Raw genomic sequence first — 70,522 nt, forward strand, 5'->3', positions numbered from 1 at the left:
ATTTCATTTTCTATTCTATTCCATATTCCATTCTATATTTTATTTTATTCTTCCATTCTATTTCATTTACTATTCTATTCCATATTCTATTCTATTCTTCTATTCTATTTCATTTTCTATTCTATTCCATATTCCATTCTATATTTTATTTTATTCTTCCATTCTATTTCATTTACTATTCTATTCCATATTCTATTCCATTCTTCTATTCTATTCTATTTCATTTTCTATTCTATTCTATTCCATATTCCATTCTATTCTATATTCTATTCTATATTTTATTTTATTCTTCCATTCTATTTCATTTACTATTCTTTCATATTCTATTCTATTCCATATTCTATTCTATTTTTCTATTTCATTTTCTATTCTATTCCATATTCCATTCTATATTTTATTTTATTCTTCCATTCTATTTCACTTACTATTCTATTCCATATTCTAGTCTATTCTTCTATTCTATTTCATTTTCTATTCTATTCTATTCCATATTCCATTCTATATTTTATTTTATTCTTCCATTCTATTTCATTTACTATTCTATTCCATATTCTATTCTATTCCATTTACTATTCTACTACTATTTACTATTCTATTCTATTCCATTTTCTATTCTATTCCATTTACTATTCTATTCCATATTCTATTCTATTTCATTTTCTACTCTATTCCATTCTATTCCATATTCTATTCTATATTTTATTTTATTCTTCCATTCTATTTCATTTACTATTCTATTCCATATTCTATTCTATTCCATTCCATTCTTCTATTCTATTTCAATTTCTATTCTATTCCATATTCCATTCTATTCTATTCCATATTCTATTTCGTTCCATTCCATTCTACATGTTCCAGCGTTTACTAAATACGCTGTTTACTAAATACTTATATATGTTAAGAAAAACGTATAAATAAAAATAGATGTATAAAAAATGGTGCAAGCACACCATTTCCCTGCCAGCAACCTCACAAAGGAGCAATAATAATAATAATAATAATAATAATAATAATAATAATAATAATAAGCTTCCTATTGGTTAATTTGGCCTCCTTAACATCTTTTTTTTTTTTTAAAGTCCAGTTTCTTTTTAAAAAAAACTAGATTTCCCACAATGCTCCAGTGATGGGCAATGCATTATGGGAAATGAACCGGCTTCAGATTTTTGGGTTTTTGTTTTTTTTTAAAAAAAAGATGTTAAGGAGGCCAAATTAACCAATAGGAAGCTTATTATTGTTAAAAAATAAATAACAATAATAAGCTTCCTATTGGTTAATTTGGCCTCCTTAACATCTTTTTTTTTAAAAAAAAAACAACCCAAAAATCTGAAGCCGGTTCATTTCCCATAATGCATTGCCCATCACTGGAGCATTGTGGGAAATCTAGTTTTTTTTAAAAAGAAACTGGACTAGATCAGGCAGCAATTCTACACCCAGGGACTTTGCCTCAATCTGACTAGGTGGCTCAGTGGCCAAGACGCTGAGCTTGTGCAATCGGCAGTTCGAATCCCCAGTACAGGTCTCCTGCGTGAGCAGGGGGTTGGACTAGATGATCTCCAAGGTCCCTTCCAATTCTATTGATTGTTCTTCTATTCATTCCCTTCCAACTCTTGTTACTGCTTACATGCTAAAGCCCCCAGGCTCCCTTAAACCCCAGATACGCTGAATGGTAGCTAGGTTTGTGCATCACACTTAAACCAAGATGCAAACATGGTTTGAGCGTTTATGCAAAGCCAAGCCACTTTTGTTGGTTCAACCGTGTCTCAGGTCTAGGGCCAAGCATAGGTTCAGCCAATGATGGCTTGTTCAGCCAATGATGGCTTGTTCAAGGATTGCAAAGCATGCACAGCTTAAGCCAACATTCAAAGCTTGTCCTTTAGCATGTAAGCCTTTTGATTGGCCCAGAATGCAAACATTCTCGACCCAAACCTGGGGGGCGGCAGTCTGAGCACCCCCTACTCATTTTACCTTCATGCACACACACACCCCTTTGCTTTCGTACTAATGCACCACCAGTTACATTCACACAAGCCTTACCAATTCCTTTCCTAGTTCCTCCCCCCTCCAGGAAGCCGCGAAGTGGTCTCTCCCGGAAATATTTACATCGACTTTCTATAGGACGAGACCATTCTGAACATGCCCGTAGGGGTGTTAGAAGAAGCGCCGGGCTAATCCTTAGCAGCCTCTAGGGGGCGATACCAACCGGGCGCTGAGGACAGGGGTGGGGGGATAGGCAGAGAAGATGAAATCGGTTCGGTGGCGAGTGGTCTCGTCCGCGTAGACTCGGTGAAGAAACAGGTCCCTTCGGGCGAATCCAATTAAAGGGGGGGGAGAGAAGTGGATGCGGATGGGAGCTACCATTGAGGTCCGAAGGCTATCGAGTTGAATCCTCCCGTCGGGACGGAGCGTCCTCGTTCTTAAAGGAACAGCTTCAGTTTTGAATTGAATTGTGCAGCTAGTCCTCGACTTACGTCCACAGTTTCAGTTTCAGTTTATTATATTTATATGCCGCTGTTTTCCCCCGAAGGGGACTCAGTTGAGCCCAACGTGTCTGTCGCAAAGTGAAACATTTCTTAATGGGGACTTTCGCCCCCATTTTACAACCTTTCTGGCCACCGTCGTTAAGTCGAACCACTGCAGTTGTTCAGCAAGTAAGGCGGTTGTTAAGTGAATCATTGCCTTGTCTTGACAAAAGGTTGCCAGAGAGGATCACGTGACCTTGGGACACGGCAACGGTCGTAAGTGTGAACCAGTTGCCCAGCCGTCCGAATTCTGGTCACGTGATCATGGGGCTGCTGCAGTGGTCCTAAGTGTGAAAAACGGTACTAGGTCCCTTTTTTCAGCGCTGTTGTAACTTTGGTCACTAAATGAACGGTTGTATGTCGAGGACCAGCTATATTGCATTGAATCCACACACCCTTTTGCAAACTTTATTACTATTTTGGGGGGAGGGAGGGGGGTTGCGTAAGAGGAGAACCAGGGCTCCCATTTCATCCATGGGGCTGCTGGGCTCCTACTGGCAGGAGAGGAGTTTCACATTGGCAGGAAAGGAAAAAGAGGGGAAAGAAGGAAGGAAGAAATTGAGAAGAGAATTCGAAGAAAGGAAGGAAGGAAGGAAGAAAAAGAGGAGAAAAGGAAGGAAAAGGGAGGGAAGAAGAGGGGGGGAGAAAGGAAGAAATTAATAGCAATAGCAATAGCAGTTAGACTTATATACCACTTCATAGGGCTTTCAGCCCTCTCTAAGCGATTTACAGAGTCAGCATATTGCCCCCAACAACAATCCGGGTCCTCATTTTACCCACCTCAGAAGGATGGAAGGCTGAGTCAACCCTGAGCCGGTGAGATTTGAACAGACGAACTGCAGAACTGCAGTCAGCTGAAGTAGCCTGCAGTGCTGCATTTAACCACTGCGCCACCTCCGCTCTTTAAGAGAAGAAAAACAGAAGAGCAGGAAGGAAAAAAGTTAAGAAAAGAAAAGAATTAGAAGAAAAGAAAGGAAGAAAGGAAGGAAAAAGAGGAGGAAAGGAAGAGAAAGGGAGGGGAGAAGAGAAGAAAGGAAGAAATTAAGAAAAAAAACAGAACTCAATATTAGTAACTGTGAGAGGGATCTTGGAGTCCTAGTGGACAACCATTTAAATAGGAGCCAGCCGTGTGCAGCAGCTGCCAAAAAAGCCAACACAGTTCTAGGCTGCATCAACAGAGGGAGAGAATCAAGATCACGTGAAGGGTTGATACTACTTATAAGGCCCTGGTAAGGCCACACTTGGAATACGGCATCCAGTTTTGGTCACCACAATGTAAAAGAGATGTGGAGACTTTAGAAAGAGTGCAGAGAAGAGCAACAAAGAGGATTAGGGGACTGGAGACTAAAACATAGGAAGAATGGTTGCAGGAACTGGGTATGTCTAGTTTAATGAAAAGAAGGACTAGGGGAGACATGATAGCAGTCTTCCAATATCTCAGGGGTTGCCCCAAAGAAGAGGGAGTCAAACTATCCTCCAAGGCATCTGAAGGCAGAACAAGAACCAATGGGTGGAAACTAATCAAGGAGAGAAGCAACTTAGAACTGAGGAGAAATTTCCTGACAGTTAATCAGTGGAACAGAAGTTGCCTCCAGAAGTTGTGAATGCCCCAACACTGGAAGTCTTTAAGAAGATGTTGGATAGCCATTTGTCTGGAACGGTATAGGGTTTCCTGCCTAGGCAAAGGGTTGGACTAGAAGACCTCCAAGATCCCTTCCAACTCTGTGATTCTTCCCCCCCCAAAAAAATAGTTTTTATTTTCGTTTTAATCCAATTCTGTGATTCAACCAATGTCACATTCTTGCTTGTTACTTCAAAGGGACTAGAAACATTAATCAAAGGCGCTCCTTGTTTCCTGAGAACAGTTATTCAGAGATTAGCTTGACCGAATCTAAGGGCGAGATAAACAAATATAATGTTGTCTTGCACCCTTGTTTTCTTTGGCAGAAAGGTACGCATTCCTGGTACTAATGCCAGGCGAGAGCTGTTTTAACATTTGGCATGGAAATAATAATGTCCAAATATTTACTGGCTATCCAATCAGCTGTCCCAGTTTAACCAAAGCAAACCAGAACTTCATGTAGCGTCGCAAAACAGAAAGATTCCCATCGATCTGGGGACCTGATCAGCCTGAAAGCTGAGGAAAGGACCTTCAATGCACAGTAATACGGCAAACACCTCGATTTACAATGGTTTTCTTTAGCGACCATTTTACGACGACGCTGGAAGAAAAGTGACTTATGATCGTTTTTCGCACTTACGACCGTTTCAACATCTCCATGGTCATGTGGTCAAAATTCAGACGCCTGATCCAAAAGTAAATCAGAGTCCGAGGCAAAGGATTCCTCAAAGTTCCCATTTACGAAGAGAGACATGTTGGCACATCTGGGAAAACCTGAATCTGAAAGCTTCCCGGTTTTCCTCACCTAGTTGAAAGTTCAAGATCTTGCATCCCCACACCCACAAGTCCATCCCAGGGTCCCATCTTCCACTGCCATGCTGGCAGCTTCCACCCATCCAGTTCCAGTCAGGTACAGAGGTGCAGAGACAAAGGATGACCTTGGCTTTCTAGAAAGAATGTTGTTATGGCTACATAGCATCTAACTCCGTACAATCCATTTTCCCACAATAGGAAAATGCCTAGTCGAATAATAGAAAGTGTGGCAGGCCAAAGAGCCAAAAGAAAAGATGGCCGCAGGCCTGACACCCCTTTTGCGACCTTCGGACAAGCCAAGTCAAAGGGGGGAAGCTGGATTCGCTTAACAACCCTGTGACTCACTTAACAACTGCAGGGATTCACTTAACAAGAAAAGTCGTCAAAAGGGACAAAACAAATTTCTCGCTTAGCCACGTAAATTTGGGGCTCGATTGTCGTTAGCGGAGGACAACCTGTACACACACCTGAACGAAGAAATGTGTTCTACAGAGTTGTGTCACGAAATCCATACGCAATATTGGCAACTTTTAAGACGAGTGGACTTCAACTCTCAGAATTCCCCAGCCAGCCTGAGCGAGGTTGGAGAATTCGGGGAGTTTCCGCTATTGAGTTTTCAAGGTCTCCCCTTCATTGTTATGAATTTGCTCGCCCTTTTCAGCTACCGATCACGTCTGAATGTGAGTTTTGCTATAAGCTGAGGACTTTCCCGCACATCTTTAGCAAAGACAGGCTTACAGGTATTCATTTGAGTGGCCGTCCGAAGTTACAACGGTATTAAAAAATGTGAGTTACAGCAATAGCAATTGTCTTTAAACTTGTGTACCGCTTCACAGTGCTTTTACAGCTCTCTCTAAGCGGTGTACAGAGTCAGCATGTTGCCCCCCCCCCACAACAATTTGGGTCCTCATTTTACAGACCTCAGAAGGACGGTAGGCTGAGTCAACCATGAGCCTGGTGAGATTCAAACTGCTGGCGGTGGGCAGTCAACCTGCAATATTGCACTCTAATCACTGCACCAAGATGGCTTCCTTCCTTCCTTCCTTCCTTCCTTCCTTCCTTCCTTCCTTCCTTCCTTCCTCCCTTCCTCCCTTCCTCCCTCCCTCCCTCCCTCCCTCCCTCCCTCCTCCTTCCCTTTCACCATCCTTCCTCCCTCCCTTCCTCTTCCTTCTCCCTTCATCCCTTTCAGTCCCCTTCCTTCCTTCCCCTCCCTCCCTCCCTTCCTTCCCTCCTTCCTTTTCACCATCCTTCTTCCCTCCCTCCCTCTCTTCTTCTTCCTTCCTTCCTTTCTTCCCTCCCTCCCTTCCCTCTCTTCATCTCCCTCCCTGCCTTCCTTCCCTTCTCCTTCCCTTTCACCATTCTTCCTCCCTTCCACCCTCCCTTCCTCTTCCTTCCCGTCCCTTCCTCCCTCCCTCTTTCCCTTCCTTTCCTCCTTCCTTTTCACCATCCTTCTTCCCTCCCTCTCTTCTTCTTCCTTCCTTCCTTTCTTCCCTCCCTCCCTCCCTTCCCTCTCTTCATCTCCCTCCCTCCCTTCCCTTCTCCTTCCCTTTCACCATCCTTCCTCCCTTCCACTCTTCCTTCCTTCCTTCCCCTTCCTTCCTTCCTTTTCGCCATCCTCCTTCCCTCCCTCCCTCTCTTCCTCTTCCCCTTCCTTCCTTCCTTTCCTCCCTCCCTCCCTCCTTCCTTCCTTTGCCATAGCACTTAAACAGATACCGCTTCACAGGGCTTTCACAGAGTCAGCCTCTCGCCCCAAACAATCTGGGTCCTCATTTGACCGACCTCGGAAGGAAGAATGGAAGGCCGAGTCAACCTGGATCCTGATGAGATGCAAACTGCCAAATTACGACCGTTTTTCGCACTTATGACCGTGGCTACACCACTGTGGTCACGTAATCAAAGCTCGGTCCCAGCCGTTTTTTTGGATTGGCTGGGACACAAAACAAACATCTCAGATTCATGGGAAAGCTATAAATCCGGTGCCAAATTATTCTTTGGTGTATCCATCATCACCTTGACTTTATTTGAAGCAGCTGATATTCAGGGGACAAAGAAACTTTCCTGGGTGTGGAATAAACACTCACTTTGTCTTGTGATTCCTGGAGAAACTTTTTAACCCGGTGATTTATTTCTTAAATCTGCTTTTCTTTCCAAATATTTCAAGCCACCCCCCCACCCCCACCTCCAATGACAAGAGAAAACAAAACGAAACTCCTCCAAAACAGGCCTCGGGGTCTTTCGGAGCAGGATGTTAACGCTGGCTCTTCGGCTTTGAAACAGAGATGAGCACTGCCCCCTGGAGTTGGGAACGATGAGCACATATGTGCCAAGGGAACCTTTACCTTTACCTAGTTTAGTGTATGGTCCATTGCCCCTCGCACCACGAAATTAAATGCCATCTTCAGTGTACATTATAACTATAAAAATAAAAGACAAACACACATTCTTCGCATTGGTTCCACCACAAATGCGCGAACAACAAAAGAGCGCCTGACTAAACAGCGGTGACAAAACCGCGGTGACAAAACCGCGCCGACGAATGAGCGCTGAAGCGTGCCGACAACAGCGCGCCGACAGAAGCGCGCTGTAACCTAACCCTAAAAATAACCCTAAACCTAACCCTAACCCTAAACCTAACCCTAAACCTAACCCTAAACCTTACCTTAACTTAAATCGCGCTTCTGTCGGCGCGCTGTTGTCGGCGCGCTGTTGTCAGCGCGCTTTTGACATCGCGGTTTTAGCGCCGCGGTTTTGTCGGCGCGCTTTTGACGTTCACGCTTTTGTCGGGTCACGCTTCGCATTCTATGCAGCTGATTTGAAAATTGATTAATGATCTTGCATTCATATTGCACTATGCTGTAGAATTCAATATAGTTACTACCTGGGACAGAAGCTATTTTTTAAAGCCTCTTTGCCCTTGTTTTTATTATCCGGTACCGTCTGCCAGATGGTAATAGTTTTAAAAAAAAGGGGGTGGCCAGGATGAGATGGATCTTTAAGAATATTTTGAACTTTCTTAAGGCAGCGGGAGCTCTAAAGTGACCCAGAAATTTAAAACTGGCCACTTGCTCCACTGGGTCTCGGTAAGGCGAGTCCTCCCTCCCCTAACCATCGTCTCGCTTAAGGACAGAAATGTGGGGCTCCGTTGCGGTCGCGAGGAATACATATATATGATAAAGTATCAGGTTATATGATAAACCTAGGGGAGGCGGGGACTCAGTGGCTGAGACGCTGAGCTCGTCAATCTAAAAGGATGGCCATTCGGCGGTTCGAATCCCTGGAGGGAGGGAGCTCCCGTTCCTTGTCCCAGCTTCTGCCAACCTAGCCATTTGAAAGCATGTAAAAAAATTCAAGTAGAAAATGAGAGATATAAACGAGACTGGGCAAAATGGATTGATTATATACAAAATAAATATGGATAAACGAGATGGGGAAAAATGGATCGATTATATTCAAAATAAATATGGGACTAAGAAATTCCAGATAGCTTATGATTAACACCAGGACTGATATAAATTGTTTAAAGTTAGTTTAGCAAGGAGCTAAGCTCAATGTAAAGAAGTTATCAATTTTTTAAACTCTTTTTTCCAATATATTTCAGACTGTTTTTGTTAAAGATTTATACTGTGTATGGGTTCTGGGAAGTCGGGGGATGGAAGGCTGGGTGGGGGGGGGGGTTGGGGGGGAGGGTAGGAGGGAGGGAGGTTTGACGAGGGGTGTTAGACTTTAATGTAATATGATTGCTGGCTCTGTTTTCTCTTATTTTTTCTTTAAAACTACGATATGTTAAGTATACTGTTATGGAAGTATAAATACTATCAACATAGATTGGAGTTTGCTCAGAAGCGGAAATACACCAATGAGAGGAAGAGTGGGAAACAGAGGGGAGATGCGAAGAGAGGGAGGGGAGAGGGTGAGGGGGGAAGATGAGGAGGATAAGGAGGAGTGGAATGTAGAGAGAAAGATGGGAAGAGAGGGATAGTAGAGAGGGTGAGGGGGGAGGATGAAGAGGATGAGGATAGGGAGGAGTGGAATGTAGGGAGAGAAGAGGGAGAGGGGAAGGGGAAGTAGAGTGGGAAGGGATGATGGAGGGAAGATAGGAAGTAGGAGAGAGGTAGAGAGAGGGAGGTGTATGGAGAGCAGAAGAGCTAATAATGGGTTTTTATTTTTGGGGGGGTGTTGATGATAAGAGGAACTGATGTGATCATTATTTGTTACTATATGATACTGTATAGTATACATGTGATTGTATGTTGTGAAAATGGAAATTAAAAAATACGTTTAAAAAAAAAATTCAAGTAGAAAAATAGGAGCCACCTTTGGTGGGAAGGTAACAGCGTTCCGTGCGCCTTCGGGGGCGTTTAGTCACGCCGGCCACATGACCACGGAGACGTCTTCGGACAGCGCTGGCTCTTTGGCTTTGAAACGGAGATGAGCACTGCCCCCTAGAGTCGGGAACGACGAGCGCATATGTGCGAGGGGAAACTTTACCCTTTAGCTAGGATAAAGTTCTTTAATTGAAGTCATGTTCCAGGTGAGAAAGCACCGGAGAAGGATGATTTCAGCCAGAAGGGAGAGAAAAAGGGCTGACACACTTTTGGGCGTGGGTTTGGAAATCCAGTTCCCCTGAAAAATTGATTCACCTTTTGACTGTCCTGCTGCTCACCCCAAAGTTGATGTCATTCTTGCTTCCTTGGAATGACGGGAGACGACGTTGATGGATGAGCCATACTTAATTGCTGCCTTTGATGGGTGGGAGCCGATACGATAAGAGCTGTTGAGTCAGCGGGGAAAATAAAAAGGAATCTAGGCAGGGTTTTTTTTTGTTTTAAAGAAAGAAACCCATTTCCCTTTCTTTCATTAACATCTTTGTCAGGGACACGCCAAGGATTGTCATTGTTTTCAAAAGGATGGGGTTTGATCTTAGGAAAATGCGTTACTAGACAGCCGAGATTCGGCGACAGCTTAAAATGCAGGCGGTCCTCAACTTCACGAACAGAAATTTAGTTTAGTTTTAGTTTAGTTTTATTAACATTTGTATGCCTCCCACTCCCTTGGGACTCTGGGCTGCTCACAACAAGACAATATGACCACGGATACATTTATTTATATACATACATACATACATACATACATACATACATACATACATACATACATGTTGTATTTGTGCTGATAAATAAATAAAGGGAGACTAGTATAGATCTATTTCAAGCTATTTAGCTCTCATCAGCTAGCCATACCCTTACTGGGATTTGAACCTGGGCTATATTACATATTAGGCAGACATCTTAGCCATTAGGCCACAGGCTCTTATCCGTTATCAGCCAAGCCAGGGTGAAAGGTATCTATTAGATTTTACATACATACATACATACATACATACATACATACATACATACATACATATTAAAAAAGAATACAAATTATTAAAATTTCACACCATGCATACTGTTAGCGTGGAGCTGGAGACTAATCAACAGCCTCCAGCCTGCCAGAACAGCCAGGTCTTGGTAGCTTTACGGAAGGCCGGAAGAGTAGTAAGTAGTAAGTAGTAGAAATGAGCCAAGCATTTTTTTCTTCTTTTTTAATATAAATCTTTTTACTTTATTTTAATTCAAACATCCTCTTCCATTAAACAGCGTGTCGTCTGCGTACATCTATTTTGCGCAAATATTTTATACAATAGCAATTACAAAAGACAGTTGTATCTATTGTTTTATCTCTCCTTAATACTAATATTAATATAGAGGTAAAGGGTAAAGGCTCCCCACGCAAACATGTGCTAATCGTTCCCGACTCTAGGGGGCGGTGCTCATCTCCGTGTCAAAGCCGAAGAGCCAGCGCTGTCCGAAGATGTATCCGTGGTCATGTGGCCGGCATGACTCAACGCCGAAGGCGCATGAAACGCCGTTCCCTTCCCACCAGTGGTGGGATTCAGCCAGTTCGCACCTATTCGGGAGAACCGGTTGGTAACTTTCTAAGCAGTTCGGAGAACCGGTTGTTGGAAGAAATCTCCTTTTGGTTTTCCCCACTTTACAGGGCTCATCCTGTAAGGAAGGCCGGAAGGAAACATTCTGGTGTTGTTTCTAGCCTCATCTTTATTGCCCTGCTTACAGAAAATGCCTCTCCAGTTGACGCTTATTACATTGTAACAGCTAAGGCGAAGCGCCCATCGACGTGAGTGACCTTGGGTTGGCCATGCCCACCCAGTCACATGATCACAGAGCCCCACGTACCCAGATAGTCATTAGGGCAGAGAACCGGTTGTTAAATTATTTGAATCCCACCACTGCTTCCCACCAAAGGTGGTGCCTATTTTTCTACTCGCATTTTCATGTCCTTTCCAACGGCTAGGTTGGCAGAAGCTGGGACAAGTAATGGGAGCTCCCTCCGTTACGCGGCACTAGGGATTCGAACTGCCCAACTGCCGACCTTTTTGATCGACCAGCTCAACCTCTGCCGGGGAAACAGAGCTTTCTTTTTCACTGGCAGAAGGCTGCAGGAGGCTGTAATGGCTGAAAAAGCATGCAGTTCCTCTCTCCCCGAGCTCCATTTTAGCTGGCAGAGGGTTAGCAAAGCAAACTGAAAATAAAACAAAACAGAGAAATGTTTCTCCTTTGGCATTTGAGTGTGCAAGAAAGGGCAGGAAAGGAGAAAGGGAAAGAGGGAAGACAACGAAAAAGAAGGTGGGAAGATGGGAAGAGAGGAAGGAAGGAAAGAGGAGGAAAGAGGGGAAGGTAGAAGAAAGGAGAAGGAAGAGAGAAGGAAAAAGAAAAGGACGGAAGGACTGAGAGGAAGGAAGGAGGAGAAAAGAAGGGAAGAAGAAGGGGGAAGGAAAAAGAAGAAAAGGAAGGAAGGACTGAGAGGAAGGAAGGAAAAGAAAAGAAGGGAAGAAAGGAGAAGGAAGAGGGAAGGAAAAAGAAGAAAAGGAAGGAAGGAAGGAGAAAAGAGGGGAAGAAGAAAGGGGAAGGAAGAGGGAAGGAAAAAGAAGAAAAGGATGGAAGGACTGAGAGGAAGGAAGGAAGGAGAAAAGAGGGGAAGAAGAAAGAAGGTAGAGGGAAGGAAAAAGAAAACGAAGGAAGAAAAGACTGAGAGGAAGGAAGGAAGGAAGGGGAAAAGAGAAGAAGAAAGAAGAAGGAAGATGGAAGGAAAAAGAAGAAAAGGAAGGAAGGACTGAGGAAGGAAGGAAGGAGAAAAGAGGGAAGAAGAAAGGAGAAGGAAGAGGGAAGGAAAAAGAATTAAAGGAAGGAAGGACTGAGAGGAAGGAAGGAGGAGAAAAGAGGGGAGGAAGAAAAGAGAAGAAAGGGAAGAAAAAAGAAGAAAAGGAAGGAAGGAAGGACTGAGAGGAAGGAAGGAAGGAAGGAGAAAAGGGGAAGAAGGAAGAAGGAAGAGGGAAGGAAAAAGAAGAAAAGGAAGAAAGGAAGGACTGAGGAAGGAAGGAAGGAGAAAAGAGGAGAAGAAGAAAGGAGAAGGAAGAGGGAAGGAAAAAGAAGAAAAGGAAGGAAGGAAGGAATGGGGGAGAGAGGGAGGGAGCAAGGAAGGAAAAATAAGATGGCCACGCCCACCATGGCCACGCCCACAGCCACACCCACCCGCCCTTCAAGGTCAGACACAACCTTGATGCAGCCCTCAATCAAATCAAGCTTGACTCTCCCGAATCCGATTAATTCCATTCCCGGCAAAAGCGATTCTTACAGAAGCCAAAGAGCAAATTACATCAAATTCATTCTGTCGTTCCATGTCAAGCTTCTCCTGCTCTGGATGATTGAGGGCGAGATGAAAACGGGCATGGGTGTGGGCATGAAGTCATTGAGCCAAGCCGGATTTCCCACGGTGGGGAAAAACGGGGTGCAATATGTCAGCCGGGAGGAACAGGGAAGGAAAGGAGGGGATCAGGTGGATTTAAAGGATACTCCTGCAGTTTGGAAACGCCTGTCGGAATTTGGTGCGCGGGCACCAAAAAAGGACTTTTGCAACCTGATATTATACATTCACATTTGGGCCGCCCTGATTTATGCCGACAATTAAGTGGCTATTTTGAAAGAAGAACACAACACACCTCATTGGGGAGTTTCCCCCAAAATATTTAGATCGGAAAGACTTATATTTAATTCCGGCACAAATAGAAACGCTCATTTGGAGGGTCATAATGTATAATGTCATAATGTATAATTTACAGGGTGGCTCAGGGGCTAAGATGCTGAGCTTGTCGATCAGAAAGGTCGGCAGTTCGGCGGTTCAAATCCCCAGCGCCGCGTAAACGGAGGGAGCTCCCGTGACTCGTCCCAGCTTCTGCCAACCGAGCCGTTCGAAAGGACGTTAAAAAATGCGAGTAGAAAAATAGGCACCACCTTTGGTGGGAAGGGAGCAGCGTTCCGTGAGCCTTCGGTGTTGAGTCATGCCGGCCACCTGACCACGGAGACGTCTTCGGACAGCGCTGGCTCTTCGGCTTTGAAACGGGGATGAGCACCGCCCCCTAGATTCAGGAACGATGAGTGCAAGGGGAACATTTACCTGAATAATGTATAATTTACAGTATATCGGTGATCCTTCACTTACGAGCACAATTGAGCTCTAAATTTCTATTGCGAAACAAGACGTTATGTGAATGTGACCGTCTTCCTTGACGCAGTCGTTAAGCGAATCACTGCAGTTGGGAAGGGATTAGCGTGGTTGTTAAGTGAATCTGGCTTCCCTATTAACCTGTCGCAAAAGGAATCACGTGACCCCGGGACTCTACAACCGTCATAAATATCATTTATGATATTTATCATTTACCGTTACGACGTCATTGAAAAAAGGGACTTCTAACTGTTCCAGCATGTTTCATTCAGTGGCCATTCTAGTTTGCAACACTACTGGGAAAAAAAAAGTGACTGAGGACCGTTCCTCACATGTATGACCGTCGTAGCATCCCCGTGGTCACATGATCGAAACTGAGATGCTGGGCAACTGGCATGTACTTACGAGGGTTGCAGTATCCTGGGTTCACGCGATCCCCTTTTGCGACCTTCGGACAAGCAGAGTCATGGGGAAAGCCGTATTCACTTAACGATGGTGTAACTCACTTAACAACTGCAGTGATTCACTTAATAACAGTGTTATTCCCTTCACAACTGCAGTGATTCACTTAACAACAGCGTTATTCCCTTAACAACCGCATGGTTCACTTAACAACAGTATTATTCTCGTAACAATAGCAGTGATTCACTTAACAACAGTGCTATTCCCTTAACAACAGCAGTGATTCACTTAACAACAGTGTTATTCCCCTAACAATAGCAGTGATTCACTTAACAACAGCTTTATTCCCTTCACAACTGCAGTGGTTCACTTAACAACAGTGTTATTCCCCTAACAACAGAGGTGATTTACTTAACAACGGTGTTACTCCCTTAACAACTGCAGTGGTTCACTTAACAACAGTGTTATTCCCTTAGGAACAGCAGTGATTTGCTTAACAACGGTGTTACTCCCTTAACAACAGCAGTAATTCACTTAACAACAGTGCTATTCCCTTCACAACTGCAGTGGTTCACTTAACAACAGTGTTATTCCCCTAACAACAGAGGTGATTTACTTAACAATGGTGTTACTCCCTTAACAACAGCAGTGATTCACTTAACAACAGTGCTAGTCCCTTCACAATTGCAGTGATTCACTTAACAACTGAGCCAAGGAAGGCCGTAAAATAGGGCAAACTCACTGAACAACTGTCTCGCTTAGCAACAGAGATTTTGGGGTTCAATTTGTGGTCGTAAGTCGAGGACTATCCGTAATTGTGGCTGTGATCCTGATATTTTTGGACACTGAGGTGAGTTTGACTTTGTTCTACTTATTGATCATGTCACATCGAGTTGCTTTTCGACTGCTCGCCATCACACTGATCGATTTTCTCTACCCTTAACTTGTTCTTGCGAGTTTCCCGATAGCGTAGCAGAACTCCTTGACTTACAACGCTCCATTTGGTGACCGTTCAAAGTTACAGCAGCATTGAACAAAGTGACCTATTAGGACATTTTTTTCACCCTCATTGCAATGTGGTCAACATTCGGAGGCTTGGCAACTGACTCGTGTTTGTGACAGTCGTAGTATCATGTGATTTCCCCCTTAGCGACCGTCGGACACGCAAAGCGAATGGGAAAGCCGGATTCACTCCTCGGAGTCTCAGAGAGTCACGAATCAATGAAGGAAAACTCCTGTAAACTCCACTCCCTTGTCGCTCCTCTTTTATTCCCTCTGGGAGGGGCCATTCACCGTCCACCTATGGCCTTACTTCCCAAGTCAGTTGGGAATAGAATAGGGAATATAAAATAATAGCATATAGTTCAGAATTAGAATAGAATATGGAATATAAAATAATAATAGAATAGAGTTCAGAATTAGAATAGAATATGGAATATAAAATAATAGAATAGTTCAGAATTAGAATAGAATATGGAATATAAAATAATAGAATAGTTCAGAATTAGAATAGAATATGGAATATAAAATAATAATAGAATAGAGTTCAGAATTGGAATAGAATATGGAATATAAAATAATAATAGAATAGAATTCAGAATTAGAATAGAATATGGAATATAAAATAGTAATAGAATAGAATTCAGAATTAGAATATAGAATAAAAAATTAGAAACAGAATAGAATAAACTATATGGAATAGAGAATAGAGAATAAAGAACACAATAGGGAATAAATAATAGAACAGAATTGAATAGAATATAAAATATGGAATGGACCATTGGACATACAAAGTGAATGAGAAAGCTGGATTCAAACTCCACTCCCCTTTCACTCCCTCTTTTACTTCCTCTGGGAGGGGCCATTCACCGTCCACCTGTGGCCTTATTCCCAAGTCGACCCCTGTTCTTTAGCTGTTCCCTTCGTCTGGCAACTCTGCGCATGCGCACACTGGGAACAGGCTCCAGCTGTTCTTCTGCCTCATGGACTCCGAAGGCAGTTGATAAGTGTCGGACGGCCCTGGCCGCCTCTCTGCCTCCGACGCAGAGCCCTCATCCGAGCCTTCCCCAGACACTCTCCGAATCGGCTGCTGCCGGCAGCGGGCCACAACATTGCAGGGATCCACTTGCAAGAAAGGTCGTAAAACCGGGCCAACCCACTTAACCGCTGTCTCGCTTAGCAACAGAAGGTTTTGGATTCGGTTCTCATCGTTAGTCAAGGACTAGCTGTATTCCTCACCACTGTGACAAAGAGTGGGGGGGGGGGAGATTGAAATTGGGAGGCTCTGCCCTTGTGAAGCTGCCCTGCCCTGGGTGGATGGCATGAATCAATCCGAGATTTCAAAGGAGGAAGCTGTGCTCACCTGTACACCTGTTTGCAGGGCCTTTCCCACCATTCAGGAGGCAGAGAAAGGTTGGGACAGCAAATATTTATGGCATTTTTCCCTTTGAATTGCCAGGTCAGGTTTTTTTTTTTCCTTTCAGGTGTCAACATAAATTGTCTTCTTGGCCCAACTTCACCCAAGGAGCTGAGTTCCCAGACCTGCCCATTTTCTCTTCCTGCACGTTGCTTCTTCCGGATACCGTTTAATGATTTTGTTTAGTTTTATTTATCAAATCCACGTGGCTGTTGTGGCCCGCTGCCGGCAGCTGCCAATTCGGAGAGTGAGGAGGTTGGGGAGGAACCTGGGCCAGTCCTGGAGTCTGGGGAAGGCTCTGAGGAGGACTCTGCGTCGGAGGCAGAGAGGGGGCCAGGGCCGTATGCCAGTTATCAGCTGCCTTCGGAGTCGGAGATCAGTGGAGCAGAAGAATGGTTCCACCACAAATCCACGAAGCCCTTATCCGCGGAGACATAAGCGCGAAGACTAATTCGCGCCGTTCGAAGCGCTAAGGAAAAATGCGACCCTACCGCGATGACATAATCGCGGAGGGCAAATCTGCGCATTCCCAAGGACTCAGTACCCTAAACCTAACCCTAAACCTAACCCTAAACCTAACCCTAAAACAAACCCCTAAACCTAATCCTAACCCTTACCTTAATTGAAATCGGCTTTCTGCTGCGGCGCCGTTTTAAAGCGCCCTTCTGTTGCCGCGCTGTTGTCGCGGCGGTGATGACGCACAGTGATGACATCGCGGCTTTAGCGATGCGCTTATGTCTCCGCGGATAAGGGCTTCGCGGTTTTGTCGTGCCACGCAGAAGAATAGCTGGAGCCTGTTCTCAGTGTGCGCATGCGCAGAGCTGCCAGAATAAGAAGGGAGCAGCTAAGGAACAGGGGTCGACTTGGGAGGAAGGCCACAGGTGGACGGTGAATGGCCCCTCCCAGAGGGAATAAAAGAGGAGCGAAAGGGGAGTGGAGTTTGAATCCAGTTTTCTCATTCGCTTTGTGTGTCCAATGGTCCATTCCATATTTTATATTCTATTCAATTCTGTTCTATTATTTATTCCCTATTGTTTTCTTTATTCTCTATTCCGTTTTCCATATAGTTTATTCTATTCTGTTTCTAATTTTTTATTCTATATTCTAATTCTGAATTCTATTCTATTATTATTTTATATTCCATATTCTATTCTAATTCTGAATTCTATTCTATTATTATTTTATATTCCATATTCTATTCTAATTCTGAATTCTATTCTATTATTATTTTATATTCCATATTCTATTCTAATTCTGAACTATTCTATTATTTTATATTCCATATTCTATTCTGAACTCTTATTATGTTATATTCCATATTCTATTCTAATTCTGAACTCTATTCTATTATTATTTTATATTCCATATTCTATTCTAATTCTGAATTCTATTCTATTATTATTTTATATTCCATATTCTATTCTAATTCTGAATTGTATTCTATTATTATTTTATATTCCATATTCTATTCTAATTCTGAACTATTCTATTATTTTATATTCCATATTCTATTCTGAACTCTTATTATGTTATATTCCATATTCTATTCTAATTCTGAACTCTATTCTATTATTATTTTATATTCCATATTCTATTCTAATTCTGAACATTTTATTATTATTTTATATTCCATATTCTATTCTAATTCTGAACATTCTATTATTATTTTATATTCCATATTCTATTCTAATTCTGAACTCTATTCTATTATTATTTTATATTTCATATTCTATTTTAATTCTGAACTTGTTTTATTATTTTATATTCCATATTCCATTCTAATTCTGAAGTCTTTTCTATTCTCATTTTTTAATTCTGAACTTATTCTATTATTATTTTATATTCCATATTCTATTCTAATTCTCAACTTATTTTATTATTACTTTATATTCCATATTGTATACTAATTCTGAATTCTATTCTATCATTTTATATTCCATATTCTATTCTAATTCTGAACTCTATTATTTTATATTCCATATTCTATTCTAATCCTGAACTCTATTCTATTCTCATTTTTTAATTCTATATTCTATTCTAATTCTGAATTCTACCCAATGCTATCCCTATCCCTGTTCTTGTCCTTTGGCTGGGGAAGATGGGTATGATACTCAATCCACTCCCACTTCGTGCAATGCTAGCACAGAGAATTCCAAGAAATCCCCCCCTCCCATTTTCCCCGTCTTCATTCGGTCATTCAAAAACCACCCGGACCTCCCCATTCACAAGGAATGAATGACTGAATGAATCAGTGACGCAATGAACGAACGAGCCAATGAGGCGAACGGAAGGGTGACGTCACGGGCGCAATGCTTTCTGGGAGGAGAGGCCGGCGCTGATGGCTCCGTCGGCGCGGGGGGGCAGGCCGGGAGGCAGCGTGGCAAAGCTGCTTCCGGGAGGAGGGGGCGTGGCCTACGAGAGTCCGGCGCAGGCGCGGAGGAGCCCGTCGGTCCGCGTGCTGCCCGGGCTTGCAAAAAAAAAAAAAAAAAAAGGGGGGGGGGTTGCCGCCGGGTGGGAGATGCGCGATCCTGTGATCGGTTTTGCACGCGATCCCGTTGCGATCCAGCAGGAGCAGAGGCAGCCAGCGCAGACTTTTGAGCCTGTAAGTGTCTGCAATATTCTGTTTCCCCCCCCCCCCGACTTCTCTTCCCTTCCCTGCAAGGTTGGGGGCTTCCCGGAGAATCCAGGCAGAAGTGCAACCGGTGAAGCGGCCAGGAGGTTTGAAGCAGCAGGGCCTCCTTGGGGGTGTCCCCCCCACTCTATCTCTCTCGTTGGCCGCGATTGGCTGCTTTTTGTGGCTGGGGGTGGATGCAGAAGGTCTGGGGTATTTTTTTGGGGGGTATTTTATGCCCTTTGACCCTTGGCAGGGGGTCAAGGGTCAAACCCTTGGCAGGGGGTCAAGGATCAAACCCTTGGCAGGGGGTCAAGGGTCAAACCCTTGGCAGCCTGAACTGGTTTTGGAATTTTGGAGGTTGCCTTTGAAGGGGAAAGCCCCCCCTCCCTCCCTTTACATTGATTTTATACTGTTATAGTGAAATTGTGCATTATAAATTGAACACACACATATGCACACACAACTTGCATTTTTTTACATGCTTTCAAACGGCTAGGTTGGCAGAAGTTGGGACAAGTCGCGGGAGCTCACTCCGTTAGACAGTGCTATCGACATATATACATATATACGTGTTGTATTTGTGCTGATAAATAAATAAAGGGAGACTAGTATAGATCTATTTCAAGCTATTTAGCTCTCATCAGCTAGCCATACCCTTACTGGGAATCGAACCTGGGCTGTATTACATCTTAGGCAGATGTGTTAACCATTAAGCCACAGAGTTCGACTCCTTATCAGCTAAATATATATATATATATATATGTGTGTGTGTGTGTGTGTGTGTGTGTGTGTGTGTGTGTGTGTGTGTCTCACAACCCCTGGTAAGCCCCAACTATGGGAGGAAGCTAACTGCCTCCAACATCTGTCAATCGGCTCGTCACAAGAGTCCATCATGACAGAAACCCAATATTTTTACTGTTGCCTTTTGTTATATTTGTGTTTTTATTTGTGCTGATAAATAAATAAAGGGAGACTAGTATAGATCTATTTCAAGAGCTAAATAGCTTGAAATAGATCTATACTAGTCTCCCTTTATTTATTTATCAGCACAAATAAAAACACACACACACATACATACATACATATATGCACATATACATATATACACACATACATGCACATTTTATGGTTATTAATTTAGGTGAAATGTTAATAAACATTGTAAGTCCATGTTACAATAATACAAATACAATAGCAGAGTTGGAAGGGACCTTGGAGGTCTTCTAGTCCAACCCCCTGCCTAGGCAGGAAACCGTATACCGTTTCAGACAAATGGCTCTCCAACATCTTCTTAAAGACTTCCAGTGTTGGGGCTTTCACAACTTCTGGAGGCAACTTCTGTTCCACTGATTCATTGTTCTCACTGTCAGGAAATTTCTCCTGAGTTCTAAGTTGCTTCTCTCCTTGATTAGTTTCCACCCATTGCTTCTTGTCCTACCCTCAGGAGCCTTGGAGAATAATTTGACTCCCTCTTCCTTGTGGCAACCCCTGAGATATTGGAAGACTCCTATCATGTCTCCCCTGGTCCTTCTTTCTATTAAACTAGACATATCCAGTTCCTGCAACCGTTCTTCCTATGTTTCAGCCTCCAGTCCCCTCATCCTCTTTGTTGCTCTTCTCTGCACTCTTTCTAGAGTCTCCACATCTTTTTCTACATCGTGGTGACCATGTTTGATATATCAAACTGCTAATACACCCTCAATCATTAGTCTTGACTAAACTGGCTAAATACATACAATGCATGCATACCATGAACCCATGTGAATGTAAGTATAGCATATTGTATAATGTTATCTGTATTAGATAAGGCTATATGGAAGGTAGGCCCCTATGACGTTGATCATGGGATGTATCAGAAATATCGACGTCCAAAATGTATTGCGTTGAGGTGTCAAACAAACACTTAACTTGCTCTTCCTTTTGCCCATTTCATCCTCACAACAGCCCTGTGAGGTGGGCTCAGCGAGATTGCCACTGCAAGAGGATTTTAACCTGTTTTTTTTTTCCCCCCTCCCTGGTCTTGTTAACAGCAAACGGACCTCCTGCTGAATATTTCCCATCCCTCTGCAACACCCTTGTTTTTAAATCTTTGTGTTTTATGTTTATTGCGTTAATATGTTTTTAAAATCCGTTTATTGAATTTATACGCTCGTGGCCCACAAAGTGACTCCTTTCCTTCTTGCTAATCTCCTCCATTTCCCCCTCGAAGGCTGGCAGGCGAAGCTGTTCAGAAGGATGGGACCCCCTGTCCACCGCCAGAAAACAGCGAAAAGCAGCCAAGAGCGGAAGAAAAAACGATGGGGCTCGCCTGTTGCTAAGCCTGGGAAAGGAGACCCCGAGGAGATCAAAGGAGGAGGAGGCGGTGTCAAATTGGAGCCGGCGGTGGCGGATTATTTCCGCCAGGCGCACGAAACCTTCAAGTCTGGTTTTGCCTCCGACGAGGAGAAAAGTAATTTTTTGGGTTTATTTTAGGGGAGACCCTAAAGCACTTTGTAGAAGAAATCCTCATGTTAACGACCGTAATGGACCCCGGCCCATCAGCGTCGCCAACGCGTGACGTTCGTAACTTGGGCCATCCATGTGACCGAGTCAATTTTAGGAGCTGATTTGCTGTGGTCGTTAAGTGAATCCGTGGGGTCGCTATGAGCTGGTCCGACCATGGCGGTAAAATGAGGGCGTGTGATTTATAAGCAATCAAATGGGCAAGTGGCGGTAATTGTCATGTGACCACGAGGGGCAGCCATTGGACCTTCCAATATGGGGCATAACTATCCCCATGGAAGTCTGCTATAACTTCAAACGGTGGGTAAGTAATCGGTCATAAAATGAGGAGTACCAGGCCACAATCTGGTCCATTGGAATTCAGTAATCTGGGAAGATGGGAGGTGTTGCAAGGAATTCTGGGAATTGACGTCTACCCATCTTCGGCTCTCCCAAGGCTGAGAAACCCTGAACCAAATGGTACAGGCGGTCCTTGACTTACAACGGTTCATTTAGCGACCATCCGAAAGACTGAAAAGGCGATTTACTGCTGCTCCTCACACTTACGACTGTTGTGTGGCATTCCCACCATCCCACCATGATCAAAATTTGAGAGTTTGCCAACTGTCATGTACAGCTAGTCCTCAACATACGACCACAGTTGAGTCCCAAATTTCTGTTATTAAGGGAGACATTTGTGAAAGGAGCTTTGTCTCCTTTTACAACCGTTTTCGCCACCATTAAGTGCATCACTGGAGTTGATCAGTTAGTCACGTGGTTGTGGGACGCCGTCATAAATACAAGTCAGTTGCACGCATGATCACACGATCACGGGGAGGCTGCTAAGGTCTTAACTGAAAAACGGGCATAAATTGCTTTTTCCAGCGCCGTTGTAACGTGAACGGTCACTAAACAGAAGTGTTGTAAGTCGAGGACTATCGGATTGAGCATCCTGCGATCGGCATTTGCGGCCTTCCCAGATGGCTTCTGATGAGTAAAATCAATGGGAGAAAAGCCGGATTTGCTTAATGACTGCATGTTTCACTTAACGACTTTGATGATTCGCTTAACAACCCTGACGAAAAAGTTTGCAAAATGGCAACCATTTTGTCACAATCACCCTATTCGCAAGGGAAACTGTGCTCCCACTTGTGGTCGTAAGTCGAGGACTCCCGTTAATGGCCGTTATGTTGTCCCCCACAGGTCTGTTTGTGAGCAACGTCCTGACGGAGGCCACGGATGTGGCGCTGCCGCTGGCTCTGGATGCCTCCGGGTCGCTGTTCCTCCAGGCGCTGCTGCCGTCCGCCTCGGGGGCCAGCTTGGAGCCTCTACTCCGGGCGCTCCTCCCCTCTCTGCGCCCGGTCGCCTGCCACCCCTGCGGCGCCCACATCCTGGAAGCGGCCCTGTGGAGGGCCCCCCTGCTGATTTCGGGAGGGGACGAGGAGGCCCAGGCGCTGGAAGAGCTCCTCCTGGATCTGGGGAAGGGTCTTCGGGACGAGCTGGCGACTTTCGCACTGGACGCCCATGCCAGCTTTGTGGTGCGGACTCTGCTGCAGGTCCTGGGAGGGGCCCGCGTCGGGTCGGACGGGGGACGGGGGCTCCCGGGCTCAGGTGAGTCACGGCCATTGAGCGCGTCCCCTATCTTGGGATGGGAGTTTGGGGAGGGGGTGGAAGCCATTGCCCACTTGCCCATCGGTTGAGATCCAGTGTGGGAGAACGATGAGACCTGGGTTAATGCCCCCCCCCCCGTGCCCCCCTCCCCTGGCATGTTCCTTGATTTTTATTTTATTGTGTTTTTGTTTTGTTTTATTATTTTTTTATTTTATTTTTTATTTATTGCATTATTTTATTCATTTTATTATTTATGATTTTATTCATTTTTGTTTTTATTCGTTTTATTATTTTATTCATTTTATTCATTTTTATTCATTTTATTCTTTTTTATTTTATTTTACCTTTTTTATTTACTTCATTTTATTTTGCTTCTTTTATTTATTGTTTAATTTAATTTATTGTTGTATGTTTTGTTTTGTTTATTTTATTTTGTTGTTTTTTCTTTTTTATTATTTTTTATTATTTTTTGTTTATTTCATTGTATTTTATTATTTTTTATTTTATTTTCCTTATTTTTTATTTATTTTATTTTTTATTTTATTTTGTTTATTTCATTTTATTTTCCTTATTTATTTTTGTTTTATTTATAGTTATGTTTTGTTTTATTTTATATTTTCTTTATTATTTTTAATATTATGTTTTATTTATGTTTTTTTATTTATTTATTTAGCTTATTTTATTTTTTATTTTACTTATTTTTTTTTTAATTATAGCTATTTTTTGTTTTATTCATTTATTTTATATTTTCTTTATTATTTTTAATCTTGTTTTATTTATGTTTTGTTTTTTATTTTTATTTATTTAGCTTATTTTTTTATTTTACTTATTTTTGTTTTATTTATAGTTATTTTTTGTTTTATTCATTTATTTTATATTTTCTTTATTATTTTTAATTTTATGTTTTGTTTTTTTAATTTATTTATTTTTTATTTTGTTTATTTTTATATTTTAATAAATTTTGGTTTTTTATTTATTATTATTATTTAGTATATTATTTTATTTTTTTCTTTTAATTTTGATTTCATTGATTTTGTTTTATTTTATTCATTTTATTGTTTTCTTTTAATTTTGATTTCATTGATTTTGTTTTATTTTACTTATTTTATTTTTTATTATTGTTTTATTTTTAAAATATTTTTATATTACATTATTTAATTTTAATTTATTTGTATTATTTTACTTTGTTTTATTTTTATTTTATTTTATTTATTTGTATCCCACCTTTATTATATTTACAAATAACTCCGCATTTGAAATCCTCAACTCAATGTATGATGTCCTCAACCTGTGGATTTCAACTCCCAGAATTCCTCAACCAGCCAAGTCTTAAAGTTGCCAAGATTGTTGGATACCCTGGTTAATGCCATATTTTGCCAGGGGTTTAGACCAAGTTAATCTTTTCCTTGCAGGAAAATCAGGGCGTCTAATTCACCCCTTCCCCTTTTCTGCCCCCTTTCCACCATCTTAGGGTCTCTTCGTCCCCAGGCCAAGAGTTCGAAGGTGGGGAGTGAAGGACCAGCGGTATTCGAAGTCCCCGCCAGTTTCCTTTCCCTCCTACGGGAATTCAAAGGCTGCTTCCAGGAGCAAATTGCAGGTGAGATGCTGCCATCTGCTGGGCAGGTGGAGGAACGGCAGTCTTGCACTGCTTTCCAGCGAATACAGACAGTCCTTATTTAACAACAGCAAGCGAGCGTGGAATTTCCGCGATAAGTAGTTGAAGTTGTTTTGCGGGTCTCCATAGGAGCTGACTCAATTTTACGGCCATTTTTATGACAATCAAATGACTCACGGCCGTCGTTAAGTGAATCAGGTGGTCGCTGAGTGAATCCCTTTTATGAATGGGTGTTTTTTGCTGCACTCTAGCAAAAAATGTTGCAAATTGGGATCACGGGACTCGGACTTTGCTAGCCGTTGTAAATATGAACTGGTTGCATGCCTGAAATGGGGGACAGTCATAACTTTGAGGATGGGTTGTAAGTACCTTTTATGGGGTCGGTTACTGTGATCACATAACCACAGGGTTGGGGGTGGCAGTCATAAATTTGAGGTCTTAGTATTTTTTTATGGATCTGTCGTAACTTGAAAAAGTCATTAAGGGAATGGTCATTAAGTGAGGAGAACCTGTATGCCTGTGAATGGGAAAGTGTGAGCTTGGGAAGGTCATATATAGAGGTGGAGCTTTTGCCTCACAATCAGGAGGCTGTGAATTCGATCCTCTGGGCACGATGAGAATATATCTACTGAACAAAACTCCGCATTGGCAACAGGGAAAAGCATCCGGCCATTAAAAACACTCTGGTGCCTCCATTCAGTTGCCCAGACTTCACTCAGCAAGGGATTCTGGAGTCGTTAAAATATGATGATGATACATTTATATATATCCTTCCTTTATATACCCTTTCTGATCTGACTTTAACCAAGATCCTACCTTTAACCAAGATCCTACCTTTAACCTACCTTTAACCAAGGAGCCAAGGTGGCGCAGTGGTTAAATGCAGCACTGCAGGCTACTGCTAGATCAGCAGTTCAGCGGTTCAAATCTCACCGGCTCAGGGTTGACTCAGCCTTCCATCCTTCCGAGGTGGGTAAAATTAGGACCCAGATTGTTGGGGGCAATATGCTGACTCTCTGTAAACCGCTTAGAGAGGGCTGAAAGCCCTATGAAGCGGTATATAAGTCTACTGCTATTGCTATTAAACTAAACCTGTTTTCCCTCTAGATTTCATCACCAACAAATGTTTCAGCCTCTGCCTGCAGGTGGCGCTGGAGATCCTGCACAGGAAGCTGCCTGAAGAGTGTGCTGAGCTCTGCCGGTCCTTGATTGGCTACCTGAGCAGCTGTAACCCGGCTGCTGAGCAAAGGTAGGCAGTTGGATTGGTAGGAATGGTTTGGGGAGGCGGGGATTGGTGGGAGGAGTCACTGCAAAAGGCTGGCTGGGGAATTCTGGGAGTTGAAGTCCATCTGCCTTTACAGTGGTGAACTGCAGGTGGCCTTACAAAAGTCCATTTAGTGACCATTTAAATTTGCAACGGCACTGAAAAAAAGTGACTTAGGACTGTTGTTCACACTTAACGACCATTGTAGCATCCCTGTGGTCACGATCAAAATTCTTGGCAACTGACTCATTTTTATGACGATTGCAGTGTCCAGGGGTTGTGTAACCTGACAAGCCAAGTCAACGGGGAAATTAGATTCACTTAACAACCGTGTCACTAAACAGCTGCAGTGGTTCGCTTAACAACTGTGGCGAGAAAGGTCGTAAAATGGGGCAAAACTCACCTAAAATGTTTCACTTAGCGACATAAATTTGGATCTCACTTGTGGCCGTAACTCGAGGATTACCCATATAAGAAATATTGTATTAGCGAGCCCCACATTCTCGACACAACTTAGCATTAAAACCTTCGACTTAAGACAATTCAATTAGCAATCGTTCGAGGGTTACAAAGAATGAAAAAACCGACTTACGACCAGTCCTCGCACTTGTGACCCTTCCAGCATCCACACAGTAACACGATCAAATTTGATCCCAGGGTCACGCGATCACCATTTCAGACCTTCCCAGCCGCCTTCTGACTAGCAAAGTCCATTTAGGAAGCCGGATTCGCTTAACGACCTCCCGATTCGCTTAACGATGGCAGCGATTTGCTGAACTGCCTTGGGGGAAAGTTCTTAAAAATCCCGCCTTGTTTAGCCATGGAAATTCTGCGAGTTGTGGTCAGTTGAGGTGAGGAATGGCCAAAAGCGAAGAGGAGCTAAAGAGCCTCTTGACGCGGGTGACGGAGGAGAGTGCAAAAGTGGGCTTGAAACTCAACAGGAAGGAAACTAAGATCATGGCATCTGGCCCTCTCAATTCCTGGCAAATAGATGGGGGAAGAAATGGAGGTAGTGACAGATTTTCCTGGGCTCCAAACCGATCGCCGGAGTGTTGGAGCTATGGGTTATAAGCAGGGAAAGTTCTCCCATATGTGGTGGACCTGCCCTGAAGTTGGAAAATATTGGCGCAAGATAAGGAAATGGCTGGAAGAGATAATTGAGCGAAGGATAGAGCTGAAGCCGGAATTGTTTCTCCTGGGAATCTTTGATGGGGAAATGGAGGGAAAAAAATTATAATATATAATATTACACGTATTAAAATTGTACGAGCATAGAACTGGAAACAAATAGATATCTCCCCAGAGCCGATTATAAGGGTTCACGGACAAATGCGCGCTCGACAAAAGCGCGCCAACAAAACCGCTGGGGAAAAAACGTGAGTTCGAAATTGCGCCGACGAATGAGCGCAGAAGCGCGCCGACAACAGCGCGCCGACAGAAGCGCACTCTAAACCTAACACTAACACTAATCCTAATCCTTACCTTAACCATAATCGCGCTTCTGTCGGCACTCTTTTGTCGACGCGCCTTTATGGGCGCGCTGTCGACGTGGTTTTATCGCTGCATTTTTGTCGGGCGCGCTGTTGTCGGGCGCACATTTGTTGGGTCACGGATTATAACAAGGAAAATCTATGAATGTGCAGAAATGGATAGACTGTCTACGGAAATGAAGGAGAAGGAAGAAATGGAGTATTATCAAATTTGGAATACCGTATTTTTCGGAGTATAAGACGCACCTTTTTCCCTCAAAAAAGAGGCTGAAAATCTGGGTGCGTCTTATACACTGAATACAGCATTTTTTGCCTCCCGAAACCCCGTCCCTTCACCAAAATGGCCGTGCATTGCCTTTAGGAGGCTTGCGGGGTGCTCCAGGGGGGGCTGGGGAGGGCAGAAATGAGCGAAAAATGGGCCGTTATTTGCTCATTTTTGCCCCCCCCCCCCCCGAGCACTTTACAAGCCTCCTACAGGCTATTCATGCCCTTTTTTTGAAAAAAAAAATAATAATTTTGAAGAGGCGAATTTTTAAAAAAAAGTTTTTGCATTGTGCAGATCTCCCAAAAAACGGCCCGTTTTTGCAAAAAGAGGGCCCGTTTTTGCAAAAAACGGCCCGTTTTGGGGAGATCTGCACAATGCAAAACCTTTTTTTAAAAAAATTCACCTCTTCAAAATCTTGGTGCGTCTTACACTCTGAAAAATACGGTAGATGGTACTCCTGGCTTGAGAGTAAACTTAAAACTTAAGGTGTAAAGGGTAAAAGTATAATATATAGAGAGTATTTCAATAAAGGCCATAGCTTAGGATAGTGATATAGAGATAGGATTTTTTGCAAATAGGATTGAGACGGAAAATATGTATACCGATATGGAAAAGCTGTCACAAGTGAAATTGTGTATGTGTGTGTGTGTGTGTGGGGGGTTAAATGTCGGAAAATGTAATAAATACCATTTTAAAAATCAAATACTTTGGCCACCTAATGAGAAGGAAGGACTCCCTGGAGAAGAGCCTAATGCTGGGAAATATTGAGGGCGGAAGAAGAGGGGACGACAGAGAAGGAGGTGGCTGGATGGGTTCACCGACAAATGCGCGCTGGACAAAAGCGCGCCGATGAAATTGCGGGGAAAAAAACCACGAGTTTGAAATCACGCCGACGAATGAGCACAGAAGCGCACCGACAACAGCGCGCCAACAGAAGCGCGCTCTAAACCTAACCCTAAAGGTAACCCTAAACCTAATCCTGAACCTAACCCTTACCCTTATCCTAACCCTTACCTTAACCGTAATCGCGCTTCTGTCGCCACCCTTTTGTCGCCACGGCTTTGTGGGCGCGCTGTCGATGTCACAGTTTTATCGCCACGGTTTTGTCGGCGTGCTGTTGTCGGGCGTGCATTTGTCAGGTCACGGGCTGGATGGAGTCACCGAAGCAGCCGGCGTGAGCTTCAGTGGACTCCGGAGGATGGTAGAGGACAGGAAGGCCTGGAGGAACGTTGTCCATGGGGTCGCGATGGGTCGGACACAACTAACAACAACAAAAAATTGAGGAAAATCCTTGCGTTTTTAGCTTTTTTCTACCCATTGCGTTGGCTTTGGAGATTTCCAGCAAGTGTGATTGTGCGTGACGGCAATGGAAGTGCATTCCTGCCCTTGTCTTCTTGTCCCCCCCCCCGTCGTCCCCCCCGCTCAGCAGCCTCCTGGTGTTCCTGAAGGACGCGACCTGCAGCCGGGTACTGGACAAGGTGTTGGAGGTGTCGGATGCGAAGGTGCTGCGCTCCTTCTACAAGGCTCACGTGAAGGGACAGCTGCGCGCCTTGTCAGCTCACAAAGTGGCCAACTTCACTTTGCAACGGCTCATCCAGGCCGCCTCGCGGAAACTGGTAAGGGGTGTGTGTGTTTGTGTGTGTGTGGGGCTCCCAGCTGGCTTAAAGCGGGGTGTCGATTTTTGGTTGCGCTTGAAAAGCTAAGAAGGGACAGACCTGGTTAAGGCTTCGAAGGGGCAGGGAGAGATTTTGGTTCCTCCGTCAGGAATGGTGGAAGGGACTGGTATGGCCGCAGGCTAGAAGCCAGGAGATGGTGAGTTCTAGTTTGGTTCAGGCGTGGAAGCTGGCTGGGTGGCTTTGGGCCAATCACTGGGAGATGGGGAGTTCTAGTCCCATCCTAGTTGTGGAAAACTAGTTCGGTGATCATGGGCACTAGGAGACGGTGAGTTCTAGTTCTGACTTAGGTATGAAAGCTGGCTAGGTGACTGTAGGCCAATCACTAGGAGTTGGTGAGTTCTAGTCTTACCCTAGTCATGAAAGCTGGCTAGGAGATGGTGAGTTCTAGTTCTGCCTTACGTATGAAAGCTGGCTGGGTGACTGGATCAATCACTAGGAGACGGTGAGTTCTAGTTCTGCCTTAGGTATGAAAGCTGGCTGGGTGACTGGATCAATCACTAGGAGACGGTGAGTTCTAGTCCCACCTTAGGTATGAAAGCTGGGCTGTGTGACTTTGGGCCAATCACCAGGAGATGGGGAGTTCTAGTCCGAACCTATCATGGAAACTAGTTGAGTGATTATGGGTCAATCTCTAGGACACGGTGAATTCTAGTCCCACCTTAAGTATGAAAGCTGACTGGGTGACTGTGGAACAAACACTAGGAGACAGTGAGTTCTAGTCCCACCTTGGTATGAAAGCAGCTGGGTAACTTTGACCCCAAGTATGCAAAGGATTCCTCAAAGTTCCAATTTATTAAGACAGACATGTTGGCACATCTGTGAAAACCCGAATCTGAAAGCTTCCCGGGTTTTCCCACCCAGTTGAAAGTTCATGATCTTGCCCCCACACCCACAAGTCCATCCCATGGTCCCATCATCCACTGCCACGCTGGCAGCTTCCACCCATCCAGTTCCGGTCAGGTGCAGAGGTGTAGAGAACAAGATATGACCTTGGTTTCTAGTCGGTCTCCGTCCGTTATTGTGGGGGAAATAGGAGGAGGGAGGAATATGTGATAGTTTCACTATCAGCGCATGAGAGTTCATGGTAAGAAGGTCAGCCAATGAATGAGCATAGCAACTAAGTCAGCCAATGAGGGCCGTTTGGAAGCTGAAACAGTATTTTCTGTGTGAGCAACAAGGAGACAGCAAGGAGCCTGGGCGTGGCTTAGCTCAACCGCTGTGCTGAGCTCTGAAACTGAAACTTACGTTTTGCTTGCATTTACTCTCACATTGGAAAACCTGCTTTTGGTATTGTATATTTACTTCATGTGCTATATGATATGTAAAGAGAAGTGATTGAATCCTGCTAAAGATAAACTACCGTATTTTTCGGAGTATAAGATGCAGCCTTTCCCCCCTAAAAGAGGGTGAAAATTTGGGTGCGTCTTATACACTGAATGTAGCCCGACCCACCCACCAGCCCCCCGCCCTTTGGCCTCTGCCTCCCAGCAATTTACCTCTTTGCAGCAAACGGGGAGCTTGCGGAGGCTTCAATAGGCTATAACAATCCCTGCAGCCTGAAACAGCTGATGATCGGGAGAAATTGAAAGTGAGAGGCAAATTGCTGGGAGGCAGAGACAGATTTTTTTTTTCCTTGTGCTAATCAGGCTGTTCGGCGCAAGGAGGTAAGTCAATAACTATAAATGCCTATAGAAGGTTCAAATTATTAGCCTTATTTTTTAAAGACAGCTTTATTCTTATTCTACACAACTTAACCAAATGAAGAAGCTTTTAAAAATCCTGCAAATGCTTGATCTGAAGAGGTCCAGTGCTATTATTTTGAAAAGTGCTATTCTTTTAAATAGCAGGGAAAACCGTATTTTTCGGAGTATAAGGCGCACCCTTTTTCCTCAAAAAAGAGGCTGAAAATCTGGGTGCGTCTTATACATTGAATACAGCATTTTTTTGCCTCCCGAAGCCCCGCCCCTTCACCAAAATGGCTGTGCATACCCTTATGGAGGCTTTCAGAGAGCTCCTGCAGCTACTCTCTCCCTCCCTCTCTCTCTCTCTCTCTCTCCCTACCTACCTACCTACCTACCTACCATATTTCTCTCTCTTTCTCTCCCTCTCTATCCCTCTATCTACCTACCTACTTTTTTAAAAAAAATTGCCTCTTCAAAGCCTTGGTGCGTCTTATACTCTGAAAAATGCGGTAACTATACTTCCAGAAAGCACATCAATTTTAACAGCATCTGTACAAGTATAGTCTGAAATATAACACTACACACAATGTATATTGTCTGTACTGTTTGCTGTTTGTTGCAAGGTGGCAAATTGCTGGGAGGCAGAGGGAGTTATTTTTCCCTTGCTTTTTCCTCCCCAAAAGCTAGGTGTGTCTTACACTTTGGAGCGTCTTATACGCTGAAAAATACGGTATACAGTAATGATCCCTGAACGGCTAGCGATCTGATAGGAACCGTTGCAGATCAATCAAACAGATCCCTGTCGGTCTAGAAGGGGAAAGGGGCCCTTCTCTTAGGAGGGTCTTCTCATGTATATCCTATCTCCCCAGCTGGGACGGCTTTTTCAGGAGCTGGGCCCCGGCTTGGAACAAATCTTGGCCCTGGAGCATCTCGGCATCGTCACGGCGCTCCTCGGTGCCTGCCGGAAACGCGGCGCCCACCAGCCGGAGGTGTTGCAGCTCCTCTTGGAGGTAACCAAACTTTTCTTGGTTTTCTGGTTAGTTTTCTGCTTCGTCTTCTCCGGCAAATTGTTGAGCTGGGTGTTTTCTCCCCCCCCCCCTGCACAGGCCTTCCACTGTTGGGAGCCCCCTGCCCGCCAGCTGGCCTGTGCCCCCCTGCTCGCCTCCGTCCTGGCGTACGAGGTCTACTTTGGAGAGGAGGAGAAAGAGCAGGTAGGTGTGCTAACTAGAGGTAGCCCTCGACCTTACAACTGAAATCGAGCCCCAAATTTCTCATGACGAGTGAAAGAGTGTTATTAAGTGAGCTTTGCCCCATTTTACGACTTTGCTTGCCGCTGTGGTTAAGCGAATCGCTGCTGTTAAGTCAGTCACACGGTCGTTAAGCGAATCTGGCTCGCCCATGGATTTGGCTTGTCAGAAGGTCGCAAAAGGGGATCGCCTGACTCTAGCCATCAGAAATCGGAGTCCGTGGCCAAGCAAGCCCATGAGGAGGCTGCCACGGTCGTAAGTGCGAAAAACGGTCATACGTCACTTTCCCCAGTGTCCTTGAACAGTCATAACAGCTTTTGTAAGTCAAGGACGATCTTTGTTATCACATTGTGTGGCCTTTACTCAGCCTTCGTGCTGATCAGGTCCCCAAATCGGTCAAATTTTTCTGTCATAAGTCGCTTTTCCTAGTGTCTGGCAGTTCGTCAAGCGAGATAAGGTTCGTGTGGATAAATATTCCTCTGAAAGACTGTTTGCCAAGCCTTGGGGACCGTGAATGAAAGGAATTCCTCAGTTCTGCCAAGTGTTGCTTTGCCCTGTGTGTGAAAACTAGTTATCTGGCAGCTCTCCAAGCGAGATAAGGTTCGTGTGGATAAATATTCCTCTGAAAGACTGTTTGCCAAGCCTTGGGGACTGTGAATGAAAGGAATTCACAGTCGTGCCAAGTGTTGCCTTGCCCTGTGTGTGGAAACTAGTTATCTGGCAGCTCTCCAAGCGAGATAAGGTTCGTGTGGATAAACATTCCTTTTGAAAGACTGTTTGCCAAGCCTTGCGGAATCTGAATGAAAGGAATTCACAGTCGTGTAAATAAGAGAGATTTTGCCAGGATCAAGACTCTACTTCATGCTTATTGAGGAAGCCTAGGTTCAGAACACAAATTTGGCTGTCTCGGTCTTCTGGAATGGGGCCCCTCCCTCCTGGGAATCCAGACTTCATTCCGCCGCACCTGTCGGATTCTCTTTTTCCTCCAGGAAAGTGCGGCACCGCCGGCCCTGAGCGCCATCTCCTACCACGGCTCCCTGATATTGCAGCACCTCCTGCACTTCGCAGATCCTTCCCTCGTGCTGCGCAGCTTGGCCGCCATGCCGCCCACCGACCTGGTAACGTTGGCTTGCGATCCTTCCGGGAGCCACGTCTTCGATGCTCTCTTGGCCAGCCCCTCCGTCTCCGAAAAGCCCAGGCGGAAAGTGTTGCGCCAGCTGAAGGTAAGGCCCCCCCCGGGGTGGGGGGAGGGGAGGATTCTGCACTGGGCTTTTTGAGACTGCCGGTTAAGCTTGTTTAATAACGCCCACTCGTGTGCGTTTTGTTGCGTGGGATCAACCTGTTGTGGCCAGTCGGTGTCCAGCGGTGTTGGCCGCAGATTCGGAGAGTGAGGAGGTTGGGGAGGAACCTGGGCCAGTCCTGGAGTCTGGGGAAGGCTCGGACGAGGGCTCTGTGTCGGAAGCAGAGAGGGGGCCAGGGCCATCCGACAGTCATCGGCTGCCTTCGGAGTCAGACATCAGTGAGGCAGAAGTACAGCTGGAGCCTGTTTCCAGCGTGCGCATGCGCAGAGCTGCCAGACGAAGGGAACAGCTAAAGAACAGGGAGTAAGGCCACAGGTGGATGGTGAATGGCCCCTCCCATAGGACATAAAAGAGGAGCAAAAGGGGAGTGGAGTTTGCAGAAGACAATTAGTTTGCTTCATTGGTTTGGGACTCTCAGAGACTCCTTGCCAGGTTTTGCAGCTCTCGGCCTGGCTGCTCTCCAAGCCAGATGAGGTCTGTGACTGTAAATCCTCCTTTGAAAGACTTTGCTGGATGGGAAGGAGCAGAATTCACAGCCAATGAACGAAAGGGTTTTTTTTGTTGGGACCAGGAATTAGTTTTATGCTCTTGGGAAGCCTCGGTCAGAACACAGCCTTGCAGGGGTGTCATTACGGCCGTTATTTAAAGCAATTCCTGGATTTTAACAACCGTTCCATCTCTTCCTCCCCTTCCTGTTTTTTGCTTTGGATTCTCAGGGCCACTTCCTGTCCCTCGCCTGCTCCAAGCATGGCAGCCGGGTTCTGGATGCCATCTGGAGCCGAGCCAGCCTGCCAGCCAGACGGGAGCTGGCCCAAGAGCTGGGTAAGGAGCCTCTGTGCCCCCTTCCCTCCCTCCCTCCTTCCTTTTTCCTTCCTTCCTTCTTTCTCTCTTCCCTGCCTCCCTGAGGCGGCCCTGAGAAAAGTGAGTTACAACTAATCCTCACCCTTATTATCTTTCTTCTATTCCTTTCCTTTTTCTCTCTTCCTTTCCTTTCCTTTTCTCTATCTTCCTTTCCTTTTCCTATCTTTCTTCCTTTCCCTTTTCTCTCTTCTTTTCCCTTCCTTTTTTCTATCTTTCTTCCTTTTCCTATCTTCCTTTCCTTTTTCTCTCTTCCTCTCCTTTCCTTTTTTCTATCTTCCTTCCTTTTCCTTTTTCTTCCTTTCTCTCTCTTCCTTTCCCTTCCTTTTTCTATCTTCCTTTCCCTTCTTTTTTCTATCTTCCTTCCTTTTCCTTTCTTCCTTTTCCTTTTTCTATCTTCCTTTCCCTTCCTTTTTTCTATCTTCCTTCCTTTTCATATCTTGCTTTCCTTTTTCTCTCTTCCTTTCCTTATTTCTATTTTCCTTCCTTTTCCTATCTTCCTTTCCTTTTTCTATCTTCCTTTCCCGTCCTTTTTCTATCTTCCTTCCTTTTCCTTTTTCTTTCTTCTTTTCCCTTTCTTTTTTCTCTTCCTTCCTTTTCATATCTTGCTTTCCTTTTTCTCTCTACCTTTCCTTTCCTTATTTCAATCTTCCTTTTTCTTTTTTCTATCTTCCTTTCCTTTTTCTTTCTTCCTTTCCCTTCCTTTTTTCTATCTTCCTTCCTTTTCATATCTTGCTTTCCTTTTTCTCTCCTCCTTTCCCTTCCTTTTTTCTACCTTCCTTCCTTTTCCTACCTTTCTTTTTTCTATCTTCCTTTTCCTTTTTCTTTCTTCCTTTCCTTTTTTCCCTTTCCTTTCCTTTTCCTATCTTTCTTTCCTTTTTCTCTCTTCCTTTTCTTTTTCTCTCTTCCTTTTCTTTTTCTATCTTCTTTTCCTTTTTTATTTTCCTTTCCTTTTTCTTTCTTCCTTTTCTTTCCTTTTTCTATCTTTTTTCCTTTTTATATCTTTTCTTTTTTTCTTCCTTTCCTTTCCTTTTCTCTCTTTTTCTTTTTCCTTTCTTTTTCCTTTCCTTTTCCCTCCCCTTCCCATTCATTCCCTGTCCCGTCCCCCTCTTCCTTTTCCCCTTCGCTTCCCTTTCGTTCCTTTCCCCCTCCCCCTCTTCCTCTTCCCTATCCTTGGGGAACAGGGTCCCTATATCCCTGGATGTATTTTTATGGGGTTCCAAACTTGCCTTCTTAAGCGTAGTGGAAGGGGTTCATTCAATTAAAGACATGCTCCAAGTAATGAATCCATCGCAAGCAAGACTCCGAGGCGGGTAAATTCTTCAAAGATTACTTTTATTAGGAATTATCCTATTGGCACTTATCTGGTGAAAACCGACTCTGAGGGTCTCCCGCAGTTTTCACCAAAATTAAAAGTGAAAGTTTTTTCACTTTTTCAAAACAATCAGTCACATGGTCCAATCACGGTTCGGTTTGGTTGCCTGGTGACATCACTCCGCCTTCTTCCGACCAGGTGTGAGAATGTCCTTGATTCTCAAGAGAAAATATATTGTTTTGGCTACAAAAATCCCTCTATCTCAAATCCCTCCTCCCTATCCCTCAGCTCCAGTGTGGCAGCACTGAAGCGGCAAAAATGGCTTCACTCAGGTCAGCTTCAGGGTTGCCACCATGTTTCTCAACCTTGGGCTCTAAGATGTTTGGACTTCAACTCCCAGAATTCCCTGGCCAGCATAGCTTAAAGGGCCCTGCCAGACTTCTGAAAGGGCCCATGGCCGAGATACACGGGAGTTAAAAAACATAGAAAGCTTCTCCGTTTTACAGAGACTTTTATTTGTGTCCTGAAGTCATTCCTCAAACTTATTCCCCCTTTCTCTCTCTCCTCCCAGCGGCGCACGAACCCCAGCTACGACACGACCCCTTCGGCCACCACCTTGTCCGTAACTTTGCCTTGACCCATTTCCTCAAACGCCGACGGGACTGGGACAGCCACCAGCAAGCAGAGAAGAAGCGGAGGGATCTATTTGCCGAGTTCCTGGAGGATTGAACCCGTGGGGTTGGTCGGCCAAAGATGGGATTTTATTTTATTTTTTGGGGTCGACCGATGGCATCAAGAGGACTAGCTCCTTAAGCGGGCTTTGTGTTTCACACCCCACCCAAATCTGCCCAGAAGTGCATTTGAAAATGCTCCTTCGCCCTCAGGAATGTGGGTAGGATAGGAATCGTTCCTGTCACTCTCGGACAGTTCATAATGGGAACTGAAGTCTGAAAGAAGGAAAGAAGAAAGGAGGGAGGAAGGGAGGAAAGAAAGAAGGAAGAGAGGAAAGGAAGAAATAAGGAAAGAAAGAAGAAAGGGAGGAAGGAAAGAAAGAAAGGAGGGAGGAAGGAAGGAAAGAAGGAAGGAAAGAAAAAGGAAAGAAAGGAGGGAGGAAGGAAAGAAAGAAGGGAGGAAAAAAAAAGGAAAAGAAAGGAGGGAGGAAGGAAAGAAAGAATGAAAGAAAGAAGAAAAGAGGGAGGGAGGAAAGAAAGAAAGAAATTAGAAAGGAAGGAGAAGGAAGGAGGAAAATAAAGATGGAAGAAAGGAAAAGAAGGATAAAAAAAGAAGGAAGGAAAGGAAAGAAAGAAGAGAGAAAAAGAAGGAAAAGAAAGAAAAAAGGGAGGAAAGAAGGAAGGAAAGACAGAAGGAAAGGAAGAAAAGAAAGAAGGAAAAAAGAAAGAAAGGAAAGAAAGAAGGAAAAAGAAAAGAAAAAGAAGGAAAGAAAGAAAGAAAGAAAGAAAGAACCTGTTTTAAAATCCGGGCACCGCCTTACTGGACTCTATTCTCAAATGGAAATTTATTTATATTTTTTTAGGTATTAAAAGGCAATCAATTCTTTGCAAATGGCTCTTGCTTTTGGGGCAGACGGACTGGCGGGACAATCTGCATTGGCCCACAGCTTCCTGTAACCTTGAAATGATGGTTTAAACCAGGGGTGTCAAACTCAAGGCCCGCGGGCCGGATCCGTCCCACGGGGCCATCCTGGCCTACCTAATGCGAAGTGGAAACATGCCAGCAGCTTGGGGAGTGGCGTCAAACTAGCCACGCCCACCCATTTGGCCACACCCACCCATTTAGCCAACCCCCCACCCACCCGCCCCAACCGAGGTCAACCACAGCCCTGATGCGGCCCTCAACGAAATTGAGTTTGACACGCCTGGTTTAAATCAAGGGGTCTTGTAACTTGGCAATTTTAAGACTTGTGGACTTCAACTCCCAGAATTCCTCAGCCAAGATGGCTGCCAGACTGAAGAATTCTCACGGCTGGCTGGGGAATTCTGGGAGTTGAAGTCCGCAAGTCTTAAGCAGGAGGTTGGACTACGAGCCGTTATCGGCGGCTCAAATATTGACCAGCAGGAATTAAGAGGCAAAGTGTGGGGCTTGCAATACAGGTCGTCCTCAACTTACGACTGTAGTTTGTGACTGAACTTTGTTGCTAAGAAGGCGGTCTTTAAACAAGTCATACCTGATTTTACCACTTTTTAATTTTTGGCCCTTGTGGTTAAGGGAATTGCTGCCTTTAAATGAAGCATGCGGTCATTAAGCGAATCCAGTTTCCCCATTGTTGGAAGGTTGCAGCTGTGTGATTCCCAGAACATGGCACCCATCATAAATACACATACTCCCCGACTTGCGACAATTCACTTAGTGACCATCCGACGTTACAATGGCACTAAAAAAATGACATTTTTCACACTTACGCCATTGCAGCATTCGCATGGTCGTATAATTTACAGCTGACTCCTATTTATGACGGTTACAGTGTCCTGCAGTCACGTGACACTGATCCCCTTTTGCGACCTTCTGACCAGCAAAGTTGACGGGGAAAACCCAATTCACTTAACGACCAGGTTACCAATTTAACCACTGCGGTGATGCAAAAGCGGGGAAATGAGTCAAAACTCGCTTAACAAATTTGTTTAGTCCAAATGTTGGACTAAAACTGGGGTCGTAAATAGAGGACTACCTGTAAGTGCCGGTTGCCAAGCGATTTTGATTTTGAATGCCGCAGTCATAAATGCAAGACCCGTCATAAGTCAGAATTTTTTCCAGTGCTGTTGTAACCGGACACGAAATGAACCGTTGTGAGTTTCAACTTGTTCATTGAACTACTTGTCGAAGTATTAACTAGTCACTAAGCGAATGGTCGTAAGTCGAGGGACTATCTCTACTTCCTGCTTTGCCAGTTAAATGCAGGTAGACGGGTAGCTGAGCTGGAGGCTCTACGGCCCAACCTTTGCAAGCCAAAGATTGGGTCTTCAACGTGCTGATTAGCGCCTCCCGCTGCTGGATACGGGCCAGTAGGCCGGCTTTGTTAAGCCTGGTTCCCTCGCAAAGGCGGTTTATCGAGACCGTACAGCCAGGGATGATGGGTTTTGCAATCCGACAAAAAGCACATTTTCTGAGGAGATTCTGAAGCGCTTGTATTCTGCTCCAGCCTGGATCAACCTATGAATACTGGACAGAAAACTACAGATAGGAATGTCTATCCTTGGTTTAAATATCGGTTAAATCTGACTCCCAAATCAAGTGGATTCCCTCCAGATCAGTTCGAAGCTGGGAGGTTCTCGGGCCTTTTGCAGGGAAGGAGGCCTCAATATTGATAGTTGGTTATCTTGACTTGGGGTTGCCAGTTGTCCCCCGCGTCCAGGAGTCGGCGGATGTAGTTGGACGCCCCCAAAAGGACGTGCCCGATACCTTGCATGACGGCGGAAGCGACGCGCAGGATCTCCCTGAGGGAAAGAAAGAAAGAAGAATTTTTGTCAAAATAATTCACAAACATAGGCGGTATCAGTGGTGGATTACGGGCAGTATGGCCCGGTATGGACGTACCGGTGGTAGCCAGGAGCAGCGACCCTCGTATCGATACGGTGGCTCATTTGGCCCCCTCGCCTGCCCGCGTTCCGGCTAATAACGCGACCGGCTAATTGCACACCCGTGCACAGCATACGTCGCCTGCGCGACCTCCACTGAGCAGCTGGGTGTTGCAGGGCGGTGATATGTGCACGCACACGCAGCGCGCGTGCCCAACGAGGACGCCCGGTCCCGTACGCAGCGTATCGGTTGCGATGGGATCTGAAATCCACCACTGGGAGGTACTGTTAGTCTTCGAGTCACGGCCACAAGAGAACCTTACGTTTCTGCTGCTAAGTGGGACAACCTTAGGTATGAAAGCCGGTTAGGTGACTTTGGGTCAATCCCCTGGAGGTCGTGAGTTCTAGTCCTGCCGTAGGCATGAAAGCTGGCTGGGTGATTGGGCCAGCCCCTCTTTCGCAGCCCGACCTACCTCACAGGATTGTTGTGGGGGAAAATAGGAAGAGGGAGGAGTATAAGGAATATTTACAGCCTTAAGTTATTCATAAATGATAAGTGTTGTGACCCAGCAGGAGCCATTGGAGCTGCCGATGGACTCCGATAGCAAGGACCCCTATGAGTCTGCTATGGAAGATGTGGAGGACCCTGGGCAGGGTTCTGACTCAGAGCAGGGACCAGAGAGGCTGGTTGGCCACCAGGAGGCGCCTGATGCATGGAGCAGTGGGGACGATCAAAGGGAGTTTGTCCCTGAAGCCAGGCAACGGAGGGCAGAGAAACTGAGGCAGCAGTTACGGAGACAGACTCATAAGAGATAATCAAGCCCAGGTCGTTGTGGCTTGGCCCCTCCCAAGAGAGTATATAAGAAGAGACTTTGGGAGGAGTCTTTTTGCAGGACGCAACCGTTCATAGTAATCTGGAGAACTCCTTGTCTGGTCTGCCTTGTGTTCCCGTGTCTGTTGGAGTCTGGGTTGCTGCCAACGTCTTGCCAGTGAGTCGTGTCTGGGCTTTCAGCCAACAGGATTATAATTGCTATGAATAAAGAGTGGCAAACAGCTAACCCTGTTCCTGCGTTCATTACCGGACAGAGAGGGGCCAGAACAGATAAGGTAGGATAAAAGTCAAATTAAATAAACAAAACCAAACACAGGTAGTCCTCAACTTACGACAATTCATTTAGTGACCCTTCAAAGTTACCATGGCACTGAAAAAAGTGACTTACGACCATTTTTCACACTTGCGACTAATGCAGCATCCCTGTGGTCACACAATCAAAATTCAGACATTTGTCAACCGAATCATATTTATGATGGCTGAAGTGTCCCAGGGTCACGCGATCCCCTTTTGTGACCTTCAGGCAAGCCAGGTCCACAGGGGAGCCACATTCATTTAACAACCGTGCGACTCACTTAACAACTGCAGCGTTTCACTTAACAAATGTGGCAGGAAAGATTGTGAAATGGGGTCAAAGTCACTTGACTAATGTTTAAGTTAGCAAACATACGTTTTGGGCTCAGTTGTCGTAATGCGAGGACTACCTCAAATGGAAGCATTGGCTGGCGGTGGAGTCATTTATCCCTCTAATAACTGCAGTGAGTCTTAACGCCGATTTTCTCTTCTCTCACATTTCTGCGCAAAGATTTTTTCCCAATCTTTTATGTGAATTGGTGGAAAACGTTCCCCGGAAAACTCTTGGGCCATCCCCAAACCTGCCTCTGCATCTTCTCCCCGGGAGGGCAAGGAACCAGTCTCACCGCAAAACTTTCTTGGGTCCCAGGCACTTGAAGTCGCAACTCATCGAGTAGAGCCCATAGAAGGTGGCCGAGATGTTTAGGCTGCCGAAAAGGTCCCGGGGATTCAGCTTGTAAACGTCGAAGGTGATGCGGGCGATATCCTTGCTGTTTCGTGGCTTGTCTCCGCTCAGGCCGAACGACCGGCTGATGCTCTGGGAGGGGGAAACAGGTTGTATTACCTGCACGCTGCTTTGGTGCAGGGCAGGAGTGGCGCGGTGGCCTAGAGGTGGAGCTCTTGCCTCACAATCGGGAGGCTGTGGGTTCAATCCTAAGTAGAGGCAGATATTTCTCTCGGGCACACTGAGAATATATCTGACGAATATAACTCCGCATTGGCGACAGGGGAGGACATCTGGCCAGTAAACTCTCAGCTCCATTCAGTTGCCTAGAGTCCACACCCGCAAGGGATTATGGGGTTGTTAAAAGAAGATTGTGACTTGGTGCAATGTGGATGAGCTAAGTCCACCCCCAGCTGGCTGGGATCTCTGGGTCTCGATGTCCCAGGACATCTGGAAAGCACTGGTTTGGGAAGTAACAGTAGCTTTATCGCCAGGAGATGGTGAGTTCTAGTCCCACCCTAGGGACTAAATCAAAATCAGCCAGTCCCACCCTGGCTGATTTTGGGGCCAATCACTAGGAGATTGGGAAGTTCTAGTTCCACCAGGTATGAAACCCGACTGGCTGATTTTGGGGCCAATCACTAGGAGATTGGGAGTTCTAGTTCCACCAGGTATGAAAACTGACTGGCTGATTTGGGGGCCAATCACTAGCAGACTGGGAGTTCTAGTTCCACCGGGTATGAAAACCGACTGGCTGATTTTGGGGCCAATCACCAGGAGATTGGGAAGTTCTAGTTCCTCCAGGTATGAAAACTGACTGGTTGATTTTGGGGCCAATCACTAGGAGACTGGGAGTTCTAGTTCTACCAGGTATGAAAACCGACTGGCTGGTTTTGGGGCCAATCACTAGGAGATTGGGAAGTTCTAGTTCCACCAGGTATGAAAACCAACTGGCTGATTTTGGGGCCAATCACTAGGAGATTGGGAGTTCTAGTTCCACCAGGTATGAAAACTGACTGGCTGATTTGGGGGCCAATCACTAGGAGATTGGGAAGTTCTAGTTCCACCGGGTATGAAAACCGACTGGCTGATTTTGGGGCCAATCACTAGGAGACTGGGAGTTTTAGTTCCACCTTTGGTATGAAAACCGACTGGCTGATAAGGAAAGATTCTGGAAAAGATAAGTAACGAATTAGCGAATACCTAGAAGTAAACAAAGTAATAGACAAAAGCCAACGCGGGTTTGTCAAAAACAGATCATGTCAGACTAATCTTACTGCATTCTTTGACAAAGGGACAAAATTAGTGGACCAGAGGAATGCCGTCGATATAATTTACTTGGACTTCAGGAAGGCATTTGATAAGGTAGACCATAACCTACTACTAGATAAAGTAGAAGAATGTGGGTTGGACAGAATCACCACCAGATGGATTCGTAACTGGCTGACCAACCGCACTCAACATGTAGTCCTCAATGGAACTGTATCTACATGGAGGGAGGGATGCAGTGGAGGACCCCAAGGCTCTGTTTTAGGCCCAGTAGGACTCTTCAACATCTTCATCAATGATTTGGATGAGGGAATAAATGGGAAACTCATCAAATTTGCAGATGACACCAAGCTGGCAGGAATAGCCAACACTCCAGAAGACAGGCTTAAGATACAGAAGGATCTTGACAAACTCAAACATTGGGCACTATCTAACAAAATGAAATTCAGTGGTGAAAAGAGTCAGGTTCTACATTTAGGCAAGAAAAACGAAATGCACAGGTACAGTATAGGTGGTAACTTGCTCAATAGTAGCAATTGGGAGAGGGATCTTGGAGTCCTAATGGACAAGCATTTAAATAGGAGCCAGCCGTGGGCAGCAGCTGCCAAAAAAGCCAACACAGTTCTAGGCTGCATCAACAGAGGGATAGAATCAAGATCAGGTGAAGGGTTAATACCACTTTACAATCCCTTGGTAAGGCCACACTTGGAATACGGCATCCAGTTTTGGTCGCCACGATGTAGAAAAGATGTGGAGACTCTGGAAAGAGTGCAGAGAAAAGCAACAAAGAGGATTAGGGGACTGGAGGCTAAAATATATGAGGAACGGTTGCAGGAACTGGATATGTCTAGTTTAATAGAAAGAAGGACTAGGGGAGACATGATAGCAGTCTTCCAATATCTCAGGGGCTGCCACAAAGAAGAGGGAGTCAAACTATTCTCCAAGGCACCTGAGGGTAGAATAAGAAGCAATGGGTGGAAACTAATCAAGGAGAGAAGCAACTTAGAACTGAGGAGGAATTTCCTGACAGTTAATCAGTGGAACAGAAGTTGCCTCCAGAAGTTGTGAATGCCCCAACACTGGGAAGTCTTTAAAAAGATATTGCATAGCCATTTGTCAAGGTGGCGCAGTGGTTAAATGCAGCACTGCAGGCTGACTGCTAGATCAGCAGTTCAGCGGTTCAAATCTCACCGGCTCAGGGTTGACTCAGCCTTCCAGCCTTCCGAGGTGGGTAAAATGAGGACCCAGATTGTTGTTGGGGGCAATATGCTGACTCTGTAAACCGCTTAGAGAGGGCTGAAAGCCCTATGAAGCGGTATATAAAAATCTGCTATTGCTATTGTCTGGAACGGTATAGGGTTCCCTGCCTAGGCAGGGGGTTGGACTAGAAGACCTCCAAGGTCCCTTCCAACTCTGCTATCGTATTGTATTGTATTGATTGTGGGGCCAATCACTAGGAGACTGGAAATTCTAGTTCCACCCTAGGTGTTAAAACCGACTGGCTGATTTTGGGGCCAATCACCAGGAGATGGTGAGTTCTAATCTTGCCTTAGATACAAATGGCACCTGGGTGTCTGTCTGTCTGTCTGTTTCTCTCTCTCAGTCCAACCCACCTCACGGGATGGTTATTCTTGTGAGGGAAATAGAAGAATTAAGTATTTTTGCTGCCTTGTGTGACGGAGAAAGTAATAAAGGCAGGATCAAAATCTCATAGATGATTCAAACAAAGGAAATTTGAGATCCCAACGAGAAAAATGCACACCACACCAAAGCCACCCGAGAGAGGGTGTGTGTTTGTGTGAAGCCACAAAAGCCAAACCCCCAAACCGACGAATCCAATTTTAGCAGCTGCTTTGAGTGTGGTTTGGGGTTTGTTGAAAAAAAGGCACCAAAGGCATTTCCTGCAGCTTTATGTTCACCACAAGTGAACAACGGGGTGCTTGGCTGGCCAGAAAACCCAGATTTATGATGAAATTGGGGCAGAGATGGGTGTAGTTGGACACAATCCTCACCCAAGCTGATCTGGGATACCTCTAAAATTTATTTCTCACATTTGAGCCCTTTGGCAAAGGTGACAAACAAGAAACTTTGGTTTTGGAACGATTTTGCAATTATAGAAATGACCAAAAGCTTGTGAAATGGAAAACCAACAGCGGAAGCTGTGTTAATACAGCTGGAAGAGACCTTGGAGGTCTTCTAGTCCAACACCCAGGTGTCTCAAGACAGGAGACGGTACACCATTCTGGATAAATAAATGCCCAATCCGAGAGAGAGGGAGAGATATAATAGATAGATAGATGGATAATAGACAGATTAGACAGACAGACATAGATCATGATAGATAGATAGATAGATAGATAGATAGATAGATAGATAGATAGATAGATAGATAGATAGATAGATGATAGATAGATAGCCAGATAGATAGATAATGGATGGACGGATGGATAGAGATAGGATAGAGATAGACAGACACATAATAAATGGGTGGGTGGGTGGATGGATGGATGGATGGATGGATGGATAGACAGATACCAATAGATAGATGGATAGATAGATAGATGATAGATAGGTACAGATAGATAGATGGATAGATACCAATAGATAGATAGATAGATAGATATAGAGATAGCTAGGGATAGCTAGATGATAGATAGAGCTAGATGACACATAGATAGATACCGATATAGATAGATAGATAGATAGATAGATAGATAAATGTTAGATAGATAAATAGATAGATAGATAGATAGATAGATAAATGTTAGATAGATAGATAGATAGATAGATAGATATAGAGATAGATAGAGTTAGACAGAGCTAGATGATATATAGATAGATAGATACCGATAGATAGATAGGCAGACAGAGATAAATGACAGATAGATAGATAAATAGATGATAGATAGATGGATGGATAGATGGATGGATAGATAGATAGATGGATAGATAGATATAGAGATAGCTAGAGTTAGACAGAGCTAGATGATATATAGATAGATACCAATAGATAGACAGACAGAGATAGATGATAGATAGATAAATAGATGATAGATGGATGGATAGATGGAAGGATGGATAGACAGACAGACAGACAGAGATAGATACATAGATATAGATGATAGACAGAGATAGACAGACAGACATAAATAGATGATAGACAGAGATAGATAGACAGAGATAGATGATAAATAGATAGACAGAGATATAAGATAGGTAGATAGAGATAGACAGACAGACAGACAGACAGAGATAGATGATAGATAGATGATAGACAGAGAGATAGATAGAGAGATAGATGGATGGCTAGATAGACGGCTAGATAGATGGGTGGGTGGGTGGGTGGATGGATGGATGGATGGATATAGATAGATACATATAGATATAGATGATAGATAGAGACAGACAAACAGACAGAGAGATGAGAGAGAGAGTGAGAGAGAGAGAGAGAGAGAAGATACATAGATACATAGATACATAGATAGATACATAGATAGATAGATATAGGCTCATAGGGCTGGAAGGGACCTTGAAGGTCTTCAAGTCTAACCCCCAGGTGCCCAAGGCAGGAGACCTCCTATCACCCGAATGGCTATCCAGTCTTTACTCGACTGGATTGGACGGTGCTCACCCTGCCATGAGTCCACTTCTGTCCTTTCTCCAACACCATCAAGGCCGTGTTGTCTTCCAGGATTTGGAAAAAACTCTCCGTCTCCACCAGGGTCCCGTCTTCTTCCAGCACCAGGAAGACCATGCCGGAGATCAAGAGGGTCTCCCTGGCCTACAAAACAAGAAACCCACCAAGCTGAGGCCCGCAGGGCGAAGACACATCCTCTCCCCACCCTCCCTTAAACTTCTTCTTTGATGCGTTAAATATGCGCATCAAGATTTTATGCCCATTTCACAGATGGGGAAAAGAGAGGTCGATGTGGAAGGACCTGCTGCAAATTCAGAACCTGAGCTTCAAAGCAGTTGTGTGTGTATGTATGTGTATGTGTGTGTATGTAGGACATTTTCTGGGGGATAAAATAATGATAATAATTAACACAAACACATCTGTTCTGAACTAAGCTTCCCGAGAGCAGGAAGCAAACTCCCTGTGAATTCTGCTCCTTCACATCCAGCAAAGTCTTTCGAGGGAGGATTTATGGTCACAGACCTAATCTCGCTTGAGGAGCTGCCAGGCCGAGATCTGCACAACTTGGCAAGGAGTCTCAAGAGAGTCCCGAACCAATGAAACTAATGGTCTCCTGCAAGCTCCACTCCCCTGTCGCTTTTATTTCCTCTTTATTTCATTCATCGTCCACCTGTGGCCTTACTCCCAAGTCGACCCCTGTTCTTTAGCTGCTCCCTTTGTCTGGCAACTCACACTGGGAACAGGCTCCAGCTGTTTTTCTGCCTCACTGATGTTGGACTCCAAAGGCAGCTGATAACTGTCAGGCGGCCCTGGACCTCTCTCTGCCTCCGACACAGAGCCCTCATCTGAGCCTTCCCCAGACTCCAGGATTGGCCCAGGTTCCTCCCCAATCTCCTTACTCTCCGAATCGGTTGCCACAATCTACTGGTTGCTGGTGGGCCACAACAACATCTGACTACCTCCGGTCCTTGAGAAGGTACTCGCTAGATGGACCCAAACCCCAAATCCAGCATTTTGGAACCAAAATAATAATGATCAAGGCGTTAAAACAACAATACCCCCCCCCCCCCCAAATCCCAGGCAAATAGACGAACCTTGTTAAGTAAGTCTTCCAAAGTGCTCGCCATCAGTCCTTTGCGGGTGTGGCGCTTGTGATCGCACACGCGGAACGGCCGTTGGGGCGGAGGGCTCGGCGTCCAGACCCGGCGGGAGATTTCCGAGCCCGCATTGGAGACCGACCTGAGTTGACGGAGAATAACAGAATCACAGAGCTGGAAGGGGACCTTGGAGGTCTTCTAGTCCAACCCTTCCTCCCGCTCAGTCAGGAGACCCTCTACCGTTTCAGAGAGATGGTGGTCCAATCTCCTCTTAAAAATCTGCAGTGATGGAGCAGCCACAACTTGTAGTGGCAAGCTGTTCCGAGGGTTAATTGTTCTCCCTGTCAGGAAATTTCTCCTTAGTTCTAGGTTGCTTCTCTCCTTGATTAGTTTCCATCCGTTGCTTCTTCTCCTTCTTGGAGAATAGCTTGACTTCCTCTTCTTTGTGGCAGCCCCTCAAATATTGGAAGACTCCTATCCTGTCACCCCTAGCCCTTCTGCTTGTAAGATTTAACACATAACAGGATTGGAAGGGACCTTGGAGGTCTTCTAGTCCAACCCTGCTCAAGGAGGAGACCCTCAACCATTTCAGATAAGGGGTTGTCCAATCTCTTCTTAAAAACCTTCTATGTTGAAGCACTCACAACTTCTGAAATCCCACTGTTCAATTTTTCTCACTACGGGGAAATTTCTCCTCCGTTCTAGCTTAGATTTCTCCTTCATTAGTTTCCATCCATTGCTTCTTCTGCTTTGGAGAATAGTTTGACTCCCTCTTTTTTGTGGGCAGTCCCTCAAATATTGGAAGACTGCTATCATGTCACCCCAAATCCTTCTTTTCATCAGACTAGACATTCCCAGTTCCTGCAACCGTTCTTCGTATGTTTTATCCTCCAGTCCCCTAATCCTCTTTGTTGCTCTTCTCTGCGTGGCACGACAAAACCGCGGTCCACTAAAGCACGCCCGATTAAAGCGCGTCGCTGACGTCATCAGCAGCGCGACAACAACGACCGTGGAGAAAAAAGGCCGCTTTAAAAGGCGCTTTTAAAGCAAGCCGATTCACGTAAAGGTAAGGGTTAGGTTAAGGGTTAGGTTTAGGGTTATGTTAAGCGTTAGGGTTAGGTTTAGGGTTAGGTTAAGGGTTAGCATTAGGTTTAGGTTTAGGTTTAGGGTTAGGGTTAGGTTTAGGGTTAGGTTAAGGGTTAGGTTTAGGGTTAGGTTTAGGGTTAGGTTAAGGGTTAGGTTTAGGGTTAGGGTTAGGTTTGGGGGGGTTAGGTTTAGGTTTACGCGTTAATTTTAGCTTTACCACTCACAGCGTGCTTTTTTCATCGCGCTGTGATGACATCAGGTACGCGGTTTCGTCGAGTGCGCTTTAGTCGACCGCGGTTTTGTGGTGGAACCCTTCTCTGCACTCTTTCTAGAGTCTCCACATCTTTTTTTATAGCGTGGCGGCCAAAACTGGATGAAATATTCCAGTTCTATTCTATTCTAACGCGGTATTAACCTGTCACTTGACTTTGGGGTGTGGTGCGCCGGGGCATGTGCAGAGCGCCCAGCGGAAAACACGCCTTCCTCTTCTGCAGGGCCACTAAAAATGTCCTTCTGTAAGATTTGCCCGTCCCTGATTTCCGAGAGATTAGCCCCAATGGGCTCCCCAAATAGCCACAATTAATCAAGATTACATGGGCCTGTTTATTACAGCAGCAATCGTTCCTTAGCTGTGGAGGTTAGAGTCCAAACTCCAGATAGTTTTCTCCAGAAAGAAAGGGGGTGGTGGTGGTGGAGTAATGATGAAGTAGCAAGGGAGTCCATATCAATTGCACAAATGTATCCATGGAGCAGTGGTGCAGATGTGGGTTTTTTTTTTAAAAGCTTCTGAAGTGAGAAACAAGCCAGGATCTACCTTGCATTTTGTAAAATAAGCCAAGATTGGGCTGAATGTTGCAGCTATAGAGCTTGGCTTATTACAAACCAAAATTATTTTCTTTAAAAATGAAACTCTTACCTCAAAGGGTTACTTTGAGGTAAGATGGCGGCTTATAAATTTTATAAACAAACAAACAAATAAACAAACAAACCATTTAATCTGAAAAGGTGACTATCCATGTTTTTTTTTTTGACTTGGTACAATATTAATGTTTAGTTCCCTTCTTCTTCATTGTTGTTATAAATAATGAGTTTTTCAAGCTTGGCAAGGTTGGGAAATATTGTTCCAAAACTTTAAAGACTTTTGGACTTCAACTCCCAGAATTCCTCTGCCAGACAAGTTTGTCTGTCTGTTTCTGTCACTCTGTCTCTCTCTCTCTCTCTCTCTGTGTGTCTCTGTCTCTCTCTCTCTGTATCTTTCTGTCTGTCTCTGTCTCTGTCTCTCTGTGTCTTTCTGTCTGTCTCTGTCTGTCTGTCTGTCTCTCTCTGTCTCTGTCTCTCTCTGTGTCTCTGTCTGTCTCTGTCACTCTGTCTCTCTCTCTGTCTCTCTGTCTTTCTGTCTCTGTCTGTTTCTCTCTCTCTCTCTCTCTTTCTCTCTGTCTCTGTTTCTCTCTCTCTCTCTTTCTCTCTGTCTCTCTCTTTCTCTCTGTCTCTCTCTCTCTGTCTGTCTCTGTCACTCTGTCTCTCTCTCTGTACCTCTGTCTGTCTGTCTCTGTCTTTCTCTCTGTCTCTGTCTCTCTGTCTGTCTTTCTCTCTGTCTCTGTCTGTCTGTCTCTCTCTCTCTCTCTCTGTGTGTGTGTGTCTGTCTGTCTCTCTGTGTCTTTCTCTCTGTCTCTCTGTCTCTTTCTCTGTCTCTCTGTCTGTCTCTTTCTCTGTTTCTCTTTCTCTCTCTCTCTCTTTCTCTCTGTCTGTCTTTCTGTCTCTCTGTCTCTCTTTCTCTCTCTCTCTGTGTCTCTCTTTCTGTCTCTCTCTCTCTCTGTGCCTCTTTCTGTGTGTGTGTCTCTCTCTGTGTCTTTCTCTCTGTCTCTGTCTCTCTGTCTCTTGTCTCTCTGTCTGTCTCTGTCTTTCTGTCTCTGTCTCTTTCCCTCTCTGTCTCTCTGTCTTTCTCTCTGTCTGTCTCTCTCTTTCTCTCTGTCTCTCTGTCTCTGTCTTCTGGGTCGCTTGAACCCCAACCAGAGATCAAACAAACCAGGTTGTGTGTAAAACACCCTCTCCCCTAATCACAGTCCCTCAACCAGATGACCACGGACCAAGCTTCACCCCTGGTTGAACCTAGAAATCTTTGCAAATGACCAGAAGTTGGGTGAACCCACATAGTTTGCTGTGCCTTCCTTCATTTCCCACAAACAGGGATGGGATTCTCTCCCCCCCACACACTTCCTTGTCCCCCAGCATCCTTAAGTTGGCCGCCGTAACCTGCGTCAAGACGGACTCTGCGACAGCAGGCCCAACTAAACACAAAGTTAGGCTAGATGTTGAGAGCTAGCTGGAGAAACCAGGAATGACCAAGACTTGGGAAAGTCGAGATTTCCAACAACAACGTCTCCAGCCCTCCGTCCCCCCCCCCCGAACTTACTTCAACAAAGACGAGGGGGCCAAGGCATTGATAAGGTCCATGGTGCCCACGGCAGGGGCTGATGGGCTCCCAGCTCAAAGAGGTCCTTCCTTCCTGCTTCGTCACTGTTTTGTGTTGAGTTGCAAAAAGGACACGCAGTCCTGTTTGGTCTCTCTCTCTCTCTGGACTCTGAACTGAGATTTGTGGGCTGGAGCGAGTGTCTGTGTGTGTGTGTGTGTGTGTGTAAAGCATGGTGCAAATTCCAAAGTGAAGAACAGAACAGGCTATATTCTTGGATTGGATACTGTTTGTGTCCCAAGCAACTTGTTGTTCTGACCTAGAATTCCCCCCGCAAAAGCAGGAGGCAGAATCCTGGTCCTGAGAAAAACCCCTTTTATTAAAAGAATGTGAATTCCTCTCCTTCACCTTCAGCCAAGGCCTGGCAAACAGTCTTTCCAAGGAGTATTTATGACCACAGACCTTATCTAGCTTGGAAAGCTGCCATGTCAATATTTTCCAAATGCAGGGAAAGACTGGGCAGAGAGTCTCTCAGATTCAAGGACAGATCTTCACACTCTTGAAATGAATCTAATGACCGGTTGAACGAATTGTTTCCTGCAAACTCCACTCCCCTTTCGCTCCTCTTTTATGTCCTATGGGAGGGGCCATTCACCATCCACCTGCGGCCTTACTCCCAAGTCGACCCCTGTTCTTTAGCTGTTTCCTTCGTCTGGCAACTCTGCGCATGCGCACACTGGGAACAGGCTCCAGCTGTTCCTCTGCCTCACTCATGTCCGACTCCGAAGGCAGCTGATAACTGTCGGACGGCCCTGACCCCTCTCTGCCTCCGACACAGAGCCCTCGTCCGAGCCTTCTCCAGCCTCCAGGACTGGCCCATGCTCCTCCCCAACCTCCTCACTCTCCGACTCTGCTGCCAGCTGCGCTGGCCGCTGGCACATCTGTTTCTGCGCCAAGCGACTCGTTGCTTTGGCAGACCCAACATTGACACAAGAGGAACAGGAAGAAATTTCTCCTGTTTATAAACCTGGTTAATTTTTTTATTTTTTAATCCACAGGGTTTATATATCGCATCGTCAAGGGACAATGGCATATCTAATAGCGGTGCTGGATTTTTTTAAAAAAAAAATGATCGCCTAATAATAATATAAGATAAGGTGAGATATATCCTGATAGATATAAGGATAGAGGAGTAAATCTATCAAACCCACAAAAACATTTTCCAAGGGATTGTGATTTATGACTGGTTCTTGCATTGAAAAAAGTGGACTTTAGTGTATATATCAGAGGGGTCTGCAAGGAAGTTTCATTTTGGCTGGGATTAGTGGACATTTGGAGTGATGAAGTTATTCTACGTCTAAGTCTCATGACCATTTCTCACACTTACGACCGCTCCCCGCGGTCACGCGACTTGCATTCGGCGGCTTGACAGAGGGCTCACATTTATGACGGTCGCTGTGTCCCCCCCCCCCCGGGTCAGGTAAATCCCCTTTTGCAACCGTCGGACAAGCCCAGTCCAAATGGGGGAGCCGGGTTCGCTTAACGACCGTGCAACTCATTGAACAACGGCCGGGATTCACTGAACAAACACGGCAAGAAAAGTTGCAAGGGGGGGGAGCAACCTAGGTTTTGGGCTCGGTTGTGGCTGTACGTTGAGGACTAGCTGCGCTATTGGGGCATTCTAGGGCAGGTGTCAAGGAAAGAGTGGAACCAGGCCAAAAAGGAAAATTAGATTTAATTCAATTCGAATGTTGTGGAATAAATTGAACAGAGTTAACATATTTCACTCTCCCGCCGCCGTATTTGAAATCATTTCCTTGGAAAGTAGCTAGATGGCAGCACATACTGCGAATTTTAATTACCTTGAAAGAGTTTCTGTTGTTAAGCTGAAAAAAAGGGAGATTTTTTTGTGACGTCACAAATCCTTTCGTTTGTCCTCCTGTCGGCTTCAAGATTACAACCGCCGCAAACCAAGACACCCCCTAAGCTTTCCAGACGGTGCTGTTGTGTTGTGGGTGCCTCCCTTCGCAACCTGGTGAAGGTTTTCAAAAAGGGGCTGGGCCGCCATTTGAGTGGGGTGGTATGAGGACTCCTGCCTTGAGCAGAGGTTGGACTAGAAGACCTCGGAGGTCCCTTCCAGCCTTACGATTCTGTGATGATTAAAGAGAAAAGAGCCAATTCAGTTGACTGAATCCTACAAGGCTGAAGTTGGAAGGGTTCCAAAGACCATCTAGTCCAGCCTTCTGCCAGCTGCAGGAAACTCAATCCAAGCATTCATGAGAAATGACTCTCCAGCCCCTTTGAGGTCTGTCGTCATCGTTGTCCTCCTTCTCCTTCCTCTTCTTATTCTCCTTCTCCATCATCATCATCATCATCTCCTCCTCCTCCTCCTCTCTTCCTTCTTCTTCTCCCTCCTCCTCCCTTCTTTCTTTCTTCTTCTTCTTCTTCCTCCTCCTCCTTCTCCTCCTCCTCCTTCCTTCTCCTCCTCCCTCCTCTTTCTTCCTCCTCCTCCTCCTTCAACTTCATCTTCTCCTCCTCCTTCTTCCTTCTTCATCCTCATCTTCTTCTACTCCTCCCTTCTTCTTCTTCTTCTTCTTCATCATCATTATCATCTTCTCATCCTCCTCCTCTCTTCCTTCTTCTTTTCTTCTTCCTCCTCCTTATCTCCTCCTCCTCTCTTCCTTCTTCATCTTCTCCTCCCTCCCTTCTTACTTCTTCATTTTCTTCTTCTCTTCCTCCTCCTCCTCCTTTTTCTCCATCATTATCATCATCTCCTCCCCCTCTCCTCCTTTTTCCTCCTCCTCCTTCTTCATCATCATCTTCTCCTCCTCCTATCTTCCTTCTTCTCCTTCTCCCCCTCTTCCTCCTTCATCTTCTTCTTTTCGCTTCTTCCTTCATCATCATCTCCTCCTCCTCCTCTCTTCCTTCTTCTTCTTCTCCTTCTCTGGCTCCCCCCATCCTCCTCCTTCCTCTTCTTCCTCTCCCTCTTCCCCTCCTCCTCCTCTTTCTCTTTTCTCCTCCTCCTCCTCTTTCCACATCCATCATCGGATGTCGGCGATCCTGTCGGAGATTGAGGTCTCCAGAAATGGACATCCCATAACCTCAGTAAGTGAACTGTTCCATACATCTGATCATCAGGAGTTTTCCTTCTAGTTCAAGAAATTTAGCTGGTTGTGTTGTGGCCTGGCAGACTTGGGTGAGGAGGATGTTGGGGAGGATCGTGGGCCAGTTCTGGAGTCTGGGGAAGGCTCTGGTGGATGCTAAGCGTCGGACACAGAGATAGAGTGGGCGTGGCCAACTCGATGTCACTCACATCAAGGGGCGCCTCGCCAGCCTCTACTTGTCCCTCCCCTCCCAGCTACTCCTCCCCTGCCCGGCCGTGCTCCTTAGGGCCCAAGAGGGAGCAGTTGCTGGAGCTAAGCAGCCATCAGGAGAAGGAGTTGGCTTAGTTCAAATTGGATCTGGCCCAGAAGGAGGCTCAGTAGAAGCACCTCCCTGAGGACTAGGAGCATGGGCTTTCCAAGCAGAGGGAAGACCTGCGGGAGTGCAAGGCCAGGTGCCGGCGCCTGGAGGCTCAGCGGGCTGAGATGGTCAGCCAGTTCCAGGCCATGATGCAGTCCCACTGGAACCAGGCCCTCCGGCTCTTTGCCCCCAGCGGCTCTTCCCTCCAGCCTTCGCCAAAAGCCCCCCACCAGGAGGCTGAAGCAAACCCCAAGTCGGAATTTCTGCCCCCCTCCGACCCTCACAAAAAGACCCCGAAGGGGGAGACTCTCTGCAGCAACACAAGTGCGTATCCGTCCCAGGGGCTGTAGTTTGAGGACCCCTGATTGAGTGCAATATAAAAAAAATGCAAAATAATTTTTCTGCGGATCACCAAAATATTCTCACGGACCTCCAATTGATTACCGCTGCTCTGGAGTGCTGTCCTATGTGCCCCTGTGCAATTTGCAAACCAGACACAGGCGCAGTAAGTTAAAATACTCTCTGTGGTGCCGTGGTAGAATAAAAAAAAATAAACGGTGGGTTTTTTTTCATTCTGGACCAATATTAATGTTTCTGGCTCTTTTTAAAAAAAAAAAAGTTTTATTATTTTTCAACTACAAAAATAAACATTCCATCTTTTCTTATGCAGTGTGTCATCTGGGGTAAAAACATATCTGTGCATCATTCCTCTTTGGCCATATCCTTCACATTCATATTAACCTTATTTCCCTAAGTTTAGTGTTATAATATATTGAGCCTTTAAACGTTATAAAACTCTCCATTTTTCTTCTTACTATCTTCTAGTAATAATATATCAACATTAAATGTCATTATTCTTGACATACACATACTAACTGTTTGACATCTTTATCTAAATGTATTAGCTACTTATTTTTTAGTTGTCTTCATTTCCAAACTCCTTTTTTCTCTCTCTTTACCATTGGTAAAATACTCCTCAAATCCTGTAATATTCAATCTTCCTCTTTCTCTTTAATTGCTAACGTTAGTCTGTTCGTTTCTGCACATTCTAATATTTTCCTTATCACCTTCGCATCAACACGTTGTGCAAATACAATTCTAGCTGCGGTTAATACACGAAGGATTAAATATACATTCTCTTTATTATGAATTTCGCGTAGAATTCCCAGCAGAAATGTTTCTGGCTTCAGCTCAATATGTTGTTGTATCATCTCTTCCAACCGTGTCTTAATTTTTGCCCAATATTTCTTTGCCTCTCCACATATCCGCCACCTATGATAATAAGATCCAAGTATTTGGTGGCACTTCGAACATGTAGCTGAGTTGTCTTTAAACATCTTTGCCAATCTCGCCGGCGGTAGATGCCATCTGTAAAACATCTTGTACAAATTCTCTTTGAATTTGAGAGACCGCCTCCTGCCAATTACCTCCCTAAGACCTATCAGATCGCATAGAGTAGGCCTCCTCCGAGTTCCATCCGCCAGTCAGTGTCGACTGGCAACTACGCGGAGGAGAGCCTTTTCAGTAGTAGCTCCGACCCTTTGGAACGATCTCCCCGTGGAGATTCGTACCCTCACCACCGTCCAGACCTTCCATACAGCCCTCAAGACCTGGCTATCCCGTCAGGCCTGGGGATAAAGATTGTAATCCGTCCCCACCCAAATGACGAATGAATGTTGTGTTCTATTTTTACTTATGTGTTGTTTATGTCTTATTGTTTTGTATTTCCCTCCCCATAAATTGTAAGCCGCCCTGAGTCCCCTCAGGGAAAAGGGCGGCCTATAAATAATAAACAAATCAAATCAAAAATCAAAATCTTTGTATGCAGCTGACATTGTAAATTTGTAATTCCTATCCCACAATTTCTGGCATTTACCCAATTCTATCGTATAGCCAAAAAAATTTCTCCCATGCTATCACTGTTTCTTTTACTTGTTCCTCTTCTGATTTTATGCCCAATAAGTAATTATACAGTTTCTTTATTAATCTCCTGTTCCCGTTGGAATTTTATCGAACACTGTTAATTCTTTTTAATTGAACATCTTTCTCATATCTAGACTGTATCTAGAGCAGTGTTTTTCAACCACTGTGCCGCGGCACACTAGTGTGCCGCGGCACAGTGTGAGGTGTGCCGTGGGAAAAACACTCGCCCCCCCCGCTCCCCCCAGAAATCGTTTTTAAAATGCCTCTGTTGTCGCCCGGCGAATTCGCTTAATCTCCCGCCGCCGTCATCCCTTTCACCCGAACCAGAGCTAGGGCAAGCCCCGTGGCCGTTGCACGCGTGCGCGATCCTATTTTCTCCAGGGGACGACGAGCCCGAGGGAGGGAGCCGCGCAAGGGTGGGGCTTGTCATTGCAGGCTCTGGGCTGACCCTGCCTGAGAGCAGCTGCAGCTGCAAGCCAAAAGAAATTGAGAGGGAATGTGCACGTTGCGTGAAGGCGGCGGCTGCGGAGGAGGAAGCAGCCCGGCGTCGCTGCTCGCCTTTCCCGCTCTGTGCGTGGGAGAATGTGTGTGTGTGTGTGTGTGAGAGAGAGAGAGAGAGAGAGGTAATTCTCCAGCCATTCTTCCCCTTTCCTACAACTGACATTGGTTTTTTTTTAAAAAAAATTGTGGCGGAGGCTGTTTGCTTCAACGTGGCTTGCCTCGTCTTTTGGGGCGGGAGGAGGGCTCTGCCATAATTCCACATTAGCCAACGGTTTTTCCATGCTAGAGCTAGAAGTGTTTTGTAAGCCCAATCTATATGAGAACCAATATAGAAATTAGTGGATGAATTCAATAAAGCTAAACCATGGTTAACCATGTATAAATGTCTTGTGGAAACATTCCCATGTTGTCCTATTGCAAGTAGATTCGGGGTGTGTGTGTCAGGGTGGAAGGAAAATTGAAGTAACATTATAAGCACAGTTGTAGTTTTAGTAGTTTTATTTAGAGGCAATTTCATTATTTAATAATAATTAAATAATAATTATAATAATTAATAATAATAATAAATAATAATTTCTTTTTGTTTGTTTGATTCCTATTCAAGAGAATTACTTTATATATAGTCAATATAGGCACAGAGTTAAAAAATTTTTTAACATTTTCTAATGGTGGTGTGCCTTGTGATTTTTTTCATGAAAAAAGTGTGCCTTTGCACAAAAAAGGTTGAAAAACACTGATCTAGAGGATACCACGTTATATCAATCCCTTGGACACTATTTCTTCTTTCGTTTTAAGTCTCCCTTCCTCATTTAAAATATTTCTATATCTGACAATGTATCCCATATTAATAACAAAGGAGTATATGAATCAAGATGAAGCAATATTGCCTTTTGCTTATATTATTATTTTTTCCATATCTGTTTTTTTATTTTTAAACATAAAAATAAAAAAAACAATATATTTTAAAAAAAAGATCTCATCCATTACCTACAGCATGTCGATTGGTTACAAGTGTTTTTGCATCCATATTCTCAATTACATATACAATCACAGATTTTCCATCTAAGTAAATACCTCACTTTCATCGTGCAACGTATATTCAATTACAATTAATATTTTTTTCAATAAACCTAATTCCCTTACATTCTTGATTGTCTGTTTAATAAGAATATACCTTTATATAATCACAGATCCCAATATGAAAGAGATTTACCAACCATTTATATTTGTATATCACTGTTTTTCAATTATGTACAATCCCACCAATCATCCATCGAGTATGCTTATGTTCATTATTGTCCTTGTACATCGTACATTCAAACAAAGATGTTACTCCTTCATTTTTCAACAAGGTATTCTAAATAGTCACTTCATATATATACCAATGTTTAATTACTTCCTTATTAAAATTATTTACCAACAATAAGATATCTTTATAATATATTCTTCTGCTTATATTATTGTATACTGTCTGAAATTAGTTGTTTTCTAGCCTAGCAAATTAATACTGGACTGTGAACGTCTCGCTGCTGCCTCTCGCTTCTATTGTCGGCTTCAAAGCTAGGCACATTCTTGAAAACATAGAAGAAATTGTTACATGGGAACATCAGGCCCCCATAGATAAAGGGACCAAACTAGGGAGTTTTCCTGGCTTGTAAATCCTTTTTTTAAAAAATTTTTATTTCTCATATATACATTCACAATTATATGATCTCATAACTGTTATTAATAATATGTATTTGTAACAATTTTTCTCCCCTACAGTTGACAATATACTTGAAATTGCTTTCTTACCATCCCATAAACCCATCTTATCTTACAACAATCCTACTTCTTCTTCCTTCCTTTCTTCTCTCCTTCTCTTCTTCCTTCCTTCCCTCCTTCCTTCCCTCCCTCCTTTCTTCTCTCCTTCCCTCCTTCCTTCCCTCCTTCCTTCCCTCCTTTCTTCTCTCCTTCTCTCCTTCCTTTCCTCCTTCCTTCCCCTCTCCTACATTCCCTCCTTCCTTCCCTCCTTTCTTCTCTCCTTCCTTCCCTCTTTCCTTCCCTCCTTTCTTCTCTCCTTCTCTCCTTCCTTCCCTCCTTCCTTCCCTCCTTCCTTCCCTCCTCCCTTCCCCCCTTTCTTCTCTTTCTTCTCTCCTTCCTTCCTTCCTTCCTCCTCTCCTTTCCCTTCTCTCCTTCCCCTTCCTCCCCTCTACCCTTCCCTTCTTCTTCCCTTTCCTCCCCTCTCTCCTACTCTTACATTCCCTCCAATTCTTTGTCTGTTTTCCCCTCTCTCCTATTCCTCTCCTTTCTCCTCACCTTCCTATCTTTCCTTCTACTCCTCCCTCCATCCACTCTATCCGTTGTTGTATTGGCTTGTAAATCCTTAAAGCATCCTGCCGAAAAATAACTTGGCAAAGGGGGGGCTGCCACCCCCTGCACAAGGCTATAGGGATTCTCCATAGATAAGGGAGACAGAGAGAGGGGCTGGGACAAAAGAACGTTTTAAAGACCATGTTGGTAATGAATCCTTGTCTCTGATTGGATAAACTTTGTTTCTGTCTGCTTAAAATGTATATAATCCTCTGAGCCCCTCTTTTTTTTGGGGGGTGGGGGGCGGCTCTTCCTTACGTGCCTTGGATATAGTTTTGTCACCCAGCTTTTGCTGTGGCCATCAATAAAAGCTGATATTTTGGGCAAGTCTCACTCCCTTTGGCATTTCAGTGGCTCTGGGAAAACTGCTGGAAGCTTACAATAATATTTGGGTGGATCAACGCTTCCATTGTTGAAAGATCAAACTGGTATCCTCAAATGGATGAGATCATGCGACAGCACGGGGTAAAGTACCACCGATACGCAGATGATACACAACTGTATCTTTCTGCCCCGTGCCAGTTCAGTGTAGCGGCGGACATGATGTGCCGATGCCCGGAAGCTGTCAGGATCTGGATGGGGGTGAACAAACTCGTGCTCAATCCCGATAAGACTGAGTGGCTTTGGATGTTGCCCCCGAAGGACAGCCTAGACAGTTCATCCTTAACCCTGGGGGGGTGAAAATTTACACCCCTCAGAGAGGCCCTGCAATTTGGGGGTCCTCCTGGATTCGCAACTGACACTGGAACATCATCTGTCGGCTGTGACCGGGGGGGGGGGGCTTTGCCCAGATTCGCCTGGTGCACCAATTGCAGCCCTATTTGGATCGGGAGGCACTTCAAACGGTTACTCACACCCTTGTCACCTCAAGGCTGGATTATTGCAACGCGCTCTACATGGGGCTACCCTTGAAAAGCGTCCGGAGACTGCAGTTAGTCCAGAATGCGGCCGCGCGAGCGATATTGGGTGTACCGAGGTACACTCACGTTACACCTGTCCTCCGCGAGCTGCACTGGCTGCCAATTGGTCTCCGAACGCAATTCAAGGTGTTGGTTATTACCTTTAAAGCCCTACATGGCTTAGGGCCAGCGTACCTTCGAGACCGCCTACTGCCACATACCTCCCAGCGGCCAGTAAGATCCCACAGATTAGGCCTCCTTCAGATGCCGTCAGCCAGACAGTGTCGGCTGGCGGGCCCCCAGAGGAGAGCCTTCTCTGTGGCGGCTCCGACTCTTTGGAACCAGCTACCCCCAGAGATCCGGGCCATACCCACTCTCATGGCCTTCAGGAAAGCTGTAAAAACCTGGCTGTTCCGGCAGGCCTGGGGCTGTTGACCTCATTGTTGAGGTCCAGCCCCGATTAGAATGAATACTTTTGTGATTTTAAACTGTCTTTTTTCTTGTTTTTTTTCTTTCTCTTTTTTTCTTTTTTTTTGTAAGCCGCCCGGAGTCCTTCGGGATTGGGCAGCATATAAATTTTAATAATAAATAGATAAATAAAATAATGTGGTTCCTTAATTTCCTCCCGCATCTGTCATAATGCATCCCTTATAAAATGTCTCTGAAAATATCCATGAAGATGCAGCAAAAAATGCTAGGCTCTGGATCGGTGGAGCTGGATGGGAAGGGGCTTCTGGGTTGGAGGTAAAGGAGGGGGTTTAAATAGCAATAGTTAGCAATAGTTAGACCTATATACCGCTTCATAGGGCTTTCAGCCCTCTCTAAGCGGTTTACAGAGTCAGCATATCGCCCCCAACAACAATCCGGGTCCTCATTTTACCCACCTCGGAAGGATAGAAGGCTGAGTCAACCTTGAGCTGGTGAGATTTGAACAGCCGAACTGCTGAACTGCAGTCAGCTGAAGTAGCCTGCAGTGCTGCATTTAACCACTGCGCCACCTTGGCTCTAAAGGAAATTTGGCGTTTTCTTCTGAGTTGTGTTGGTTCCAAACCAGTGATATTATTTCTGGCTCCTCTTCAGCTCCATGGTTGCACAAAGGACTTGATAATGGCACGTTGAGGACCGTGGGCGGCGAGATGCCCTTGTGAGTTTGCAGAAAAAAAAGGTTTTGCTGTGGTCAAGAAGGCCTCAGAGCTATGAGCTGGCTTGGTCTTGCTGGGCCGGTGAAGAGGAGGGTGGTGGGAAGGTGTGAATGACGTGCTTCCTTTCCTGCTGGTTGCTGAGGGGTGTTTGCAGGTTTCCATCCCTGGCTCAGAGAGCAGAGCAGTGGGTAAGCGGCGAGAGGATCCCAGCTCTGCAAATGGACCATCGGGTGGAGCAGGGAAGCCACCACTGGGAGGATGGGTTGAAGGTGTCCCGCATCTTCTCTTGGCCTTCTCTCCTTCCCACCATCGATTTCGTGGCTCTTTTCTTGATGCTTCCAATTTTTCTAACGTGTGAATCCACCTCGCAAGGTAAATTTGATCTCTTCGCTTCTCCATTCCCCGTTTAAAATGGGAGGAAGGATCTGGAAGTGAAGAGTCCTCTCCCAAGAGGTAGAAATCCTCACATTTATGCTTGGGGTGTGTGTGGTTGGTATCAGAAGAGTAGAGAAAGGAACGATCAAAATGGTACGTGCTGAAAATTCTTCTAATTTTCATTTGTGAAAGGCGATCTTTCTTTTTTTTCATAAATTTCCTATCTAGGGATCAGATAGTTTTGTAAACATTTGCTCGGCAACGACGTGAAAAGACTCAGAGAGAAATTTTCTTGACAATGAGATTTAACTTCTTAGAAATATGGTTTTTTTTCTCAAAGGTTCTCTTTTGTTCTTCGCAACTTCCTTTCCTGGAATTTTAGAATGTTTTAGAATGTGAATTTTAAACGTTCTTCCCTGTGACAGCCCTTCAAATATTAGAAGAGGCGATTGTATCTCCCCTAGTCTTTCTCCTTGTTAGACCAGACAAACTTAATTCCTTCAATTGTTCATCGTACGGTTTAGCCTCCAGTCCCCTCATCATCTTTGTTGCTCTTCTCTGCACTCTTTTTAGAGTCTCAAAATCTTTTTTGTATCATGGCGACTGAAACTGGACTCAGTATTCTATGCTGCAATAACAGAGAGATAGAATCAAGATCCCGTGAAGTGTTAATACCGCTTTATAAGGCCTTGGGAAGGCCACACTTGGAATACAGCATTCAGTTTTGGTCTCCACGATGTAGAAAAGATGTGGAGACTCTAGAAAGAGTGCAGAGAAGAGCAACAAAGAGGATTAGGGGACCGGAGGCTAAAACATATGAGGAACGGTTGCAGGAACTGGGTATGTCTAGTTTAATGAAAAGAAGGACTAGGGGAGACCTGATAGCAGTCTTCCAATATCTCAGGGGTTGCCACAAAGAAGAGGGAGTCAAGCTATTCTCCAAGGTACCTGAGGGCAGAACAAGAAGCAATGGGTGGAAACTAATCAAGGAGAGAAGCAACCTAGAACTAAGCAGAAATTTCCTGACAGAACGGTTGATCAGTGGAACAACTTTCCCCCAGAAGTTGTGAGTGACCGACACTGGAAGAGATTGGACAACCATTTGTCTGAAATGGTATAAGGTTTCCTGCCTAAGCAAGCGGTTGGACTAGAAGACCTCCGTGGTCCCTTCCAACTCTGTTATTCTCTCCTCTCCCTTTTCTTAACTTTCTTTGTTCTTCTCTTCTCTCCTCTCCTCTCTTCTCCTCTCCTCTCCAATCCTCCACTCCACTCCTCTCCCTTCTCTTCTCTCCTCTCCCTTCTCTTCTCTTCTCTTCTTCGCCGGCTGGCGACTCCTCGGGGGAGGGCCTTCTCTGTAGCTGCTCCAACCCTATGGAACGACCTACCCTCAGAGATGCGGACCCTTCCCACTTTCTCGGCCTTCCGAAAGGCTACTAAGACCTGGCTGTTCCGGCAGGCCTGGGGCTGTTGACCTCATGAATGAGGCCCAGCCCCACCTAGATTGAGTGCATGATGTGTTTCTTTTTAATCTGTTTTCTCTTTCCCTATATTTAATTTTTATCTTTTTAGAGCTGTATTCTGTAAGCCGCCGGAGTCCTTCGGGATTGGGCGGCATATAAATTCATTAAATTACAATTAATTATTTCTCTCCTCTGCTCTCCTCTCTTCTCCTCTCCACTTCTCCTCTCCTCCTCTCCCTTCCCTTCTCTCCCTTCCTCTCCCTTCTCTTCTCTCCTCTCCCTTCCTCTCCCTTCTCTTCTCTCCTCTCCACTCCTCCTCTCCTCTCCCTTCTCTTCCCTCCTCTCCTCTCCCTTCCTCTTCTCTCCTCTCTTCTCCTCTCCACTTCTCCTCTCTTCCTCTCCCTTCTCTTCTCTCCCTTCCTCTCCCTTCTCTTCTCTCCCTTCCTCCACTCCTCTCCTCCACTCCTCTCTTCTCTCCTTTCTCCTCTTCTCTCCTCTCCCTTCCTCCACTCCTCCTCTCTCCTCTCCATTCCTCTCTCTTCTCTTTTCTTCTGGATGGCCAGATGGTGCAGAGTTCAGGTGTGGCCTCACCAGAGCGTATAAAGTGATACACTCACTTGTGATCTTCAAACTGTCTTTCTGTTGATGCAGCCTAGAACTGCATTGGACTTTTTTGACAGCTACAGCATGCTGTTGACTCCTATTTAAGCGGCTATCCCCCAGGACACCTAGATCCGTCTCACAGTTACGGCTTTTGAGCCAGGCGCCACCTATTCTGTACCTGTGCATTTGGTTTTCTTCTAAGTCAACGTGTTATAAAAAATGAATGTTTTACTCTGGATGTCAGGGTTCCAGATAGCATCCAAAAGTAAATCAGAGTCCAAGGCAAAGGGTTCCTCAAAGTTCCAATTTATTAAGGGAGCCATGTTGGCACATCTGGGGAAACCCAAATCTGAAAGCTTCCCAGTTTTCAAGATCTTGCCCCCACACCCACAAGTCCATCCCATGGTCCAATCTCCCACTGCCATGCTGGCAACTTCCACCCATCCAGTTCCGGTCAGACGCAGAGATGCAGAGACAAAGGATGACCTTGGCTTTCTAGAAAGAATGTTGTTATGGCTACATAGCATCTAACTCCATACAATCCATTTTCCCACAATAGAAAATGCATAGCAGAATAATAGAAAGTGTGGCAGGCCAAAGACCCAAAAGAAAAGATGGCTGCAGGCCTGACACTGGACCTTCGCCTGGAAATTATTGACCACAGATTCAGAACGCTGAAAGAGGTTCACTTTCCATGTTCCACTTTGCAAAAAAGAAAAATTTCTCATTTGCAGTGACAAAGCCACAATCGCCAACTTACACTAGCGTTTCCTGTGTCTTCAACGTTTGTGGTCAGAGCGCTTTAGCTTCTCATGACAAGTTTCAACGTAGACTGATCATTAAAAAAAAACCCAGCTCTATGGAAGGAACACATGAAGGATTCAGACGGCTCTGGCTGAGGCTCATGCAGGCCTCTCTTGCAAAAGCCCTTTAATAAATACAAATGAACAGGCCAGCCCAAAAGACATGGATTTTCAGGCAGGAGAAGGGACCTCTCTTATGCTGAATTTAGGTAGAGGCTGAAGGGGTGGGATTCAGCCAGTTTTGATGAACTGGATGCTAATTTTACATCTGGTTCGCCGAACCGGTAATTGCAAGAAGTGGCTGGCCTCGCCCATCCCTTTCCTCCCCTCCTAGGAGTATCCAGATGGTTCATTTTGGATGCTGGGTAAGTGCACGGAGGCTCTGGGAGGGCAAAAAATGGGCCTTCCAGAAGTTCTAGAAGTCTGGAAACAGGCCCATTTCTGACCTTTGGAGCCCAGCGGGGGATGTTTTCACCCTCCCGAAGGTTTGAGGAAAGCTTCCGGAGCCTGGGGAGGGTGAAACCTCATCCCCCGCATGGTGCAGGAGGCTGAGTAGATCATGCACATCCTGGCCACACACCCCAGCAACTGGGCAGAGAACCGATTGCTAAAAAATTTTGAATCCCACCCCTGGGTAGAGGGCTCCTGTTTGTCAGCAAATAGATCAAGATCTCCCTGAGACCCAATAGAAGTTACAGAATCCCAGCTATTATGAGCCCGGTCCAATATGGCCACTGCTAAGGGGTGATGGGGATTGTAGTCCAGGGATACATGCAGAAAGACAGATTTGACCCATTCTTAGCTCTCAATAGGTCTGCGTTGACTTGTCTGGATCTCCATTGAAGAATTGTTCATTGTGGTTGGTAGAGATGTTGAGAGCAGTGGTCTACTCCCTAGACATCGGATGTACACATAAGCCTTGATTTAACGATTACAGGAAACAGAGCCTATTGTTTTTGCAGAATTGTAAGAAGACATGCTAGCCGGTGAAGAAAATACATTGACTCTATTTCTAATCTCATGAGCTAGGCTGAAGCTGGAGAATTATATGTAGGAGCTAGGATCAAAGACCTCTGCTATGCTAGAAACTGGCGTTACTAGCCAGAATTTACTGATATGATAGTTAATCTATAGGTAACCCCTAGGAACTAGGACCATAAATGGTAATTTGTAAATAAGAGAAGGGGGCGATAGAATTAGAGTAGTGGGAGAGGTAATCAGGGGCAGAAATAATCAGTAGTGGGGTTCAATTTTTTTTACTATGGTTCTATGGGCATGGCTTGGTGGGTGTGGTGTGGCTTGGTGGGCGTGGCGTGGCTTGGTGGGCGTGGCAGGGGAAGAATACTGCAAAATCCCCCTCCCCCTCCCATCCCACTAACCTGCTTTCCAGCTCTGTTCTCCTGTGCAGGGCAACAAAAGAAGACCCAGCCGATCAGCTGGGACTCCAGAGGCAGTGAATAGCTCATGGGGCGGGGCCAGCCAGATGTGGTATTTGCCGGTTCTCCAAACTACTCAAAATTTCCGCTACCGGTTTGCTAGAACTGGTCAGAACCGGCTGAATACTACCTCTGGAGATAATGTATTCATTTGAGGCACTTTGGATAGGTTGTGACGGCATGAGTACTAAGCCAATGAGTAAACAATAGGAGTTAAATTTGTAACGGCAATAGGGAATTATAATTATATTGATGATTTAAGGTGTGTCCATTGTACCTGTGTGGGCGTGGGGACATCCTCTGTGTAAAGCAGTAAATAAAATAACCACTGTTTTCTCTTGGAAGTTTTGGTTGGTGATTGTTTATTTCAAACTAGACAACGAATCCCACATGACCATAATGGAGTGTGCCGTCGGGACTTTGAATCTGGGTTGTAAGTTGCTTTTTTGAGGTCTGTCGTAACTTTCATTAAACAATTGGCCGTTAGCCAAAGACTACCTGTAAAGATTTTTATTTGAGAAGAGATAATTTGGTTAGTGGTGCGGTGGTCTAGAGGTGGAGCTCTCACCTCACCATCAGGAGATTGTAAGTTCAATCCCAGGTAGAGGCAGATATTTCTCTCTCTGGGCACAATGAGACTATATCTGCTGAACAAAACTCCACATTGGCGACAGGGAAAGGCATCTGGCCAGTAAACACTCTACTAGCTCCATTCAGTTGTCTAGACTCTACCCCGCAAGCAAGGTTGGTTGCTACCGGTTTGCACTGGTTCGGGCGAACTGGTAGTGGAAATTGCGATTGGGTCGCCAAAGTGGTAGAGACTGCAGACTCGCCAGGCCCCCCAAACTGGTTCCCCGGTTGTTGTGGCATGTTTTTCTTGGCATTTTTAATCTTCTGCACATGTGCAGACCTATTTACAGGCAACTGGGCACGCACGCGGAGTGCACATGTACCGAACTGGCAGTAACACTGGCAACAACCCACCCCTTCCCGCAAGGGATTTGGGGGTTGTTAAAAGAAGATGATGATGAGATCATTTGGTTGTTTTTGTCAACTTCTGTGCGTTTCTCTTGGATTCTTGCAACACTTCTAATTCTGTTTATAAGCATACAAGAATTTTCATGGGATTCTTTTCCATTTCCCTTTGTTTCTCAGGTTTTCAGAGGACTGTCCCATCAGCTCCCACCCTGTCCTGGTCACCCTCTCACCGAATTCTCGTCAAAGGAGAACAGATCGAGTTAAAATGTTCTCCTCCAAAAGGAGAGAAGGGAGAGAATTACTTCTTCAATCGCTTGAATGAAAAGGGCGTATGGGAGAAATATGTAGAACAGGACGGAAATATTCTGCTCATTTCTGCATTGCGAATGGCTCCAAAAGCAACATTTTCTTGTTCTTACAAGGGGAAAGACAGGGAAGGCAGAAGAGCTCAGTCTCCAAGGAGTAATCGGGGTGAATTCTCTGTCATTGGTAAGGAACTTCCTTCTAATTTATAAAGTCTTTACATCACTGTTTCTCCATCTTGACAACTTTAAACTGTGTGGACTTCAACTCTCACAATTCCACATGCTGGCTGAGGAATTGTATGGTTTAAGGTTCACAAATTTTGTTTGTCAAGGTTGCGAAATACTGTTCATATTGTTAGAAAGATGCCTACAGCACGAAATGTTTCAAGGAGACTCAATACTTGTGTGTACTAATTCATTAAATTTTGAAACATTAATTGTCCAGGAAACAAAAAAGAGACAATACAAGCTGTTCAAACAGACCAATTTGTTTTACTCCAGAAAACTGAAGGAAATGTGATAGATAGTCCTCGACTTACGAGCACAATTGAGCCCCAAATTTTTGTTGTTAAGTGAGAATTTGTTGTGTTTTTTGTCCCATTTTATGACATTTCTTGCCACAGTTGTTAAGTGAATTACTACGATTGATAAGTTAGTAACCTGGTGGTTAAGTAAATCTGGCTTCCCCGTAGTTTTTGCTTGTCAGAAGGTTGCAAAATGGGATCACGTTACCCCGGGAGGTGGGGTATTTATGTCATAAATACAAGACAGTTGCCAATCTCTGAATTTTGGTCGTGTGATCACCAGGGATGCTGCAAAGGTTGTAACTGTGAGAAATAGTCGTAAGTCACTTTTTCCAGTGCCGTTGTAACTTTGAACGGACACTAAATGAACTGTTGTAAGTCGAGGACTACCTGTATTGCAGGCTTTCACCATGTTTCACCAGGGAGATTTTGGTTTTGCTTGGCTGAGATTCCATCTCCTTAGACTCTCCCTGGAGAGGGAAAGAATATCGGTGGGATTTCAGGGATATTTCTGCCCCAAGATTCAGGCGGTGAAGCTGCCCAGCCTAGATTTCTTCAACCTCCCAATTTCAAGGAGTATTTTCTGAGGAAAGAGAACGTGTTATGTTCTATATGAAGGAAAGTCCAACCGAGAACTCTGGTGCAGTTAGATGAGTTATAGCTGCCAATCAAGGTAATCCTGGGACTGCCTGAAGGACATTTGATGTTCACTTCTTTTTCCCCTGTGGATCTATCTAGAGCCTCCGCCAACTCCCAGGCTTTCTCCAGATCCTCCACAACCCCTGTACCTGGTTGGGGAGAAGATTGTCCTCTGGTGCTCAATTCCCAACATCACTCTTCAAGGCAGGAGACGCTACCGGTTTTCCCACATAAGGCAAAACGAGGATGAGCCCCCTATAAAGGATCTGGATGGGCAAGAAGGCAACATCTCCCTGGTCCTCACAGCCACATGGGAAGATTCTGGAGTATATAAATGCCGCTACCTAGAATGGAACCATGAAAGAAACATCCCTTCCGAGTGGAGTCGTCCAGTCTCAATTGTGGTGAGAGGTGTGGATTTTTTTCCTTCATTTTGAAAATGTGGTTTTCTAGAACTGGGGCTTTATTTATTTAGAGCAGTGGTGGGATTCAGCCAGTTCGCACCTATTCGGGAGAACCGGTTGGTAACTTTCTAAGCAGTTCAGAGAACCGGTTGATGGAAGAAATCTCCTTTTGTTTTTTCCCCACTTTACAGGGCTAATCCTGTAAGGAAGGCAGGAAGGAAACATTGTGGTGTTGTTTCTAGCCTAATCTTTATTGCCCTACTTACAGAAACTGCCTCTCCGCTTAACCCTTATTACATTGTAACAGCTAAGGCGAAGCGCCCATTGACCTGAGTGACCTTGAGTTGGCCAAGCCCACCCAGTCACATGACCACCGAGCCCCACCTACCCAGATAGTCATTAGGGCAGTTGTTAAATTATTTGAATCCCACCACTGATTTAGAGGCTGACTATGAAAGTCTTTTCCTGATGTATTCACAAAAAGTCTCCACCCTGAAGGAAGGCTTTACACTTAGGCAGGAAAAATCAAAGATATAATTAGAGATTAGGTGAAACTTGGCTCAGAAATAGGAACGGTGAGAGGGACCTTGGAGTCCTTGTGGACGATCACTTAAACATGAGCCAGCTGTGTGCCGCAGCAGCCAAAAAAGCTAATACAATCCTCGGTTGTATAAACAGAGGCATAGAATCAAAACCACATAAAGTATTAGTGCCGCTTTGTAAAGCTTTAGTAAGGCCACGCCGGGAATACTGTGTCCAGTTTTGGTCATCCACATTACAAAAAAGATGTTGAGACTTTGGAAAAAGTGCAGAAAAAGATGATTAAAGGCATGGAGGCTAAAACATACGAAGAACAGTTGCAGGATTTGGGTTTGGCCAGTCTAGAGAAAAGGACTGTGGGGGACAATGACGACATGATAGTAGTATTCCCAGTTTTGGGAGGCTGCCACAAAGAGGAGGAGGTGGTCAACTTATTTATCAAAGCACCTGAAGGCCAGACAAGAAACAATGGGTGGAAACTCATCAAGGAGAGAAGCAACTTGGAATTAAGGAGAAACTTTGTAACAGTGATGACAATTCACCAGAGGAACAGCTTGCCTCCAGAAGTTGTAGGGGCTTCATCACTGGAGGTTTTTAAGAAGAGACTGGAGAGCCACCTATGGGGTCTCCTGCTTGAGCAGGGAGTTGGAGTAGAAGATCTCCAAGGTCCCTTCCAACTCTGTTCTGATTGATTGACAATGGAGCTCAAACACCTCCAAGCTCATTCCCGGTTCTTCTCTTCTCCAGATCCTCTGCCTCCCCCTTTGCTGAAGCTGCAACCTTCTTCTGGATCCCCGGGGGAAGGAAAGTCCATCCTGTGTGTGTCCAGTGAGAGCAACAACTCCAAAAGTTTCCATTTCTCCCAGGATGGTGTGGAGACGACCTCCAGCCATGAAGACCCTGTGAAGAGCAGCAGAAACTCCGGGCTCCTCACCCTAAATATGTCCGTAGTTTTCCCATATGCAAAAGATAACGAAAATCTGAGATTTGCTTGCAGATATGAAGAGAACATAACTGGGCGCTGGTTCATCTCTCCTTGGAGCCAGATGATGAATTTCACAGGTGAGTCTTTTCAGCAGGTGGAATTATCTGCTAGCTAAAGGCAGAAGGAACGTTTTGCAAAACTTGATTTAACCATCCACTGAAATCTTGCAGAATGATATTGCAGGACCCGGATTGTTGTTGGGGGCAATATGCTGACTCTGTAAACCGCTTAGAGAGGGCTGAAAGCCCTATGAAGCGGTATATAAGTCTAACTGCTATTGCTATTGCTATATTTCTTCCCCTTTTCCTTTGCAGCTGTAACAGACCCATTTGTCCCACCAGTGGCCTATGCAATGTTGGTTCTCCTTGTGCCCTTCTTGGGAGCTCCACTGGTCTTCTGCTGGTGCAGGAGGAAGACCGGTAGGTATCCAAGGCCCCAATCAAAGGCAGCAGGAACTATCCTTCACCCCACATGTGTGGCTAGAGAAGAGGTTTTATTGCAGAAGTGGACGAAGCTACTTGGAAGAGTAAACCTCCAAGAGGTCCTTCTTCAAA

General features: G+C 45.0%; 3 protein-coding genes and 1 long non-coding RNA gene across 4 annotated transcripts in view; 1 reads left to right on the plus strand and 3 right to left on the minus strand.

Annotated features, from left to right (window-relative positions):
- RABGGTA (Rab geranylgeranyltransferase subunit alpha) overlaps window positions 1-2,359 on the minus strand; it is a 12,302-nt gene extending 9,943 nt beyond the window's left edge. Inside the window, exon 1 of the mRNA XM_032236629.1 lies at window positions 2,204-2,359. The gene's annotated coding sequence lies outside the window, so the exon portion shown is untranslated. The remainder of the gene's footprint in view (window positions 1-2,203) is intronic.
- Window positions 2,360-18,836: 16,477 nt separating this feature from the next.
- On the plus strand, window positions 18,837-36,720 carry NOP9 (NOP9 nucleolar protein). Its single transcript, XM_032237915.1, has 11 exons — window positions 18,837-18,938; window positions 21,160-21,399; window positions 22,635-23,042; window positions 24,514-24,639; window positions 25,765-25,906; window positions 29,103-29,292; window positions 31,904-32,044; window positions 32,141-32,245; window positions 33,271-33,504; window positions 34,299-34,404; window positions 36,327-36,720. The coding sequence occupies exons 2-11, from the start codon at window positions 21,186-21,188 to the stop codon at window positions 36,482-36,484; spliced, it is 1,824 nt and encodes a 607-aa protein (XP_032093806.1). The 5' UTR covers window positions 18,837-18,938; window positions 21,160-21,185; the 3' UTR covers window positions 36,485-36,720.
- A 1,221-nt stretch (window positions 36,721-37,941) lies between these two features.
- Window positions 37,942-50,807, minus strand: CIDEB (cell death inducing DFFA like effector b). Its single transcript, XM_032237172.1, has 5 exons — window positions 50,641-50,807; window positions 47,139-47,283; window positions 46,039-46,188; window positions 41,041-41,231; window positions 37,942-39,207 (listed from the first exon to the last, which is right to left on the minus strand). The coding sequence occupies exons 1-5, from the start codon at window positions 50,679-50,681 to the stop codon at window positions 39,069-39,071; spliced, it is 666 nt and encodes a 221-aa protein (XP_032093063.1). The 5' UTR covers window positions 50,682-50,807; the 3' UTR covers window positions 37,942-39,068.
- Window positions 49,007-49,385, minus strand: LOC116522317. Its single transcript, XR_004256964.1, has 2 exons — window positions 49,144-49,385; window positions 49,007-49,072 (listed from the first exon to the last, which is right to left on the minus strand). It is a non-coding gene; the product is annotated as an uncharacterized LOC116522317 (long non-coding RNA).
- Window positions 50,808-70,522: the final 19,715 nt, after the last annotated feature.

This window comes from Thamnophis elegans, chromosome Z (genome assembly GCF_009769535.1).
Source record: "Thamnophis elegans isolate rThaEle1 chromosome Z, rThaEle1.pri, whole genome shotgun sequence".
Classification (NCBI taxonomy): Eukaryota; Metazoa; Chordata; class Lepidosauria; order Squamata; family Colubridae; genus Thamnophis; species Thamnophis elegans.

What these genes read in the sequence shown, in the direction of transcription:
- NOP9 (XM_032237915.1), top strand. Translation starts at nt 21,186, where the DNA reads ATGGGACCCCCTGTCCACCGCCAGAAAACAGCGAAAAGCAGCCAAGAG. An exon ending in ACGGGGGCTCCCGGGCTCAG is followed by an intron (nt 23,043 to 24,513) that starts GTGAGTCACGGC and finishes CCACCATCTTAG; the next exon opens with GGTCTCTTCGTCCCCAGGCC. An exon ending in TGTTGCAGCTCCTCTTGGAG is followed by an intron (nt 32,045 to 32,140) that starts GTAACCAAACTT and finishes CCCCCTGCACAG; the next exon opens with GCCTTCCACTGTTGGGAGCC.
- CIDEB (XM_032237172.1), bottom strand. Translation starts at nt 50,681, where the DNA reads ATGGACCTTATCAATGCCTTGGCCCCCTCGTCTTTGTTGAA. An exon ending in TGGAAGACTTACTTAACAAG is followed by an intron (nt 46,189 to 47,138) that starts GTTCGTCTATTT and finishes CTTGTTTTGTAG; the next exon opens with GCCAGGGAGACCCTCTTGAT. An exon ending in AGAAGTGGACTCATGGCAGG is followed by an intron (nt 41,232 to 46,038) that starts GTGAGCACCGTC and finishes TCCCCCTCCCAG; the next exon opens with AGCATCAGCCGGTCGTTCGG.